Source organism: Electrona antarctica (genome assembly GCF_951216825.1).
Source record: "Electrona antarctica genome assembly, chromosome: 18".
Taxonomy (NCBI): domain Eukaryota; kingdom Metazoa; phylum Chordata; class Actinopteri; order Myctophiformes; family Myctophidae; genus Electrona; species Electrona antarctica.
This window is the reverse complement of record NC_136799.1, coordinates 17,913,858-17,985,946: the sequence shown is the minus strand read 5'-3', so window position 1 is coordinate 17,985,946 and position 72,089 is coordinate 17,913,858. Positions and strand designations below refer to the sequence as shown.

The window sequence follows — 72,089 nt, the reverse complement described above, 5'->3', positions numbered from 1 at the left end:
TGAATCTGAATTGAAGTAGTGAAGTGACATTTACAAATCCGCGGAACGCAGTGAATCAGGCTGGAACCCAGGCTAACTTTTCCTATCTCTTCTCTCTATTCTTTCCTTCCATAGGGCCCTGGGGGGGTTCGTCATGCCCGGGAGCTACAACAGCCCCTTCGAAGCTTCTTCTGCAATGTTCGACATCACCGACTCGACATCGGCCACATGGCACCATCAATTCGGCATTGGCATCTCTGCCTCGACAGTGAGTAGCACATACAAAGTTTCTTAGAAAGCAAACAGTTCACCCAGCGAGGTTGACTTATTTTTCTTGTTCCATTCATCTACTTCTTCTCTTTGAATTGGTCTTGTATGGCACAGGAAGATACTATTGTTGTTCTAAAAGGAAATTAATTTTTCAAATGACAACTTGACACATCATTGTTTCATGTGCTTATCGTGTCAAAACTTTAACACCCTTTTCTAAAAATTGTATAGTTCAGTCACTGTAGGCTACAATAATAGCTATATACTGAAGCTCCCCTTCCCCACATGTACTGTATGTGTGTGTGCGTGTGTGCGTGCGTGCATGCGTGCGTGCGTGCGTGTAATGTGTAATGTGTATACCCTCCCACATTCATACATACATACATACATACATACATACATACATACATACATACATACATACATACATACATACATACATACACACATACATACAGTACACATACAGTACACATACAGTACGTGTATGTACAGTATGAAACTGTGGCGTTGACATTAAGTACATTGGACAGTATAAGGGCAGTATATTCTAAGGTGTGAAGACAAGAGTCATGTTACTATTAACCATTTTAAACCTCTAGGCGAAAATTAAATTAAAACAGTTTCTAAAATTATCTAAAGTAGAGAAAATGTACACGGGTGGTGAGATGGTAAATTGGTCGTTTTCTCTATTTGTAGTACGCTGAAGTATAAAGGGCTTAAGTGTTTAACCAGATCCATGCTCAGATAGACAATAGACATGTAGAGACAGGATTGTGATCTTTAACCCTTTGAACAGTCTGCAGCTATACAAGTCGCTGATTAGAGTTTATATAGAATTTGACTATTGATTTGTTACATAGCATTATATAGTACAAAAACACAAGTGCCCGGTATTCATTAAAATTAATTTTCATAACAGCACGTCCACACTTCAGCACCTGTTGTCGGTGCAATTAAATTCAGACTTCTATGACTGCGCAACACATTCCATTCCTTTCTCTCGCCGTCTTCATCTTCCTCGCACTTCACGTGAGATTATCCAGCAGTCGTGATAAAATGTGTTTATTGTGCTTCTGTCTGTTGCTTAACATGCTACTGCAGCTTTAGCCAGGTGACACCTCGTAAAAGACATGTTTGACCACAAAGGGAAATTGCATACAAGACTTTGCAACATATAAACAACATTCATAAGACAACACATGAGCCCTTGTTGGTCAAGTTTCTTGGAAAGCAGATATGTGTGGAAAACAGTGTGTGTGTGTGTGTGTGTGTGTGTGTGTGTGTGTGTGTGTGTGTGTGTGTGTGTGTGTGTGTGTGTGTGTGTGTGTGTGTGTGTGTGTGTGTGTGTGTGTGTGTGTATTATCATATGCCATGCCCCCTTAAACACTTGCCAACTCCTCTACATTGAACCTAACCTCTTCATCGCACCACACACATGGCCACATACCCACCACCTACCCATATACCCCTCAATGCAACGTCTGCACATCTCCTCACATCGCCACCACATATGTGCCAACATCAAAAAATATTGGCAGATATGTAGACAGACACACACACACACACACACACACACACACACACACACGCACACACGCACACACGCACACAATCCTGACACTCCTCAGTTGGGGCTTGCTTCATTGGCTGGTCTTAACTGCCTTGTAGTATTTTTAGGCCAGTTATTCTGAGGCCTGTCCTGGCAAGCCAGCTGGAGAGTATATAAGCCTCGTCTCCAACAGGGGACCATTCACAACACACAGTGGAAACATCCCTGACGAACACTTTACAACAACATACACAGCGGGCATTTTCTATTCTCACTTGGTAAGTAATGAACTCCCATTTGATATTTGGGAATTAAGTGGAGTGTAGCCCTGCCAAGACTTTATTTATGCAAACTGTGCATAAATAAAATCTGTGAAATGGGTGTTTATCTATGTTCTTAAGTGGATGGAAATCTTATCTTATCTTATCTTTAAACAAAACAAATGTGTGTGCTATTGTGTGCATACAACACATACAATATATAATATATATATATACATGCTATTATGCAAATATAATTTGCATAGTATGTTGGTGCTGCTTTTTTTGTTGTTGTAAAAACTGCATTTTTGTATTTACCAATGTGTTTCTAGTGAAATCTAGGACTCTACAGTGAAATCTAGGTCTTACAAAAGCTTTAAGGGCAGTTTGGGACAACAAAGACATCCTTTTATTTGTAAGGCTTTTTGATTTATTCTGACAGGACAGTGAAGAATGATGGAAGGAAAAGGTAGAGATTAGAGATGACATACAACACAAGTCGATGAGTCAGACCCCAACTCATAATGTTACAGTGATGTGGTTGGAGATTTGAAGTCGTTGAGCATTAAATGTGCCATTAGTAATGCATGTTGTAACAACACATAGTAGAAAGTAACATCTTGTATTTACTTTCAACATGCCATGTTAGTAACATTTGTGTTGACAGATATTGCTATTACTCAATACTCATGTTCATTGTGTTGAAACATGACAAAAAATTGTCAAAAGTAACAGGTGTTGTGCAGGCGTGTATTGCTATGGATGCTTATTATGGATGAATAATGAAATTGTTTGGAAAAACACCAGAAGGCTTAGTACGTTGCCCTTACAATGTTGGAGAACATTATCTGGACTCAAACGCCAGTCCTTAATGAGTGTTATATTGAAACAGTACAGTAGGTCCCCTGTCCCAAACTACACTCATCGTGGCTGTGCTAAAAATAAAGAGTGTTGAGAATTGACCCGGTGACAAAGTTTAAGTATAAACCTGAGTATCATTCTTGAAGTTCAAAGAACAATTGTCATGAGTTAACTCCAAGTCATACTAACTTGGGGAAAGCTTCATCTTTCTTTAGGTTGCCAGCGCTGACAGTGACAAATGACTCCACCCTGCCTTTACATTAATTTATGGTCACGAATAGACATGATAATTGCCAATTCATCATTGTCTGATACAGACTGTAGGGTTTATAATATCATCCCATTTATTGCTTAGCTTAGTACAGTATCTGGAATGGATCTTGAAACAGGCAAGATAGCCTTTTTCAGCCAAGTATTGAAGTTTGATTCCTGCTGCAACGGTCATACCTATTAGGTCTTGGAAAAGTGCCACTGTAATACAAAAGTGTTAAGAATTAAAAGTCACAGTACAATGGCTCCAACAGGTGGTATGAGTGTGTGTGTGCGTGTGCGTGTGCGTGTGCGTGTGCGTGTGCGTGTGTGTGTGTGTGTGTGTGTGCGCGTGCGTGCGTGTGTGCATGTGTGCATGTGTGTGCGTGTGTGTGTGCGCGCGCGTGTGTGCGTGCGTGCGCGCGTGCGTGCGTGAGTGTGTGCGTGCGTGCGTGCGTGCGTGCGTGCGTGCGTGCGTGCGTGCGTGCGTGCGTGCGTGCGTGCGTGCGTGCGTGGGTGCGTGCGTGCGTGCGTGCGTGCGTGCGTGCGTAAACATCTAAAAGTGCCCTAAAACAAAAGGCCTCATGCCATTTGAGTAACACATCCTGTGTTTGGCTTTAGGGTGCCATGCTTCCAGCATAATGTCCGCTGAAGTTGCCATTCAGAAGTTCTCCTTCCCATTCTCCTGCACCACACAACTCTCCCAGCAACATGACCACACGCAGAACACGCGCATACAAGTAAAGACACTGGAGCATCATTCCCTTCAGGGTGTCAACCCAACCTTAACCGAGCAGAGCCCTGTGACAATTATAGGAGCCCTAGTCCAGAATGGGATCCAAGCCAAGCTCAGTGCAAAGACTCTGCCTGAAGGGGTCACAGCTGGTCCGACTGTCCAGGCCAAGCTTGCCTCTGTGGAGTCTACCCAGAATGCTGTGCTCTGCAGACAGAGTGTGCTGGAGAAGCTGACGGTGGAGGGTGAGGATCAGCGCCCCGCGGCTAAGAGGCAGCTATCCTCCGAGAGCGCAGCGAGGAGCGTGGCTGTGGTGAAGAAGAGTGCGCTGAGGAAGGACGCAGAGGAAGTGGCTGCAGTCCAGAGGTCTAAAAGCCAACTGGGACAAAGGCCAACCCCGGGAGTGGCAGGGAAGAGGAGGCGTCGAAAAGACCTGTTCACAAGTTCAGAGGTTTTCCACAGGGTCGACGTGCATGCCATCAGGGCAGGGGCAGAGGTGAGACAGACACACACACACACACACACACACACACACACACACACACACACACACACAGACAGACAGACAGACAGACAGACAGACAGACAGACAGACAGACAGACAGACAGACAGACAGACAGACAGACAGACAGACAGAGCGTAGTCCACTGAAGAAGCGCTGAGTGCTATATAGCACCTCAGCCATCCCAAAGAACCACTGGAGAACGGCTATAGCACCAACTTCCCTCATGAATACTGTACTCATGTCAGTGCTATGTACCTCAATCTTCATATGACCACCGCTCTCTGACTATAGGTGCGCCACCCGTTCAAAACATATCAAAATAAAGGAGTGCTATGTACCTTAAACTGCTCTACCCAAGCAGTATTCTCACCGTGCTCAGTCAACTGAAGGACTACATCCATATGTGTACACAGAGCAAGGTTTTCAAGACGGATAAGCGGTTAGGGCCTACAGTACAGCACATTATATTTAGGTGGGGTGGGGAGATTGCCCAAATGAGAGGATGTAGCCATGGGATAAAATGAAAGCAAAGCCAAATAAAAGCTTTGGAGAGAGCTGATGTGAAGCCATAACACAGAGTGGGGTTCTGTGTGTTCCTGTCGAACCCTGCAGGAAAAAGCACTGTGGAATGATAACATCTAGTTATCTTACTGCTGAAAACCAACAACAAGCAGCACCCAGGCAGCATACTCGACCTTGAGCACACACAGTGTCACTGAGTTTGTTCAATTCACGGGATGAGACTGGAGGATGCTGTTAAATAAGATGACAATGAGTGATGCAGCTCATCACTGCTTACACGCAGTGTAATGCAGTGATAGCTGTAAATGCAACCAAATTGACCCGTAAATATCAGTTACAAATGGATAAATGAACACTGAAGATGTTACTGCAGAAGAAACAAAGAAATAAATCGATAATTCAATAAAAAACAATAAAATGGAAGCAGAAGTTTGATATGTTATGATATTGTGACACTGGTATTGATTTGTTTTTCACAAAATCAATGTAGTCTCAATGTGTCTATATGTACGCAATCTACGCATGCTTCTATCTAGCGTTTGAAACAGGTAAGAAATAACATTAAGACGATAGTTATGTTAGGTGACATGGCAAATTAAATCAAGTAATATTAACTTTAATAATATTGAAGAATACAAATATTTCAGTACCCTCAAACCAACTGGTAATTTTACAACTCCCACTTTCAACACTGGTGCAGAAAATCCTGCGTTTATTTATACAATGCATGCAGTCAGACAAGTGGCTGAATTGCTCCAAAAAGGATCTGGCATTTTCTTCTGCTGTCTCATTTGCATTAAGGAGTGGAGCCAGAATCCTGATTGGATGATTACTGCCATAAGCACCTTATGCTTGTTTAATGGTGTCTTATTATATCTGATTTTGTGTGTGTGTGTCTGTGCGTGCATGTGTGTGTGTGTGTGTGTGCGTGCGTGCGTGCGTGCGTACATTTCTCTCTGTTGGTGTGTATGTGTCTGTGTGTTTGGTATTTGTGTGTATGCACAGCTGAAGGAGCAGTGTGTGTATGATGTTAAAACCATAACGCAGAGCATCACACAGGGAGCCAGAACAGAGCTGGAGAGGCTTCGTGCCATCTGGGTCTGGCTGTGCCACAACATAGGTGGGTATTGTTCACCACATTATTACATCCATCTGGGTCTGGCTGTGCCACAACATAGGTGGGTATTGTTCACCACATTATTACATCCAAGACACATTCTTTTCTCGAACTAAAGTAGCCTACTTTTTATATGCCCCTGCCACTAAGTGACAGACATAGCTGGTGTTTTGGAGTTGTATGCTGTACATACGTACATACAGTACATATACATACGTACATACATACGTACATACATACATACATACATACATACATACATACATACATACATACATACGTACATACATACATACATACGTACATACATACATACATACATACATACGTACATACATACGTACATACATACGTACATACATACGTACATACAGTACATACATACGTACATACATACGTACGTACGTACTACGTACGTCACTCCCAGGATGAACGGATTCGATTTTGGTGCTCAAAGGTCAAGGTCACTGTGACCGCAATCACGTCCATGCTATTCTCATGAATGATATCTCAGGAATGCCTGGGAGAGAATTTCATTACATCTGGCACAATCATCCACTACTTGGACTCAGGGATGAACTGATTAGAATTTGGTGGTCAGAGATCAATCATCAAGGTCACTGTGTGAACTCACAAAACACATTTCATACATGTTAAAATCTTTTATTGACTTCCAAAAAAGCATTCACTCATATTATGATGTTATATAATATGCATATGCAGTCGGGTGAAATGGATTTCGCCCTCCCTCATATTATGAGTCTGAACACACTATGCATAAATTGCAACTGGGTGGTGGAGGCATACAACCGCAATGCAATATTTCTAGTATACATCAATGTTTGTTCTAATCCTTTCTCATAAAATGTGATTTCCTTTTTAGGCTGTGACCCCCCAAAATAATCTTATTTTAACTGGAGACCCCCCACCCTGACAAGCACTTAGAATTGTAGGCATTATTTAGTTTGACTCGTTTCCACAGATACATATTGTGAAAATAGCAGATCTACAAACTTGTATTTTCACAATGTTTGCCTGTTTCTTATATAATTCTACAATTTGGACAATTTATATAGGCTAAGGCTAGCGTTTGTTCATTACTTTTGATTCAGTAATGTTTTATTTTATTTTATTTCCTTCTTTTTTGGGGGGGAGGGGGGGGGGGTATTCTAAGTCCTTAAATTGTCACTGAACTGTCATCTGGGGAGTATGATATGATTAGTGATCTTTTCTAGAATATAATGTGAGCGGGTTCCTGGGCCAGTCATAGAAGCTGTGTACTGATCTTTTCTAGAGTATGATGTGAGCGGGTTCCTTGGCCAGTCATAGAAGCTGTGTACTGATCTTTTCTAGAGTATGATGTGAGCGGGTACCTGGGCCAGTCAGAGAAGCTGTGCTCTCCAGAGGAGGTGATAGCAGCAGGCAGAGGCGTCTGCTGTGGATACTCCAGCCTCTGTCTCGAGATGTGCAGGTAAACTCACCTGGAACACAAACCTAGATGATGTTGCAATTTACATTTTCAACTAAAACGAATGGAAAGTCACTTTACATTAATCAAGACCTGCCAGTGCGTGCGTGTGTGCGTGCGTGCGTGTGTGCGTGCGTGCGTGCGTGCGTGCGTGCGTGCGTGCGTGTTTTCAGCGAGGCAGAAAACACATGCTCACAACAGACAGAATATGACTGCACATACATTAAAGGCACATGAGTACAATCTGTTTCATCTATTTTTATAAGGGAAGTGGGCACTAAAATAAATAAATATTACTTCCATATCACTTTATATCAAAGATCCAGCACCAAAGAGCCATAACACAAAGGAATTTGTGAGTGTTTTTGATGAAGTTTGACCCAAAGTGTTTGAAGCCATTTCACATTTTGTTGAATTTAATTTTAAATGATAAAATAATGACAGCCAATGACTATGTCTATGACTCATTTCCCGCTTGCAGGGAGGTGGGTATAGGGTGCCAGGAGGTGCCAGGGCACAGTAAAGGCATCGGGCACCGGCAGGGTCAGAGCCTGCAGAACGTGAAGTCTGATCACATGTGGAACGCTGTGCTACTGGGTGGACAGTGGTTCCTAATGGACGCATGCTGGGGTGCAGGGAGAGTGGACATGGACCACAAGAGCTTTGTGAAAAGGTGACAACACTCTGGAACGCATTTGTCTTATATTCCACTCCTAATCTAATTTGTATTATATTTGTATTCTTTTAACAAAATCACAAAACCAAAAAACACTGACATAAAGTGCAAACAAGGCACACAGCTCAAATAAACATTTGCAACTTATACAAATAAGCCACACAGTATATGATGTGGTTACCATCACTAAGTGATAATTGATAGACAGTTCACACTAGCTGTTTCATGTTAATATTTGAAAAAATATAACTCCTGATCACAAAGTGTTGTTCAAATTCATGTTATACTTGCTGTGTGGGTCCAATATTTTATAGAAAGTGGCATTGCATCTATACTAGATTGGCCAAAATGCGGTTCTATCCAGCAGCAGTTTACTGATTACAACTGAAACCAGCGCCAGAGTGATTTTCAACCCAGCCGTGTGCCTCTGTTACCTTCAAGGTGTGATGACTTCTATTTCCTGGCGGACCCAGAGGAATTCATCGACTCCCATTTCCCTGACGAGGAGAGTTGGCAGCTTTTAGACACGCCGGTCCCCCTGGAGGACTTTGAGAAGAGGGTGTTCAAGACCTCAGCCTTCTACACCATGGGCCTTAGCCTCATCCAACCCAAACACTACAACATAGTCACAGGTGAAGTGAATGATCCAATTTGAATATAGAGAGAGCATCTTGTAACGCCATTGGGATTAATACTTAATGAAAATCTTGCACCCCTCAAAATGGCCTTTATAATGATATGAAAAAGCTCTAACTTTTGATTAATGACATGTCATGTAATGACATATGTTGATACTGTTCAAACTCTTAATGCCATTAAACTTAGCATGCAGCAGATGAAATTTGAACTTGTCTGATTTACATCCAACTGCTGTATATTCACTGTGCAATTAAGTCAGATGAAGCCTCACTGGGCTATTAGGGTCATGCACTGACTGGACTACCTTTATATCTAACCTTTGTAAAAATGCAGTAACGTGTCCCAAAGGCACCACACTCTGATGTATGCACTATGCAGTGTATCCTCAACCTCAAAAGGTTCTTAAAATACTTGCTTACGCGTTTCAGCCTCAGCCTTCGTAGTGTGTGTGTGTGTGTGTGTGTGTGTGTGGGGGGGGGGGGGGGGGAGACGCGGGGGAGCGCCATCCCAGCACTTCTCTCATACCTACAATTATTTGTGGGCAAAAATATGTTTTTTGACTTCTCATTTACTTTTTTAGATACGATTAAGCATTGTAAACCCTGTTTCTAAATAGGCTATACTGTACACGTCTGCATGTTTTACAGTGCGTGTGCATGTGTTCGCGCACGTGTCTTATGGGGCGTCCCCCCACTTCTAAAAGCACAACACTGCATATTTCTCTTCTATGCTTCATAAAACTCCACAGTGCCCAACAAAGAAAAGAAAAATCTAATTTGAAAATAATCTTCAAGGATCAATGCTAATCAGGTGGTGGGAGTGAACAATCAAGCTAAAATCCTATTTGTTGTTTTCCCCAGATGACGGCGAGGCCAACGTGTCCATGTCCTTCTCCAGGCCCATGACGTTCACCTACGAGATCACTCAGCACCAGGACCTGCTGCACAGCGGAGCCTCGGAGCAAAAAGACTCCAACAACTCCTCCTCCGGATTCCTCACCGTGTCTCACCGTAGCATGAAGCTGCAGATACTTCCTTCGTCGAGTGGCATGTATGATGTGAAGGTGTTTGCGAGGCCTGAAAAAGCAACCACCCCTCTCAGCTGGGTCTGTTCCTTCACTGTAGAGTGCCCAACACCCAGAGCCAGGGAGGTGATCCCTGACAACCCGTTTCTTTCCTGGGGCCTGCAGCCCACCGCGGCGTCCCTGGGGGTCGCAGAGAGCAGCCAAGGGAGTGAAGTTGCCGAGGTGGAGGCGGGGATGTTTGAGCTGGTGTTAAAGACCTCTAAGTCCCTGATGATGGTGTGTGAGCTGGTGCATCCAGAACTGGAACCTGCAGTGGGCAAGCGCTGCCTGGCCACCCAGATCCAACCACACTGCTTCACCTGTCACGTGCTCTGCCCCTTGCGTGGCTTCTACCGCCTGTCGCTGTTCTCACGGGACTACAAAAACCCAGAGTCCAAAATACAGAATGTCGCTAACTTCCTGTTGCATTGCAAAGGGAAGGTTGTTGGCCCAGATGAGCTCTTCCCCCCTAACCTGTGCTCATCGTGTGGCCCGGGGACACGCACAGATGATGCAGGACTATCCAAGTTCAGCCACACAGGAGCTCTTGTTAGCACGCAGCATGGAAAATGTAACATCACCTTCCACAACCAACAAGACCTAGAACTTCACACCATGCTGGGCCAGGATGAGAACAAGACAAGAACAAACTACCCCCTCACACGCTACATCTTCAGCACCTACACCGACAGTAAGGTGACGGTTAGTATCAGCCTGCCAGACCCAGGGGTCTACAGGCTAGGGCTGTATGCCAGGATGACACCTGAAGGAGATTTCAGCCCCATGTGTGACTTTGTTCTGAGGAACAGCTGCACTCAGCCGGGGCCTCTGTTCCCTTGCGCCTACTCTGCCTGGGGTAAAGGCTGTGTGCTCTTTGAGCCTCGAATGGGGCTCCTGAAGCCTCTCTCCTGGGTGCGCTTCAGGGTCAGGGTCCCTGGGGCCCACAGGGTGAGTGTGGTGGCGGAGGAGGGGCGAACCGAGCTGAAGCTGAACAAGAGCAGGGTGTGGGAGGCAGACGTGTTTACAGGAAGCGCACTTCAGCAGCTGAAGCTGGCCGCTGCATCTGGGGAATCCGCAGACATGGCTGTTATGATGACCTTCGACCTCACGCAGCAGGAGAAGGAAGAGTGAGATGCAATGGCGATGATGAGGATGACTGATATAATCAATAATTATATTATATTATTCTGCAAGGCTTTTATTATGGACTCATGCAGATTAGACCTGGGTCAAACAGTTCTGGGCAAATACTTCTTATTGGTGCTTGTTTTAAACTCCATACCACACTAAGACAATTCCATGTGTCAGGGACATTGTGAGTCATATCAAAGGGACTCTCAACTTTTTTCCTGTGATTGTCTACGGCGCTATTACTGTACTACTATACTATACTGTGGCATTCATGGTGCTGTCGCATAAGCTATTTATGTATGCAATGATTTTTATGATAGATTTGTCAGGTTATTCAATGGTGCTGTGTTGAAATGCTTTCCTACTGTATGCACATTACTTTAAGTGCATTTGTGCATACATTACAGTAACCGATCTGATATCAGGAAAAGTAATGTATGGTTATATACCCTGTGATCATGGTTGTTGAACGATATGAATTAAAACATTTACTGTGAAAACCTTATCTTTGTCTGGATGCCTTTATAACATTGTAGAAGAATCTACAACAGTGGTTCATTCAGACCCCTCTCTAGTGCTGCTGGTTTTATACAGTAAATTATTTGCATTAACCTGACGTCTTTGTCATCTTACATAATGTATGCACGTGACAACATCATCATCATCATCATACCCGGAACATATGCCTACTGAGTGGCAAAAAACGACTTTCTGACCTTGACAGCCCATACTTCCAAATAGAAAAGTCCAAAATGATTGCATTAAATGTTAAACGACGTTACACTCACTTTGCCACTCGATTTGCCACTTGATTTGCCACTCACTTTATGCATGCGCATATACGTAGCTAATTGCTAATCTTGAAAAATACATTTCAAACAGTTTTTTGGGCCTTGTAGCCTACATATTACATAATGTGTGCAAAACAGTGTATAGCCTACTGTTTCTTTTTGCTTCAAAGAGAAGAGAAATTCCACCTCCACACAGCAATAAACAACAAACACATAAAGCGTGCGATAGGTAATACACACCATTGTTAAGAGTGACGTGGATCGGCAGTTATCTTTGGCACACGCCAGTGAGAGTGACTACTGTTTACATGCTGCTGTCATAAGAGGTCAGAAATAGCTCAGACCCACCACTTCACAAAACAAAAACAAAAAAACACTATACAATGGTGGGTGTGTGTGTGTGTGTGTGTGTGTGTGTGTGTGTGTGTGTGTGTGTGTGTGTGTGTGTGTGTGTGTGTGTTTGTGTGTGTGTGTTTGGTTGGGGGGGCGGTGTTAATGTACAAACTGATACTGCACGATTGTTTGATGTGAAGTCAAGTGTGTCTGGGGCTGAGGTTGGAAAGTGTTACTTTGAGTCGCCAGGGAGGAGGTGGCAAGAGAGAGAGAGAGAGAGAGAGAGAGAGAGAGAGAGAGAGAGAGAGAGAGAGAGAGAGAGAGAGAGAGAGAGAGAGAAAGGAAACCCTGATGTCAGAGGATAGAAATGTTGGGTATTGTATCTGCCTGGCAACAATACAAGGACATATACAACGCACGCACACACACACACGCACGCACGCACACAGGCTGTTGTTAAGGTCCCTCTTTCATACAGACACATAAATAGGCTTCACATGCACACATGCAGTCTCAGACACAGAAGTCTGTTTTTTACTTTATCAGACACACGTGTGTGTACACAATCTACACATTCACTATATATGGTTCTCTATTTTCCTCTGACAGTGTACATGGGACCAAATGGACCTCTCACTCACTCACGATGTTACAGTTGTCAGTTTAAAACCTAAAATATATGTATTGCGGCACTTTCTATTATTATGTAATCATTAATTTCTTTATGTTTTTTCTTTTGTGGCTTTCGCCTTTATTTTTATATGTTTTTATGGAGGGATAGACAGTATAGGCTGACAGGAAATGGGGAGAGAGATGGGGGGTGACATGCAGTAAAGGCCATCGAGATCGGGAGTCGAACCCGCAGCACACTACCAGACTGGATTACCAGCCAAGGTGTTACAAGTGTTTTAAGTGGCAATAAACTATTATATAATAATGAACATGCTATCTATACTTTGACTCAACTTGAGTCAAAGTATAGATACTCCTGATAAAATATTACAAGAGAACTGGAGTACTTGCTTTTAAAAATACTAAAGTATTCAAAAGTACAAATTACAAAGTATTTTCCTGAAATGTTAAAAAATATATATAAATACTACTGAAAATAGTCAATCTACAAGGTCACACAGGCTTAAGTGGTTAATTCATTATGTACATTTACCCTGAAATATAATGGAGTCAAATGCCAATAAATGTACTTAAAGGACCACTTCACCACTTTTCAACCTATCTTCATATAATATGTCCTCAGTAATAATCATGATAAAATGGCACATTTTCTTTCTACTCAGTCTCAGGGCTGTGGGCAGTTCAGAAACCCGTCCACCATGTGACATCATCGATGGGGAATCCAAGCTAATAGAAACTGCAGGCTTTCTAGTCCTGAAAAGTTGCAATGCGAAAATGGAAGCCATCGTTCTCATGATAATACAAAATAATAAAAAAGTCTTTCTAAAACTCTCGAACGTGCTGTCTTTAAACAACTGTCCTCCTATCTCCACCAGAACAACCTCCTGGACTCCAACCAGTCTGGTTTCAAAGTGGGTCACTCGACAGAGACTGCCCTGCTGGCAGTGACGGAGTCGCTCCATGCCGCTAGAGCGAACTCTCTCTCCTCCGTCCTGATACTCCTGGACCTGTCTGCAGCGTTCGACACGGTGAACCATCAGATCCTCCTCTCCACCCTCGAGGGGATGGGTGTCTCAGGCTCTGCACTCTCCCTGTTTGCATCCTACCTGACGGGTCGCTCCTACCAGGTGATGCTGAGAGGGTCTGTGTCAGAACCACACAGGCTCACAACTGGGGTTCCCCAAGGCTCGGTTCTGGGTCCTCTTCTTTTCTCTCTCTACACTACATCTCTGGGTGCTGTCATCCACTCCCACGGCTTTTCCTACCACTGCTATGCCGATGACACCCAGCTGATCCTCTCATTCCCCCCCTCTGATACCCAAGTGGAGGCACGCATTGCTGCTTGTCTGGCTGACATCTCGGCGTGGATGTCGACAAACCACCTGAAGCTCAACCTGGACAAGACCGAGCTGATGTTCTCCCGGGGAAGGGCTGTCCGCACCGAGACATGGCCATCACCATTGATAATGCTGTGGTGACCTCAACTCGGACTGCGAAAAATCTGGGTGTGACCCTGGACGATCAACTGACGTTCTCGGCAAACATCGCATCAGTGACAAGGTCCTGCAGATTCCTCCTCTACAACATCAGGAGGATTCGCCCCTTCCTCACGGAGAAGGCAGCCCAGGTGCTCATCCAGGCTCTCGTCATCTCCCGCCTGGACTACTGCAACTCCCTCCTTGCTGGTGCTCCGGCATCTGCCATCAGACCTCTGGAGCTTGTTCAGAAAGCTGCGGCTCGTCTGGTGTTCAACCGCCCCAAGTTCTCCCACACAACCATCCTTCTCCGTTCTCTACACTGGCTCCCCGTAGCGGCCCGCATCCAGTTCAAAACCCTGGTGTTAGCCTATAGGGCAGTGAAAGGAACAGCTCCTTCCTATCTCCGGGCTATGGTCGATGCCTACACCCCTGCCCGACCACTTCGGTCTGCCACCTCGGGGCGACTGATTGCCTCGTCACTCAAGGGTCCTTCTGGCCGATCCACACGGTCACGACTCTTTTCTGTTCTGGCCCCACAGTGGTGGAATGAACTCCCCACTGATGTTAGGACAGCAGAGTCACTGCCCATATTTCGCCGCAGGTTGAAAACCCACCTCTTCAGGAAACACTACCCTTCCTCTCTGCCTGACCTACTTGTTGTTAACTAGTTGTACGAACGTTTGTTTTCTATTGTTGTATTGTTTATTGGATCTTGTTTAGTCGATACACTTAATTGTTTTAGCTCATGCTCATTTGATTTAGCTATTTTGTCTCATCCGGTTAAGGAAATAGGTAGCTGATATATTGCACTTTTACCTTAGCGCTAGGTATACTCTTGGTTGCTTGTTTTTGCAGAAAATGCACTAAAGACTTCTGGTGATTAGTAGTTTTTGTTCCCTACCTATGTTGAATACACTTATTGTAAGTCGCTTTGGATAAAAGCGTCTGCTAAATGACTGTAATGTAATGTAATGTAATGTAATGTTTAAAAAAAATCTGCCAAATGATGTCACTGATGATGATAATGATGATAATGATAATGCCCTCCTAGGAGACACACACAGAGAAATATTGTGCCATTTTATCATGATTATTAGTGAGGACCTATTATATGAAGATAGGTTGAAAAGTGGTGAAGTGGTCCTTTAAGTAGCCTACAGTACTCAAGAAAATGTTCTTCCGTTACTGTCCACTAGGGGTTCTACTACTACTGTTACTACATAAGTCTACTGCTTCCAGTAGTGAGACAACATGTATTTAAATGCTTTAGTGCCTTCCCGTCCAACACAGTATCAGCTGAAATCAAGTCAGCTGAAGTGGAGAGCTGGGAATTGGCATCGATAGACTAAACATAAACAAGTCTGTCTGTGGGCGTTGTACATATGCTCATGTTAGGGAATATGTATGTGTGTGTGTGTATAAGTTTCGTTCTCAAGTGTGCATGTTTCTGCGTACGGTATGTGTGTGGTCGACTGGTCAAATACAAAATCTCTGTGTACATGCATCTTCTTGTGTGTGCGCGTGCGTGTGTGCGTGCGTGATGCATGTGTGGTGTGTGCATACATACTGGAGTCAGGACTGTGTGTGTGTGTGTCTGTGTGTGTGCATGTGTGTGAGTACGTGTGTGTGTGTGACTGTGTATAGGCTGTAAGAGAGTTTGTACAGGGTTATTAACATGCCATGCTGTAGACATGAGCTAAGAGTATGTGTGGAATTCAGTCGCACACCACATACGGTACTGTACCCACAATGTAGTAAGCTCTTTCCTCATGCTCTGTGTGTGTGTGTGTGCGTGTGCGCGCGCGTACACCTTAGAGAACTTATTGTGTATAGGAAAATGTACAAAACAAAACGTATCTAGCTAATATAATTACTTTTTGTAAACTTGCTGTTACAACCTTAAAGGACCATACCAACATTTTTGACGTGTGGGTCTTTGTCACTCTTCATTTGTACCATAGGCTAATTCCACACCTCTAGTCCCATGCAGTACATTATGGGAGTTGCTTATGGATTATATGGCACAATGGACCTAAATGACTAAATCTGAGTGAGAACAGCAACATCAGAAGGGCATTTTGATTAAATAGGTAAAGTTCTGTGTGATTTGAGGTGTTTGAGGGTGAGATGATTTCATCATCACACCATGCAACCCTTGCATGGTGCGATATCTGTGGAGGTACCTCTGGTGGAGTAGCTTCAAACATCGCTAACCCTGGAAAAGTACGTAATTGCTTTGACAGCCACATTGTTTACAATCCTGTGGACTATACACATATTGATAAGTGAAACTCTCTCCTCCACTCTGAGCCAACTGAGGCTGCTGAAATGGGCAGGGAGGAGATGAGTTCTGGGATGGAGATGAAGGATCAACCTAATTTATTTTGAGTCTGCAATATTTTTTTTAAGACCTTGGGATGCTATTTTACCAGAATATGAAAGCTTAATCGAAATGACATTGCAAATGCAATGCACTCCTGCACATGAATGTGGATATTCTGCCTACAAATACAACTTTTTGATTTACTTTGAGATAACTTTTAGTGCCATACTCTCTCCAGATAGAGTAAGTAACCTCTTCCTTAGCTGTAACTTCAGTCATTGACTACCACTCTGAACCCTGGAGATGTCATATTAGACCCGAAGAGTTTCAAATCCGTTTTGCCCAGATATTATATTATATACACTAGTATAGTATATAGAAGTATATTTTTTCAACTCTGATTTATCATAGTGAGAGACTAGGAGAGTCGAGTCACCGGCTCAAAAGAACCAGGCAAGCTGTCTTCATAAAAAGGAAAAGAGGGCCACTCGGTTGAGGGACCCCACATGACCATGCGGTTGAGGTGATAACTACATCCACCACTTGTTCTCCTCCCAAATAAGACCTCACCCACTGCATGGTTGAAACTCAAAGGCATACGTTTGCCCAAACGGACAGCATGTCAAACATTTACAGGTTAAGAGATGCTATACTGTATATGCGTCTATTTGTTCATAAAAATAACCTTCTATTACCTTTGACACTGTGCATAGAATGGATGACGGTAGTTGCAGGCTTTTAATTTTTCTTCTCTTTTTAAACAGAGTAGTTACTCTCGCCAACCTGAACTCCTGGGTTCAGGAGTGTGATGGACAGGTTTGTTATCTGGGCTATGCAGGGAGTGATGATCTCAGCTGCATATTGAAAAGTCTTATTGGAATATATTGTCATGACCTGTTTTGGATGGATTTAGTCCTTTGAGCTGTTTAAGTACATCTTCAGATTTCTTTAAGAGAGGATGCTTCAGCCTGGACTCCATGCTGTTGATAAAAGGATCCATAGAGCTTAAACTGAATAGGCAAATTAGTTACCCCAATGCTTTGTCGGATATAATTTCTCCAACATCCAGGAACAACTAAAAACTGGAGACCAATCTTTGATGATATAGTCAGATCCATCAGGAATCTGATGTATATCCATGTATGGACTATTATGTCATGTATTACAGTATATGCATTTCTATTTTTAAAGGTCTCATGACATCCAAACATTTATTTTAGGTTTTCTGACATTCAGTGGATTTTCTGTGGTCTGGGATTTTCGGAATAATTAGGCTCATAAAAGTGCTGCGATTGGCCTGTGGACTTTGATATCAAAGTCCACACTAATCGTGCCTCCCAACGTTATTGAGTAAACACATTTTGGAGTAGCAAAGTGTGCATGATCTTTGTCTTTTTTCCACATTTTCCTCAAAACAATTCCACGACTCAAAGTTAAAGTTCTAAACTGAACATTTGAGAAATCAGCAGACACTGATTAACCATATAAATATTTAATGGATTACTTGGTGCAATAAATACAACACTTAAGATTATAAAAGCATCAGTCACAGGAAAAAACAAAAGTTACAGTAGTTCCGTGTAGAACGCAATTGAATTTCGTTCAATTTCTGTAGACGTCACCCCTCAAAACAAAATGTTATTTTTGGCACTTAAAAAATCTTTTCCCATTTATTTTTAGCATAACAGAGAGCCAACAGAGACATTCGTATTTACTCTTTGTTTCTGAGAGGGGAGAAGAAACTCTTGCTTATTTTTCTTCCCCGGATCAAATTCTTCCATTGTGACATTATAAGCACCTGCCAACATGAATCGATGCAGCTCCTCTACTATGAATTAAAATAATATCCCTTTTTTCTGTATTATACTGTGTGGCCAACTTTTATACAGCCAATTGACCCCACCCACCTCCCCTCCCCACATCTTCTGCTACAACATTTTGAGTTTGATAGAGTGAATTTGCCATCTCAGTCATGGGAATATAACTTGTACCTGAGTAAATTAAATCTCACTGTCTGTGAGGTCTATTGGGGTGAGTGTAGCTTGTGTTTCCCTTATAACCTCTTCATGACGGAATGGGCCCAAACACTTAGTATCAAGGGTAGCCTGAGGCCTGTATTTGGTTGGTTAAAAAATAATAATCTTTAGGCATCCCTCCACTACTCCTTTTACAAGCATAGAAACAGGAATGAAAAATATTCATTTCATCAAAAAGTGCATACATTCCAAATTTTCTGACCCTTGTGAAATGCAGGAGCCAATTTTCAAAAATGGAAATAAACAAAAACAAAATCTCCCATATATGAGAAATTCACCCTTTTTCTCCCCCACGTACAAAATCTATTTAACACCAAACTTTGTTTTTGTCCTATAACTTCAGCTACAAAAACCCCTATTCTTCATACGGGATGAAGACAATAGGGTGCTTAGTCTGTGTTGCCAGAGAGCTGAATAGGAGATACAAGAGAGAGACTGACTTATGGAGGGCTCCCTGGGGACCCCCAATGTGCAAAATAAGTAGGGGTCACCCAACTTTAGACACGAACTCAATCCTTATTTCACATCAGTCCCCAAACCAGAGTCATACAAGGACAATGGCTTCCGTTCCTGGCATTGTTTCTTTTGGTCTCTTTATTAAGTAAGTTACCTGAATCATCTTGAGCCCTCCATTGGTCCTCCCGATTTAACCTAGCCTACTTTTCTCTCTGGCTGTAGTAGAACACATTGCTTTTAAAGACAACGATTCTGTGGGTTCCTTTCACCAACACTGTTAAGTATTTCTTGTCGGGTGGCTAAAACCACGGCGACACGAACAAGCTTTGAACGGAGTTTTTTTTCTCTGTAGGTATTTCTGCTTTTCTTAGCCGTGGCCAAGGCACTGCTGGATCAGAGAAACCTGACTACGCCTCGGAACCAATTTGATTCTCTTATTTCTTGATTCTTAAAAAATAAAATAAAATAAAAAATGCTTTTTGCTTCATTATATTTTGTGCGAGAAAGAGTGAAGATTTGATTATTTTGCATTTCATATGCTCGATTCACAGTCGTTACAAAAATATTATGTGTCGTATCGAGGTAAATTCTCAAATTCTTTTACCAGATATGTAAAATATAGTTAATTATTTTCTTTCTGTTGTACCAGTTTGGTGAAAGGCAAATCTCAGAATATATATACACAGTACATGTTATCATCTTCACATGAAATCTGAACACATGCAACATAGTGTTAACCTGACTCTGGCGGAGTCAGGTTAACATAGTGTAGCTGCAGTAGTAAGTAGTACTGTAGTAGCATATACAGTACCGGTGTGTGCAACTATAATGTTAGAGCTGAATATCACAAACACCTCACATAACCTTCCTGACCCTTTAAGGACTGCTTTATATGAACCTGTAGACCAAACAGTGGATCAGTTTCAATACTGCAACATGTAGAATAGGTCCCATAGATACACCCTTTACCATTTTGGGCTTGTGCAGTCATTTAGTGACAGTACATGTCACTGAGATACACACATAGATAGTGGTAAAATACCTCATATTCATTTCATTAGTAAATGAATCAATATTAATATGCTGCAGCATCTCCAGATTTCTTTTTGGGAAAGAACATATTCACTTTAAGTCTCCTTCATGTACTGTGGCCTTAAAAGGCACTCAAAACTCAAGTCTACAACAGCACAGAACCCAACATGCCGAGAGACGCAATTTAGCAGCATATTTGTAGATTCAGTGAGTCCTTAAAGAGTTCTAAGAGGATACTGTAGGTCATGAACACTATCTATATAAAAGAGCACAAGATACAATTGCACTTCTGCTATAGAGTGAAGGAGGCTTGTGTCTGAGAGAGGTTAACCACCTTAACCCTGGTGGCCCTACTTTGGGCATGTCATTATAGCCAAAAATCTTTCAATTTTCTTTTTGTAGCACATCTACAAGCTCACAACGTGTGTAAATCAACACACGTGTCGATTATATTTTCCAATCATTTTGAAAAAAGGGCAAGGAGTTTGAAGGTGAAGCGTTTCCACTCCAGTAACCTCTTTCTTTTTATGCTGGATATTACATGCCAGGATAATACATATTACAGGCATACTTCATTGCTATGTTAGTTGCTAGTTTTTTTTTTAAAAAGACTGTGGGACATCTAGCATTGGACGGTATGTCTTAGTTGGACCAGCATAGGCTCTACTGCTAGGATAGAAGGGGCCAGCAGTGGCTGTATGTTAAGGTTTCAGAATGGCTGAAACGCTTAGAGATACACTTGCAGGATACAACAATATACACTTGCAGGATACAACAATAGTTGGTACTAAATTATCTTTATGTCTGAAAGCATTGGAAAGCTGCAAGGTCTTAATTACCATTCTACTGTGTGTCAAATTTGGAGACAGCCACATATGTGGTCCAGATTTGTTTCAACAAGCTAAAAAGTTGAGTTGGCAGAGAATCTGAGAATGGCAGACGAGTGTATACACCGTTGACATTTCCTCCCCACTTACCCCTGCCTCTCTGTGTATCTATAACTAGCTTTAGTATGGAATCAAAACATGGACTCCTATTCTTTCCCTTACTTTCTCAGCTGACCTGATTCAAATCTTTGGGCACTCAGAAGTGAGTACTAAGGGCTGATTCATACTCCTATTTTAGAGCCGAATAAAAGTCGGTTCGGCTCTGTAGAGCCTACAATGTGACGTCATTTGAGGTTCGGGGGGGGCGGGTACCGCCCTAAAGTCGGCTCTTCGGTGCTACTGAAAAATTCTGACGAGCCGAAATCATTTCGGCACACAAACCGAAACAGCGGTAAAATAGGAGTATGAATCGGCCCTTAGCCATGTCTTTTTTTTGGTATGTCTACAAAAGGCCAATATAATTAACAGTACTATTATAGTAGCAGCAAAATCATATTTCTCATGCGCTCAACTTTGCCTTGAACACGATCAGTTCACTGAAGGCAAAGTCAATGCCATTTGAATGCATCTACTGCCCTATGTTCATGATCACACTGCTGACCCCTATGAGTGAATAACAGCCATTAAGACTATTGGACGAGGACAGGGTTCCTACACATGTCAAATTGACACAGATCTGAAATAATCTCATTACTGTACGACATATGCCATTATGTAACTGGGTCACATGACCAAATTCCAAAAAGATCAAATGGACCATATCAATGTGCATCTGAGGATACTGTTGTTTTGTAGTTTGTTTTTACATCAACCGGTCCATTACCAGTACCAACATTTGTCAAATGATAGTATGAGAGATAAACAATACTCTCCCCCATACATTTTGGTTTTACGTACATTATCTGTTAACACTTCTGTGTAGGAACCCTACGGATAAGAGGAAGACATGCATAGACGGTAAGAATCCAAGCTTACTGTGTGCTGTGACTGACTCTACTGATAATCAGGGTCAAAGAGCACACAGGGCCATATCTACTCTATCCATCTGAGAAGAGACGTTAAGTCTTATTCTCCACAACTTCACAACACTAACACCAAGTCTTACCTTAACCTTTCCTCTAATAACCTGACCCCTTATTTCCTCCAATGCCCTGGACCAGTGGTCAGGAATGGACCAACACCATATTTTGTGTTCAGTCTCCACTATTCCCAAATCCTTTCCCCAAACCCCATAAAAACCACTGTCGCACAAATTAGGAATGTTCAAAGGAAAACAGATCAATGTAATAACATCACATGGTGCTTAACCGTGAGATGAGAGATCCACACCTGAGCCCAGTGAATTGGCATTAGACTCTCTTTCTACCTACACAGTAAAATGCTGTGGTCATTTCATTGGATATATTAACATGGACTTGTTTAGTGTGTAGCAGCAATGCAAGCTGGAGGTGATGGTCATGATTCCTGCTGTTGCTAAGAGCTTATCGCAGCCGCTCTTGGAAGATTAGATTTTAAGCTAAAAGTGGAAACATTATAACCACTTAAACCCCAGACTTAGTTGACCGGAGTCCCCCAGGGCTCTATAATGGGCACCCTCTTATTTTTGCACAAGACTAAATATATCTTCATCTAAAACAAATAGCCGAACTACATGCTCACAACGCTGTGGCGTGTTGTGAGCTTGTAGATCTGCTATTTGGGCCGAATGTTCAGGCCACTAAAAACGAACTCAGCCCTTGGTACAGTCAGGAATGTGTAGCACTCTCTTCTCCATTGAAAACGAGGCAGGTTGTCTACCCAGGGCCTGCACATTTTGGAAGGCAGTTATAGACAATAATTGGAATGATGGGAGACAATAATGTGCTTTACAGGTTCCCTGTGGGGATAACTGGCCTCAGTGAATCAACACGTCTCACGCTTGATTCTGTACAAGACAAGCCTCCACTCACTGCATGAAAAAGGCAGCCCTTCCCTGAGGGGGAGATGAAGTGTCGTTAGATTCACTTTAGACTTTAGACTTAAAATAAAGCGCGAGGGGCTGGCTGTATCTCTGTGTGATTGATGGCATCATTCGTCAAGCCTGCGCTCGGGCCAACAGAGTTGGCCAATGTTTACAGCTCCGTGGCCAAGTGCTCGCTCTGCCTCGGAGTGGCACACAGACAAGCTAACAGGTGGGCCATGGATTGGGTGACAACAGAACCGGGAGCACTTCTTGAGAAACCCCACCAGGGAGAAGCCTACCAGAATCACACGGCTGCCCACGCCACGCCTGGACAGAAATAGAGCCATTAATTGGACGGCTATGATGAACAGAAATGCACAGACTGTACGTAGAGAGAGGGTGGGGCAGGGTGGGGGGCAGGGTGGGGGCAGGGTGGGGGCAGGGTTGGGGCAGGGTGGGGGCAGGGTGAGGGCACAGACTGTATGTAGAGAGAGGGTGGGGGCAGGGTGGGGGCAGGGTGAGGGCAGGGTGGGGGCAGGGTGAGGGCAGGGTGGGGGCAGGGTGGGGGCAGGACATTCCCTGTAAATGTGAGGCTAGGCAGCCGGATCAGGCCACTTTACAAACAGTACGTATGTTTGAGTTCTACTTTATAACTGAACTTTTATGGCAGTCAGGTGAGGAGCGCTCATCTCTTGATCAACATGTCACCTAATCGTACTCGCAATCACATTGGTTGCAGCTACAGCGCTTTTTCGGCGGCCAATTAGCTAGCGGACGTACCAGTGGTAGGTGCAGAAACAAGATGTTACATCATGGTTATGCAACATTTTTCTGGTCCTAGAAAGAGGATGGATTTCAAGTGACCCTTTTCTCCAGTCACTGTATTGTAGAATGGCAGTAACCCCTCCCCCCCTCACAGCCCACCCTCCCAACACTGCCACAGTGGTTCCCTTAAGACGTAAGACAGACAGATGGATGGAGAGCACATACAGTACAGACTGGGACTCATGGATCAAACAGGTCTGGTTGGCTCTGCAGGTCCAGCTGGTGGTTGAACAACTCAATCTCCTTGTTGGCCTCAGCGAGGTACTCTCTGATGAAGTTATCCATGTCTGTAGCAGTATGATATAAGGTGAACAACAAGTGTATTAAAACAGCAAAATACACATCCAGGAATGTGAAGCCTCTGTGATAACTGAAGCCCTTATTGGTCTTCTTTAATGCTTGCCAATCAAATCCCCATGACCTTTCAATACACATCAAATCCGACATTAATGGACTGCGTGCTTAGATGAAACAAAAATAGCATTCTGACTCATGCCCATGACATTTAAAAAAAAAGGTTTCAACCCTGGAAAACACTTTTTCTTTTCATGACTGTATTAAATCTGGAGGATACAGGGATGGTAGTGACATTTCTTTCCAAAGATGTCAATGTACTGGTAACCATTATAGAAGTAGCCTTGTGGTAGAGGCTCCAGGTGTCTGGTCACCTGAGCAGAAAGAAACACAATAAACAACACAATGAATATTTACCCAAAGTAAGCATAAAAAAACAAAACAAAAACAATGAGCATTTCAATTAAGCAAGATGTGCAACAAGTGCAAAACAAAGCGTCTTTCTCTTCATCCCATTGTGTTTCTTGGTGCACCACTGGCACCAGGGTGTTGTTAGGCAATCAGTGCTGAATGACTTAAAAAAATGTAGTTTTTGGTCTTGATGGTCTTGATTTTGTGTACATGCATGATTTTCTTCATTATTTAATTTTGAGTTGTAGTGCTTACTGCTTTGGAAGCCAGTCTATAGTGGCAGTATCAGCAGTTCAGCATTGATGACTTCCAATTGGACAAGTGAGTTGGACAGGTGCAGGGCAGCAAGGAGCTAACCACACTATTGCTCTATTAAGTTTAATAAAAGAACATCGACTTTGGATGTCTTGCCTCTGTGTGGTTTTGTGTGATGTCTCCCAATTGTGGTCTCTTACTAGAACTGAACTTTACTATCACACTACTGTGTCATGACAAGAGAGAACTCACGTGAATATGGTTGATTTCCTGTGTTGAGAGAGTGTGTCTAGCCTTCTTAGGCTTCTTGGATTCCCTCTGTAAGCACCAAACACAAAACAGCACTGTGATCAAAGAATACATTATTAAGATTTTCCTAGGTGTCACTAGATGTCTTGTGTCTTGGCTGTTTACTGTATAGGAACGCTTAGGGATGGGGATCAGTTGAAAGCCTACTGTGCATCTGTAGTGCACAGAAAACCCTTCGGCGGTAACTTGACTTGACTGTATGTCCATTTACCTGCTTCACACACAGTCTGAGCCAGTCCTTCAGTCCATCCTGGGTGAGTCCTACACCACCAAACACCAGGAAGCAGGGAGTGGTGGCCTCGTGGGGACTGTGGGCCGGGACATGCTCCGGGACCATCGTCAGGGTTCCGCTCATCGTGTTGTAACTCACCTCCATCATCCTTTCTGAGTCTGGAGTGTCCAGAGACGGAAGGAAGGCATCACAATCATGTTTGATGCATGTAGAGTCTCTCTACGCCAGGGGTGTCAAACTAATTTTGGGGCAAGGGCCACATTGTGCGAAAGGTGACTTGATGAGGCCAGTTGCAGCTCACGTGCGTTGACTTACACAGTTGTCACTTGGCTTTGTTTTCTAGACTGTTTGACATAAATTGAATTTGTATTACAGTTGTAGGCTACAAGACGTTTGGTATGAGAGGTGGAAAAAAGACCCAATAAACTCGAAAATAGTTAAAATCATTAACCATCATTATTTTATCAAAAATATCCAAAATGGCAAATTGACATGTAGCAATCATGAAATCTCTTTGCTTTGACTATCGTGACTATATTCCTCACTTGGTAAGGGAAATTAAACTCTACTGAGCTGTAACAACTAACATGTCCTGCTGTATCAGAGTGTGAGGAGAGTAATCCACAACAACTCAACTAGTAGTTGAATAGACTGTTAACTAGCCCATCAGTGACAACATTCCGCACCTGGGCAGAGACAAAGCCGTCTAAGGCAGGGCCATTAGTGGGGCAGGGGGAGTAGCAGCGTTGTTTCCTTTTTGAAAATCATCTCGAGGGCCGCATTGGACCTCTCCCTGGGCCGCATGTGGCCCACGGATCACCAGTTTGACACCCCTGCTCTACGCTGTGTAGAATGCTTACTTTACTAATGGCGGCTTTGTATGGAAAGAAGGGCATGCTGAGGTGCAGTGTTAATGCTCTACGGAATCCCCCTGTCCCCAAAATGGCGCACAGCACTGATGTGAAGTGTGTCACAAAAAGGCATGTGCCAAATGCATCCCAAATCAATGTGATTAACACACGCACAGGAAACCTGTGCTAAATAACAGAAGAACTAATACACAGAAGGAGCTGATGTAAATAAAATGCTAAAAACAACTGAAATCCACTAGACACTAAGGGAATGTACAAACTAAAACCAATCAGAATCACTCGCTCGCCTCATACTTCTCCGCCAAACGCATACTTCTCTGCACAACGCATACTTCTCTGCACAACGCACTTCTCTTGCACAATGCATACTTCTCTGCACAACGCATACTTCTCTGCACAACGCATACTTCTCTGCACAACGCATACTTCTCTGCACAACGCATACTTCTCTGCACAACGCATACTTCTCTGCACAACGCATACTTCTCTGCATACTTCTCTTGCACAACGCATACTTCTCTTGCACAACGCATACTTCTCTGTACAACGCATACTTCTCTGTACAACGCATACTTCTCTGCATACTTCTCTGCACAACACATACTTCTCTTGCACAAATGCACAACGCATACTTCTCTGCACAACACATACTTCTCTGCACAACGCATACTTCTCTGCACAACGCATACTTCTCTGCACAACGCATACTTCTCTGCATACTTCTCTGCACAACGCATACTTCTCTTGCACAACTGTCCTCAATCATAATGCACACCTCTCTACACAGCTCTCACACAAAACTCTGCAACCACTGCTCATGCAACAGTGCTACACATGAATGTCAAATCAACAGGGAGTGAAAAATCAAGACTGGTGAAACTAAAAGCTAAACACTAGACTCAAAACAATGATGATGTCAGAGCAAAGCACTCAGGCAAAGTTCCTACCGTCAGTCGATTCTTGCTTGCCTCGAGGGCAAGCCATTCTCTAATCATTCCCAAAATAACTGGGAAATGCAAATGAAGGTCAAATATTTACCAGTGAAAAAAACACATCACATTAAAGTCTTAACACACACACTTGAACTTGAAGTCCTGTTGACCTAACAGGGTCATTATTTATGTTAACACTTGCATTTATTGAAAAATTAGGACCTAATTCACGCAAGCATTTTTTCCAGTCGAGCTCTTATTTTGAAAAACCACATTTTCAGTTGACCGGAAGTGGATTATCCCAGCAAGCTAGACGGAGCCGAGACAGCCTTTGTTTACATGATCGATCTATGCCGGGGCACTGGAGAGCTCCACATCGCTGTCTCTGTGCCGTCAAAGAAACGCTGTTTTGACCAAAATGCCATCTGGGACAAGGAATAGGAGATACAGGCGATTGAAAGAAACGGATAGAATGGATTATTATGGCGACGACGATCTAAGATAACGATCCAGTACTGTGCTAACAACACAGCTAGCTAACCGGCTAACGTAAGTAGCATTATGGCTCGATCCATCGAATGCACTATAAAAGCGCAATTGACAAAGGTCTTCGGCAATGGCGGTACGCGTTAGTATCAAAATTAGGCTTCAATTGACAAAGGACTTCGGCAATGGCGCGGAGGGTGTTAATAGGTTATCATTCAGTAACTTACGGGAAAATGTGTAAAATCCATAGTACGTCAATAATTATAGAGAAGCATAACTCCTACCAGAAAACCTGACTTTCCCCCAGATGTTGTACATGTTTCCTCTGAACGGGTTGGTCCTCAGTGATGACTTCAGCTCTAGGGTAGAAAGGACAGGTACAAGTACAGAAATACGGCAGCAATGAGATCACATGGTTTAGTTTTCAAATCCTTAATTTAAACTGTGTTTACGTAAACAGGGAAGCATCCCAAAGTGACCCAGTGTGATGCATCCTTATGGGACACGTATCTTTTAACACCAACCGCTGACAATTAGTTTCCGACCACAATCCTCTCCATATTTGGGAGAGAGATGAAGCTTATGTAATCATTTGTCACACCCTGCCAGATCATATCTTGGCTTCTGTTCTGTCAAGTGTGGGGGTCTGTGTGTGGTGAACAGGATTTTGTGCATCAATGTGCATGTTTGAGAGTGTATGGGCTTGCACGCGTGTGCGTGCAAGCCCGTATGTGGTGGTGGGGGGCTATTTTTCCATCTCACCTTTGAAGCGGGTGACAAACAGGGGCCTCTCTAGGGGGCGGCTGAACGTCACAAAGTGCTGGCCGAGGACAAGTGACCCTGAGCCACAGGAGAAAGTACCCTTGCACCTGAAACACAAGACACACACACACATGGTACTGACAGTGAGGGGCATTAACACAGGCCAGCAGCCAAATGCTGCTGGGGTTGGTTTAGAACTGCCTGGCAGGTGAGCTTGGTTACTTTGGCATCCTTGTATCATTTGGGAAGGGCGGCAGAGTGGGTTTTGTTGCATGCATGTTAAAAGCTGGCTGGCAAACTGGTCAGTTCAACAGTCACCATGGCCAGTGGATAATAAGGTGACACTTTCAGATAGAGTATGGGTCACAAGAACTCTCTCACGCACGCACGCACGCACGCACGCACGCACGCACGCACGCACGCACGCACGCACGCACGCACTCTCATCAAAAGAATCAACAGCACTGCAGCTGAAAACGATCAAATCATAGCGGCTGAGGCCAGAAACCAGGCGTATATGATCAGGGCAGAGCCTTTTTAGCAGTGCTTCAAATTAGGCTGACCACTGAGGCATGGGGTGTGGATAGATTTAGTCCAGAGGCAAGGAGGGAGGGTCTGGGCCCTCTCTCTCTCTCTCTGTGTACATGGCAACTGCACAGCCAACAGCTTGTTACTGCATGTCTGGGAGGCAGCTGGTGATAGAACAGAAGATGCCCTGTGGGGCTTTACAGCAATCAGGAACCAATACCATCCCTTCTCCGACCACTGTAGCTGCACATAAATTAAACCAGAGGAATGGGAATGGAGATGCATGGTGGTGGTGGTGGTGGTGGTGGGAGTGTGACGCATGCTGAGCCAAGAGATAAACACAGATCATGATCTGTCCACTGGTGGCCAAAAGGTTATAGTGTGAACTCTGATGAGGGGTTAGATGGATAGATGGGGGGGGGGGGGACAGTTCCAAGTAATTCTTTGTTAGTGAGGCTCCATCAGAACAACAACACTCCTAAGAAGTACAAACACTGGCCTGTATGTACAGTACAGTAAGGAGTACCATTCTCTCTCTCTCTCCCTCAACAACTTGCCCTCGAGTACAGCTTTTATCTCCCAAATGTTGCATGTTGCACGGCAACTGCTCAGTTCTACAGAGTGGAGGCTAAGCATCAATGTGTGTAGCTATGTGACTTTGAAGTATAGCATTACTGTGAAATAGAATCTGCTGTCAGTCAGCTTCCCTCAGGGGTATGAGAAAACATGATGAGGAGTCTCTTACCATCCCGGGTAGAGGAGGTAACGCGCTCTCAGCATCTGAGGCTCATTGAAGCTGCTGTCTGATAAGATCTGCTTCACATCTTCATTCCTAATGAAAGAATACAAGAAAAAACAAGAAGGGACTTTAATATAACGCCACTGTCAGGCACAAATCTTGTTTGTCCAAAACCCTTACTTTTCAGGAAAGAGCACTTTCCGTACCAATGGATCCAATGTATCTGAAATCACAATCTCTTGTTTCATTGACTAAAACATAATCTAAAAACCCCACAGACAGACTTCGGAATACTGGCATTCCTATTTTGGGCATATTATCATTATAAGCAAAAATGTTTTCAAAGATTTTCAAAAATAGCAAAAAAAGATAAATGTTTGCTACAACACCATATACTATAACCAGTAAGACGCCCTGAGGTCGCGTGCACGCATCCGCCTGGGTGACGGCACTGGCAGACTACTGACTACTGTGCGAGCGCTGGCGCCTTGGCATGGGAGGGTCAGATCAACATATGGAATGAATTATGTACTGGCCATATATGGAGCGTGTCTTGAGTGTACAGGGTTTGATGATGTCAGATCAACATAGAATGTCAGAACAGGTCTGCTCCATATATGGAGATCTAAGGGTGGCAGCAGGGGCAGTGTCTTGAGTTTATAGGGTTTGAAGAGGTCTGGAGCCTGTCTTTTAATGTACAGGGTTTGATGAGGTCAGATCAACATATGGAATGTCAGAACAGCCGGGTCAGCTCCATATAATGGAGATCTAAGGGTGGCAGCGGGGGCCTGTTGAGAACTCTAGTTTCCGCCGGCTGCCGGGCGCGGCTGCACTAATAACTTTGGGGCAGGCCCATCTAGAGTTTGAATGGACAGGTATCAGTCAAAAGGGAGACATCAAAGAGGAAGGACGGGTGGGGTAGGATCAACATATGGAATGTCAGAACAGGTCAAACGTATGCAGATGTGTGCATCATTTTGGGAGCCAACTCTTCCAATGAAGGCCTTAAGGGCCAAATGTTTTCCAGCAAAACAAAAATGTTTTGGCCCGGCCTGAACAATTACCATACTTTTAGGCCCAAAAACCCGAAAAAACTAAAAGGTGTCAGCTTAATGTGCTCAAAGTCACGCAATCCAACAAGCTTTGAACTGAGCAGATTGGAGAGATCCAGAGATAATGGCCAAAACATCTTGAAAACGATAGGAAGATAGAGTAAAGTTGAGTAAAGTTCACTTTGAGCTGCATCCAACACATCCACTTCCATTTCCGTTAGGCCGCTAGGGGAACGCGAGGCTCTGCCCGACTAATTAGTTAGCATACATTTTGGGTCCCGGCACGGCCCGAAAACGTCGGGTCGGGTCAGGGCAGAATTTGAGAACTCCAATAGTGACCGTCTACCTGGTGACAGCTCCTTTCTCTGCCAGGATGAAGGCAGCACTGGGATTGGAGGAGCGAATCAGCTGTTGAAGATGTTGCATGACAGGGTGTTTCTGGGTGTCCGTCAGCCCCGTCCACACCACTGCACTCACAATACCTGAGACACAGACAGTAGAAAAGAAAGAATGTACACACTGACTGTACACTGAACACGGAAAAAAGGTAAAAGCATACGCCCAAAAAGAAAAGCTATTCATTAATTAATAATAATTACTGGTCTATATTTATGTACAATATATGGCCAAAGCTGTGAATAGTATTAGACAATAACATGTAATGACATTGGTATGGTACTTTAAGACTGCAGTCCTCTCCGTATTTAGAGGGCACGTCATCCATAAAAATAAAACTAGAGTCCGCACACTGTTATCAGCTCCCACTGTTTATCACAGATCAGCATTTGTTTTGACCCCCCTCCCCAGTCATCCATAAAGCCTTTAGAATCTTTGTCGACTGGACCCAGACTGTAGATCACAATTGAACAATATGGTGGTTTGATTGACTCCGTGGCAACAGTGGTGCTCAACATGAGTGAGAAACATTACATTACCACCACTGCTAGTGCCATCACTGGCACATTAAAATAAACTCACTCCTTTTTCACACGCAAAGAAGTGGCACCCAGATGCTCGTTGAGTTGATGTTACAATTTGTGTTTTTAACACTGCAACCTGCTGTTAGTGTAACAACTGGGCCAAAACATAGACAGAGGTGTTTTAAATAACCTCTAAGCACTGCTGATAAATAAAATAACAGAGGAAACAATAACTGTGTGGGGATTGCATAGTAAAGCTTTGTAATAAAACTTACCGTGGCTACATTGCTCTAACAGCTTGGGAAAGCCAAACCTGGAAAGAGAGGAGAATGTGTTACTCATATAGTACATGGGTGTCACATACACCAAGCCCATGTTTCAATACTACTTGGCTTAGGAGCCCTTTTTTTGATTTGAAATCTGATCCTGTGTGGCGAGCCATTGTATCAACACTAACAATAACTCTGTTTATGACTCACTCAGGGGGTGCTTGGCTAAAGTTGTGCAGCGATCAACAGTCTAATTCGATGGTACGGTTCTTGGTCAGGTAACGTTATTATGCCTCTGGAGGCGCCATTGCTCATAGACATAGAAAGACACTGTACCAGCGATTGGCAACTGACCAAGCTAAAAGCTTTTCTATAATTTCATTTCAGCTTAATGTAATTTATTCTGGGTCTCCTAATCGATCCATGTTATATTCCCCACTTTTTCTGAACCGCCACTGACTGACCAGCCAAAACCAATACCTGCTAGTGCTAGCATGAAGGACCTCCGCCTGCACGCATCAGTGACACACACACATACTGTACAGTATGTGTGTGTACTGTATATACTGTACATAAGTTCATTTCCACGCCCTTTTACACAGCTGAGAATGTGTGTACCACACACACTCGTACTCGCACAGCAGCATGTGGTGCCCACAAATGTGCGAGGACACACGCACACACACACTGTACAAACACATGCAAATCCCAGAGCCCCTCAACCCGGTGCATTTGGGGAGGTATGGAAAGGTATTCATCTTTCCTGTCCTGATGTAATGAACTGTCTCCGTCCATCAAAAAGCAACGGATCAGGACTGACTGATGAGCTCCGATGAGGAGAGAGTGGAATGGATTAGAAGTTAGGGTTGAGAGGAGGGTCAGCCCTGAGCCGGGCTAAACACACCCAATTAGCACCGTGGTCGGGGTCTGCAGACATCCCTGTCCCTCTCCCCACCAGACATAATCAGCGGGCGAACAGACAGGGACAGGAGGCTTGTCAGAAGTTGCCTAGAATGGAAAAGTCAGCACTAGCCACATTACTAACTAAGACTGCTAGCTGCCTCTCCACAGCTGGACCAGGCAGGCAGGGAGATGGGGGGGGGGGGGGATGTATGTAAAGGATTTCAATGCAAAACCCTTTCATATCCATTTTGGAAAAATGGCACTACTTGTTTCAAAAACAGATGATTCCATCTTTGTAATACAGATATCTGTATTGTGGTCGGCGGTGGCTTAACCAACCACAGGCACAGGCCAACATGCATCGAGCTCATGACCCTGTCGCATGTCAGCCCATTACTTGTGTATGCACAATCTAGAAAAAAACGCAATACACGACGATGCGACGAGGCATAAATTAGGCCTCAACTTCAGTAGTGATCCATAATTAGCCTAGTACATTTTGCTTTCATGTCAAATCTTTTTTCAACACTGTATACAAATAATAAGCAAGCACTGGCTAGTAGAGGTGGATGGGAAGCCCGACCCCGAAATACCCGAGGATGGGGCCGGGCTCGGTTTCATTCTCAATAAGTGACAACCGGCCCGGTTCGGAATCGGAATCAGTACCGATTATCTCGGGGCTCTGACAGTGACCCAACGATTGGAAACTGAAAGCAAAGTGCAGACAAAATCTTGCCACAAGAATCAGATGGCACTAAATGATTGAAGCACTGCCATGTGTCGGCAAAGGTGAAACAAGGTTCAGGCAGTTATATCAAAGATTGTTGATATTAATGTAACAGTTTAGTTAATGGTACAAAATGGTAAAACAATGGAGTTGTCATTGTGTGTCGTTACCGGTATGCTCTGCAAAGCACAATAAAATGGAAACTCCAATCCGATGATAAATATAATGATAAACGAGAAACATATGGTCTGCAAGACTGCGAGAGAAAATGATGATTAGCTTTAGCAATGGCTAAGAAGAAGGATTACACACATCTAAAGAAAACTGTCTGCATTGATTGACTGGGATCACGTTATGAACAGGTGTGCTGCAAGCAGCAATCAGGGAGACTACGTTTAGGTAAGAAACACAAGTCTAATTTAATATTTAACGCTAGACAACTCTCAATAATAACGGTTCTAAATGGGTCGGGTCTGACAATTTCTAAAATTAGCTTGGGTCAGTTCGGCTCTGGGTACAATTTCCACATATTGGACCCGTGAAGACCTCTACTGGCTAACTATGGTCGGCTGCGCAGTGGAAAAACCAGGCTCACTGACTAGAGTGGTATGCCCTTATTGTTTAGACCAGCCCAGTCAATCTGCCCCACTGAGAGGCTCTGTGAGTCTCCATCTTAAGCCTGTAACAAAAGGAGAGTGAGATTAAATGTGGGGACTGATCCTCTCTGTATGAAAAGGGAACCAGCCTTGGGTTTTAATAGCTGAAGTGTCATGTAGCCTTGGCCTGGAAGCCTCCAGCATTTCAATGATCTACCAATATCATCACACCCTGAGGACATCTGGCACTCCCTCATCCTGCAGAATATACTGCTGCTCAAATAGTATTTGAAAATGCTTTTTTTAAATCACTTAAAGTCTATATACTTTGTTGACCGGAGACCCACCAGGGTCTATACTTGGTTCCCTCCTTGTTTCCCTCTACATCAAATCTCTTGAGATGCATTAGGGGCTTGTAGATCTGCTATTTTCAATGGATGTTTGCCTATTATGACATGCCCAGAATAAGGATGCTGGGGTTCATGTGGTTAAATCTTAGCACACATAGAGACCAAATGTTTGGGTTTACCACATAGGAAGAAACACTGAGCACCCGAAGGATTAGGGAGCGACAGTACAGAGTATTAGAAATGCAATTTTGTTATTCATAATTCATTCACTGACTAATATTCACCTGGTAATAGCTTAACTGTCCTGATGCGATAATATACCTACATATCTGGTATTTAAAATAGACTTGACATAAGTATTACTTACTTACTGTCAGCTACTGCAGTGCTGTTCCTGGATGAGCTTTATAGTTAAATAACAAACAGGAACCCAGGGATGCATTCATTATTCAGCATCCAGAAAAGGACAGCGAGATAAATATTACCTGTGCTCCATACAGGAGGAGAGAGGGTCCACACAGGCCGTGACAGCTCCAATGGTGAAACAGGCCTGGACAACGGGGTCTGGATGGAACAACACCGCCTGGACCACTTCCAGAATATCTGTATATCTGTAGACAAACGTGTGAGAGAGAAGGGAATCAGTAAATACACACAATCACAAACCTACTTTCCTGTGTTGTTGTTTTTTTCATTTATGTGACAGGCAGTGTTTGGTCGTCAGGGTTGTACAGTACTTGGTAGAGAAGAAGTGACAGAAAAATAACTCAAAAAACATGTGCAACTAGAGATTCGGAGCTGGCTCCAACTGTTATTTTTTTTCCTGTGATGAAAGATGACATTGCGTCAGGCGAGATCAGTGGGTCAGTGAAGTTGACGTTGAATGGACCCTTCCTTACCCAGGAGTGAGCAGCATCAGTCTGGGCTTTCCCCCTGGACCTCGCTGGCTCTCCAGGAAGTTGGACAGAAAGTGCTGCAGGTGAGAGGCGGAGAAGCCATCGCAGCTGTCTGGACCAGGCTGGTATACCACCCACCTATGGCATGCAATTAATAATGAGAATAATGATAGTCCCTATTTTGGGCATGGCATTATAGTAAAATGTTTTCAGAAAATAGCAAAAACTGCTGATCTACAAGCTCATGATGTGTCGCATTGCCACGCGTGTTGAAAATAGAGCTTGTGTTTTGAATACAAATGACTTGTCTCTTACCTGCCACCTTCCTTGTTCAACTGTACCAGATAGTTGCAGAGCCTGCTCTTGTGGTTTCCTGGCAGCCCAGAGACGATGGTGATGACAACCTGTTCAGAGAGTTCTGTCAATGATGTGTAGTGAAGAGAACCATATGTATCCCTGCAAGACTAGGGTGGAAGTCTGCCATTTGTTTCATCCTGTGTCTCCTCCACATGGTCTCTTTGTTGGCTTTTCTTCCATGTCATTTATGAAAACATACCAAGGGAGATGCACTGCCTACTCTACTTCCAAATACAGCCAGACAAAGCTAAATAGAAAGGCAGGAATCACTGGAACAACTCATTGTACCCTTTTGTCCCACAGCCAGGGCACAAATGGGATTAAGTAAGTCATATTGAACATAATCAAGTTTGTCACAAACAAACAAGAAAGTGAGAAAATGCTAAACTGCTTCGTAGAAACTGGCTAAATAAATAAATGCATTTCCCGCTATTTCCAGTAGAGATGTTTCCGTGCCCTTCACCCAGTGAGCTCACCTTGTCTCCCTGGGCTGTCAGAGGGCTTTTCATCTCTGTGGAGGAGAACAGCGCCCCCAAATGGTCATTAAGAATGGGCTCCTGACCCACACTGCTCAGGGCAAAGTGCTGAAGGAACCTGGTGGAGTGGAAAGTAGATGTACACATGAATGAGAAACCAGCTGACAAGGAGTTTTACTTTAAGAAGGTACAAATCGTCACTGTCAGGCAGAAACCTCATATATCTAAGTTTCAACTTTTTTTTCATAAATTAATGCCCTACTTCATCATATGAGTGCCACACAAACTTAGCAAATCAGATCTACAAGCTCACAAGTTACAACGCAAATGTTTTTAAAATGATAATAAAGAAGGAACGGTCATGGACATACAAGGTTTCCTCTTCGCTACCTGCGAAGAGGAACGTTTTAGTTCTGGGCACAAATCTTTAGCTCTCCTTCCCATCCAACACCTGCAATAGTCTTAAAATGTCTCTAATGAGGATAACCATTTCTTTATACATTTCTACCGATACTGAACCTGAATACAATTTACTATTATTGAAGGTAATATATGAACAGTGATATTGTAATGGCCTCCTATTTCCTATTTTTTTTAACATGGAATAAAGTATTGTGTTTTTCTATTCAAGGGAGCAATTTACAAGCAGAATGATGCTAAATAGATAGGAAACTGCTAGCTAAGAATTCCTTTGTAGAGTAGGTTGGCAGCTGTATCAGTGCATGTGGACCTAATACCTAAGATGTGGTAAGACAGTGTGTACTAACATGTCTTGCTCTGGTAGCTGAGTATAGGAGGTCTTTAGGCTGCCTCTGCGTTTGGCCACCGGAGGCTCCTGACTGTCATGCAGCTTCTGAAGACGCAAGTGCCTGAAGAAACAGAAAATACTTTATTAAAACGTTGTTCATATTGAGTATTTACTCTTCACATATTAAACGGAAATCCTTCCATATACACTACAGCCCGACCATTGCCATATTCTTGGTTCCAATCCCAATTTGTTGGGCCAACCGATTGCGATTACTGATGTTTTGACTGATATTTTTTGTCAATGATTTCTATGCAATTTCAAAGTATAATAACGAAAATGAACGCATTAAAACCAGAAAAAACATCTGTCGTTTTATATTTTAGCTATAGCATACGTTTTTCAGAAAACTTAAGATTTAGAACATTGGTTTAGGACAGTGGTTCTAAAAAAGCAGATATACAAGCTCACAGCGTGTCAGCATTGCACAAGCACTTGTACATCTACTATTTTTGAAAATCTTGAATGCGTTTTGAAAAGAATCGTAATTCTGTTCTCCTACTGCACTCTTTCGTGCATGCATGTAAACTTAAACTTGGCAGTAGCACCAGTAGCGTAGCAAAATGCTGCTTTAATTATCAGTTAAAAGTGATGTATTTTGTCTGTTCATGAGGATGAGACCTTGGTAAACCTGACGTCACTTGCTCACATGCTCACTCTCTCTCTCTCTCTCTCTTTCTCTCTCTCTCACTCACACAAACTTGGCTGAAACAGATAGGTCTTTCAAGCATGGAGGAAGGTGAAACAGGACTCACAATTAGTAGTGTTAATCATTATCTGCATCTCAGTGTGATAATTATCAATATTTAAGGACTTACACTTTATGAATTTCCTGCATTTTAGTAGTTACAATGATTATGCTGTATTTTGTCATTTAGCATTTAATAGTAGTCTCTCATAAATGGCCACACACACACACACACACACACACACACACACACACACACACACACACACACACACACACACACACACACACACACACACACACACACACACACACACACACACACACACACACACACACACACACACACACACACACACACACACACACACACACACACACACACACACACACACACACACACACACCTCTTTGCTGTTGTCTGAGCAATGGGAATACATTTCTGCAGCTCAGAAATAAGTGTTATCAGTGGCAGTTAAGTTAAGACTCTTACATGCTTCTCTGGTCCCAAGTCAATTGTTCTTGTTCCACAAGCTGCAGACTTAGTCCAGATTCACAGCTTTGCCACACTGACAACACCTGGAAGCAGAATAGAAATGAGTATCTTCTCACAACTTGAGCACAAGTGTCAATTTGGTTTCGATTTCTTAATTTGAAATATTTAGATCTCCCCATTATCAAATTGTGACGTTCTTTGAAACATAAAAGTTAATTAACATACTTAAAAAGCATATATATATTTGTTATATAGGCCAAACCAAAACTGGTTTATCATACTGGAACCTATAGAGAAATGACCAGTAAACATTCTCTATCCCTTTAAATTGAAGGTTCTGTACCGTTAAAGGCCTATGACTTACAAGATTTTCAGAGTAATACTTCCATACTTTAGATATAGATTTCTACAAGCACTGCTTGAAATGGGATACTTATTAAATGTAAAAACATTCTCTTGAAGGGCAGCAGCATTGCCTCTACATAGCTAAAAACAACAACCTACTGTACACAGTGAAATCCTCACTATTAATTTATCCATTTGTAACAGAGAGTGCCAAACCAAATGGACCTCTTACATTTGTACACACTTTGAACCAAAATCCCATATGGGCCTGCCCAAGTATGTGATTTTGAACCTAAAGCCCATGTGGCCTGCCCAAGTATGGGACAGAGGCAAGGACTGTCACTGTATGAGGACACACAGGATGGATCTCCATAAAGTCTCCATAAAGTTATCAATAGAACCGCAAATCAGATATATGCAGTATGCTGATGTCATCATATGACGCCTACACGGCCTAGACTCCAAATTTGGGCATGCCTGATACAGAACTCCATATATGGCGAATAAAACGGACACAGACAGACACAAATCTACAGACAGACTGGTACAACGAGTATTGCGTAACCAGGTGGGGCATTGTGCATTTCCAACTTGCACCTTAAAATACAATAGAAAATATTCAATGTATTAATTCAAACAATTGTTATGTGCCTTTGGCACTGGATAGCTTGTCATTTAGGGAAATGTGTACAATGATTTTAAACTAGCCATTGATACAAAATGTTGCATTAGACGTCATAACTTTGTGGAGGAATACACCGAATATATAATGTATTTTTTGCCACACTGTTAACTTGTATATGATCTCACATCAGACATTTTTTATTTACATTTGAAGTTCAGTAAAGTGTCCCTTTTAATGCATACTTGGATTTTACTGTGTAACTTAATCCCAGAGATTAGGGTAAAAAGGCTTACCGTAGAGTAGAAAGCCTTGTGGCTCTTGGATTTGGGTTGAAGAGCAAAGACCAGGCACTGGTCGGGGCAGTGCAGAGGGAACGGGAGGTGAGAGAGCAGCCTGCTGTCATACTCCACAAACAAAGAGGTCACAGCACTGGAATCCTAGATGGTATCAACATATCACATGAACAAGTACAAGGGCAGTGAAATCATTGTTGTTGTTTACATGGAGGTCAACAAAAAGCTCATAGTCCTCATAACGTGATTAAAAATTATTAAACAAACCTCATCATAGAACTTGATATTTCTGATGTGATCCTTGGATAAAGTGATGCTTCCGTACTGAGGATGGACAAACAGAAGTCCCTCAGAGAAGAAGCTGATCTTCCCTGGAAAAGCAAAAGTTGGCAAAGGAACAAATTATGCAAATGATAAACAAATGCAACTTGTTTTGCAGAAAATAAGGATAAAGGGATAGTGTTACCTTCCTCTGGAGTGGAGAGCTGGCTGTTGGAGAAGATATATGCAACGTCTGGTGTAGTCAACAAGCTTCCCAAACAGCTGGCTTCCTCTTTCTGCTTAGAAACATTAAGGCCATGAGCACCCCTAGCCTGGCTAATAAGCCAGACTAATATCACACAACACTGTCGCGGTATATCAGTCTGGGCTGGCTCCACTTGGATTTCATTTCCCGGGGAACATTTTCTCTTTGACGCAATTGGTCAGAGCTACTGTCAGTCAAAAGTCTCAAGCATTGAACGTCACTGTACCAAAGCCCGCCTATATTGCATACCGTGTCCCGATTGGTCCGACCTGTTCTCTGCTGTAGGAAAGAGGCGTGCTACTGAGCCTCGCCAGACCGTAATCCGCTGGTAGGCAACTTTTTTTTGCCAACGGCTGATTCGGTATGGTTTATTAACCAGGCTAGAGCACCCCTGCCACTACTTGTAGAACCAACCATACACTAAAGTCGCTGTGTTGATTTTTTTAAACGTACCTTTATAAGAAGCTGGGCTTGTTCCGATTGCTTCACGTCCGATTCCATCTGAAAAGAAGAGCAGGGAATAAAAGGGTTGCGCTTGAACAACATAGTGAGATATCATAGATAGGCATGGGGATGAATAGGTGGAACACTCTTTTTTATGTATTGAGAAAATGTGATTTCTTGATCTCAAGGTTGTTCACCATTCAACATTATAATGCAAAATTATATTTGTACGTATTTAATATAAATGTGAAGGTCACCATCCCCAAAACAGAATAATGATGTCCAATTCAGTTTTCAGTAGCATACGTACCAACCAGCAAGCATAGCGTGGCACGGTTGTGGTCAGGATGGAGAAGCAGCTATCTGAGGACACACTGCCATCTGCAGGAGAACCAAAGATTTATTTGGCAAGAGTAGATGACGCAGTCAAACAATGACAAATGTGATCCCTGGAATAGGAACTAGGCTATTTTTATATCACTCTTCCCCTTTGGGGAATCAATAAAGACGTATTTCAATTTGATCTGATGTAATTATCATCTTACCTTTCTGCTGAATGTTGATGGTGGACTCCAGGAAAGACTCAGAGAAAACTACAGAGCCCAGGTCCCCCCTGCCCCACTGCAGATCGGGGATGTCATGCACTGTCATGGAGGCCTTGGAGGGACAAAAACACAGTTTTCTCAAGAAAGGTTTGGTGAATCAACATGAATCTTAGGTTAATTAAAAAGAAATGTGAAAATTGCACTCACAGTCTTCACTACATTGCGTCTTTCTTTGTCACTAAGAGGAATGATTCTGAAAGAAAACACAGTATCAGCAGCATGGCAAATGGTACGCATGTGAAATGTACTGCAGAAATGTATACAGTAGATTAAGATTCAGTAAAGATCAGGATAAGATGAGGGCGGCCTACCTTCCTATGTTATTCACAGCTTGGATGTTGAATTCAATTTTAGATCTAGGAGAAAAATATGAAATTCACAGAACTTGTGCTCAACAGAAGCAGTGAATACTGGAACTCAGAAACTCCTTTCATGTACCGGTAATGTATTTCCTGAAGAATACAGTACAAGCAAACTACTAAGAATCTCAATGACTTCTAATCAATTCTAAATCAAATCTAACTGTGAACCAACTTGGTAAATGTAATACCTGAGAGCAGAGCGGTACTGAGTTAGGTTCACAGTGTCCAAGGCTACTAGAAAAGTGTGTTCTGCGACATCCTTTGCCTAAAGAAATAAGAAAAGAAAATAATGAACATTTAGTGAAATGAATATAAGAAAGCACATCACAGTAAAAAAAAATCACAATTAAGTCAATGTGATGGGAGGTACATGGCCAGGTGTCCATTTTCTTCCTATTTGCCAGGGCCGGATTTACCATCCCAAGGGCCCCCGGGCTAGACAAAATTTCAAGGGCCCCCCCGGGGCTGCGCGGCCATAAAAGAATGGGGTATTTTTTTTTTTTTTTGCTGTAATTTTGGGGTACCCAGCCCCCCCAAGAGAGGCAGGCAGGCAGACAGGCAGGCAGACAGACAGACTAGTCGCTGAATGAATGCAGCCACTAGTAGCCAGTAGTGCACTAATGCAGTTTTACAGCAAAATATTTCACAATGTGCTCTTTAAAAACACAGTAAGAGAGATGAGCAAAAAATAAAGAGTAAAGCCACTAATAGTGCACTAATGCAGTTGCCAGCTTAACAGCAAAAATATTGGGGGTATTTTATTTTAATTTTGGTGTAATTTTGAGCTACCCAGCCCCCCAAAAGTGAGAGAGAGGAGAGAGAGAGAGAGACAGACAGACAGACAGACAGACAGACAGACAGACAGACAGACAGATCGCTGTGCATGCATGGCAGGCTTAGGGCTTTCCACAGCTACTCCACAACACAGCGTCACTCATGTCTGCAGACAGCAGAGCAGAAGCTCTCAATGTTTTAACCATAATAATAAATATACAATAACTAAAACATAAATTTCACTTGAATTGGATTGCAATACTTCAAACAATTTCAAATCCCCCGGGCTGCAGCCCACCCTAGCCCAATGGTAAGTCCGCCACTGCATACATCACATCACACATCTTAACCACATCGGGTAATCTATAGCAGTGATACAAAATAAATAAATGATAATAATAATATTATAATTTCATTGGAAGCTCAATTAAGAATACTTAGTATGTGTAAAAAGAGAGAGCGAGCGAGGACATTTGTGTGAACACTGCATGCGCACGCCTGTGTGTGTGTGTGTGTGTGTCTGAGCACACAAGGCAGACCGATCAGACTGGTAGGTGTAGCAGGCAAGACTCCCTCTTCCATTTCGCCTTCCCTCATGAATTGTACTTGTACTTGTAATTGTCGCTAAAACATGGAACATTGGCTCTCCACAGCCCTGTACTGGTAGATGGTTGCCGTTACAGTAAGATCTATCCATCATACACGAAACACCTGACACACACAAGTATCGGTGACCTCGACCACAAGTGAGAGTTTTTACAATATTCACATGTCATGTCATCAAATTGATCAGAATGGGTACTGTGCTCTCACTGTTCTGAGGATCTCTGACACACAAAAGCTTAACAGCAGTTCAAATTAAGAGGTATTTCCACACCAAACAACAAATTATCGATAAACCAGTGGATTATGGATGTATTGTAAAGAGGCACAACTGTTAGGCCAATGTGGGGGTACCACTAGCTAGGCTACTGGAGCTGCTTCGTTAATCAAAATAATAAAATATATTATGATTAATAGCAGTCTATATGCTTCCACCACACATCGCATTCACAAGACTCGCAAGACTTGGCCAAATCATGTTTGAGGGGTCACCAGCCAAAAAGACTGAAAACCACTGGTCTGGCGCAGTAATGTCAAGTCCTTATACAAACGAAAAAAGGAAAAGGTTACAAAAGCATCTTTAAAATATGCACTGATGACATTTTTACCTTGGTAGCACTGGAGTTGCAAGAGAAGCACTTAATTCCAGCGAGGACAGCTTGGACAGCAGCTGAATAAATCTGCGACAGAAGGCTGTGAAAAACAGACGGGTGCTCATAAATATTTAACACCGGACACTGCATGGTTATTTTGGAATATGTCAATTATGAGATTTAAGACCATTATGTTATCACTCACAGCAGCTCTGTTTTCTTCTGCTGCATATCATGATTACCTAGAAGAGGAACAAACAAAAGCACTGTAAGCAAACCGTACCATTAAGTAAACATAATATATCGTTGCTGTCGGGCAGAAACCAGCTATCTCCATTTTTCAACTTTTTTTTATAAATATACTGTAAATCAGTGCTATTGAACACCCTTAACGTCTGTGTGTGGGTTTTACAAATATTGAACAAATGAAAAGTATTAAAAAGCGCCTCTGACTAAACCTCTATTATTGTTCTAACTACCTGCAGTAACTCCAACTTGTGCAGTTAGGTAGTTTGTCCATCATTGATTAGAATGACTAATTCAGACGGAAAAAATACCTCAATGTGATGATAATATATATATATATATAAGGACAGGACACATTCAAGAATCTGACAAAGTCACCATACCATAATATTTTGGACTTTCTGCCTGACAGCTACACCCACAAGATACCCATGTACATGTCAAAATACTTCCTTAATGTCAACAAAGTCCATGATCACAAGACTTCCCAGAGGGAGTTCCATAAACCATGTTCAACCCAGATTCGGCTCCAACAAGGGGTTAAATTAATTTCGCTCCTATGCCACTAAAATGTGGAACTCCCTACCAACAACCATTAAGACTCCTTCAAAACCGCTCTCAAAGTGGCTGCAATTCGAAACTGGCCCCTGTAAAAAAGGTTAAAGTCCCCCTCCCCCTTTTTCCATACTGTACACGTTTTTCCCTTTTTAAAAAACGTCTTTAAATGTTCTGAATGAATTGAAAATGGAGGACCCTGGTGTAAACAAGTCTTAGTGCTTTTTTCTGGTTTTATCCTCGTAGCAGTTTCTGTACTTTCGTTGAAATGTTCTACATACTGTGAGATGCAAAGATACATACACTAGTCTACCATTCGTTGTCAATGTAAGCGTTTGTAGCTGTTACAAAAAACACAAAGCTACAAATAAATGAACTTCACCTACAAAGATGCAAAGCTACAAATACGCTGTCTTGAGAACAAAGTGAAAACAGCGCCCCAACTTTCAGCAGCTCTCAAAGTTTTATAAACACTATGTGGGAACTGCACATGTATTCATCTCCATCACTCCATGACTGAACTGTAGTATTGACTACTATTTGAATCTACCCCAATACAATAATCAGGGATGTTGCAATATTACACTGCATATTCTGTATGATATATTTAGTTAAAACAGTCCTAAAATTTCACCTGTCAGCAGGTCAGAGGGAGAGGAATTACTGTTTTAGATTATTGTTCATGACTGTGAATGTGTGTACCCACACATGGGACTGCATGGGACCCGAATGGAAACAAGACTGCAAGGTCTTTCTTGGGAAATCCCTTTGGACCAAAGAAATGCCTAGCTGTACATTGTGCCGTTTGCATTTTTTTCTTGTCTAATAAAATATTCAATCAATCAATCAAAAAAGTGCAACCTATTCAGACACATTGGCATTTTTTCAGTTACTATAGTTACTTTGTAGATTTTGATAATAATTTAAAACATGCATTAACCACTTCAACCTTATATTCATTAGTATGAATAGGGTAGTTGATACTTTAACTTAAGTAAAGCAATTGGGTACTTTTTCCACTACTGAAGTAATCTAATAACCTAATCCTAACCAAGATTACTATAGCAACATTTTTCATGTAATGTAATTACACACAATGACAGTGTAGGCTAATGGAACCAAATGGACCCATTTGGGGTATTTTTGGCATGTAAGGTACAGTACAAGGCAGTTGTGATCTTCACTTGTATAAAGGCTATGTGCATTAATAGCAGCATTTTTAATTTCCTTACTCTTCACTTTTATAAAGGCTCATTTCCTTACTATACTTATACCCTGACCCCAGAATTAAAATAAACTAGCTTCACTCTTGTTTTCGACTCAATACTGCCCCCCTTCATTGCTAACTGGAGGGGGGGTAGCAATGAAGGGAAAACAGCGCCCCCTAAATGCCACTGACCACAGAACTGCATCTTTGAAGGCGAGATTGCTTTATCTCTGCAAGGCATTACTCTATAAGCCATATCTCAAAAACTAGTGGGTCAAACTGCACAACCAATGTCAATTTGAAGCTATGATTCCCTGCTTTCATATGCCATGAAAAAACAAAAATGAATAATTGCCCAATGACTTAGCCTTTGTCAGAAACTGTCACAAATTTTCAATCAATCAAACAGCAGACTCTATATTATATTAAGATTTAAGACATAAGATAAATTATACAGGGTACACAGTTGTGCCCTAGTTACTAGGGCACAACTGTGTACCCTGTTAAACTGTTTGTCTACTAGGGCCTAGTAGACTCCTAGTCCTGTATAGTTAGATTGTTGCCTGCCTTTTCTGCAGGCTGCCAGAATGAAGCCTGCAAAAATGCAGTCTGCTGTCAACAGGCTGTAAAATGTTAAGAATGAATAGCTGTGTAATATGAACTTGTACCGTATAGAGTAGAGACATGGTGTCAGCTTCACAAATAGCTTGTGTATGTCTATATTTGCATGTGATGATTGGCAAAGTCATGTTGAACACTCACCAAGGTATGGGGTATGAGTGGTCCCAAAGAAATAGGTCCGAGAGCAGGCTAAAGGTCCTCTGGCTGAGACACACTGCAGAATCTGTAGGACAGTGAGAGAAAGTGGTTTTCAACCCTGTCACTAAGACAGCAAGATATGTAAACTAACATAAACTAAAGAACAAGAGAGAAAGGTGACAAGAATCCTAAGGATCTCGGGTGACCGTTGCAAAGGTTGTACATGGGTGAAAACTAAGCTTAGTTAAAATGCAAGTGTTTATAAAATTGACATTAACATATTAAATGTGGTGGAAGTATTTAACATTTGATACAAATCAGGAGGAGGAAATGGACATGGATAGGACACACACTGCGAAGACACAATAGATCAATCACAAAAACATGCATTAACATGGAACCCGCAAGGCAAGAGGAAGAGAGGAAGGCCTAGAGCCACCTGGAGAAGAACCACAGAACAGGAGATGAAGGCACAAGGGCTGTCATGGCAACAACTGGAGCGGAGGGAACAAGACCGAAGGGGATGGAGGAGACTCATCAATGGCCTATGTTCCTCAGGGAATTTAAAGGCCTAAGTAAGTATTTAACCCTTCGCCTCATGGAGGCGATGAACTTTGCTGCGTTGTCATCCCCCCATCTCTCTCCCAGTTTCCTGTCAACTAACTGTAAATCTATCAATAAAAAAGGCAAAAAATACCCAAAATATCTTTAAAAAATAAAATACAGTAACTGATTGAGCCACCAGTCTGGTTAGGTGTTCTCTGCGAGTTATTCCCATTTACTCAAACAGGTGGTGCTAAAAGCCTGTTGTTTCACCCTTTATCCACATTACCCAAGATCCGTATTGTATTGTGTGCACGTGTACAGTAAGTGCTTGGAGCACATGACCCATAGCATCCCTATTCTGGGTATGTCAGCCAACGGCAGATTCGCGTCTGGCTTATTAGCCAGGCTAATGTCATAGGTGAACATTTGCTATCTATCAGCTATATGCTAACTATCAGATCTATAAGCTCACAACTTGTTTTGATACGTTGTGAGCTTGTACATTGGGTATTTTCAGTGAAGAGATTTGGTGCAGAGGGGGGAGAAAAGGAGGGTAATGTGTATGGATGGACCCCTGGGATCAATGAATTATATAGGGTTAATATAAGAGGTTCAAGTGATTGTGATACCATGTGTCTGGCAATGGAACCCTGGGGCCCGGTGCTGCGGATCTGGTGACTCTCAGAGGGGAAGTTGAAGGAGTAGCTCTTCAGACTCTCCATGGATGAATGGTTTCCAAACAACACGTAGGGCTGACGACTTTTACTGACCACAGGAAATCACACATGAAAATTATAAATCACATAATAAAAATACAAAAAACTTTCATTCTACATTTTCATGTAGAACAACTTTTATATAATAATCATAAGAATTATCTTAAAAGACGTGGATTCTGTGTTGAAGATTGTTAATTAGGAGGGATACCTGCTATCACTGATGTTACTTGAGATCATGCCATGGGAATAATAAGTACGGAAAGCCTGTGGAGTTACAAGTACACACATTTAAATGCATGCAACTGGCAGAGTCACATAATAGTAATAACTACAGCATTATTTTTACAAGAGTAATTTGAAAAGCAAATACTCCAGTATTTTAACTAAAGTACAAATTTGATTGAGCAACTTTCACTTGTAGAGTATTAAAGAGTCGCTGAAGCATTATAAGAGTGGCAGCAGTATTACCTCTCCGGCCTGTGCTTCAGACAGCTCCAAGATAGACAGATGGCTCTCCAGGTCCATGCTAGCATAAAAGCTACTGAACTGCTTCTCAAAGTTAAGCAGGTCCTACAACACAAACAACATCCATGATCACTGACAGTACAATTCACTTGGAATTTACAGTATGGTAGAAAATGCAGCTCTATGACATCCAGAATATATATATATATATATATATATATATATATATATATACATACATATACAGTATATATAGTGTGTGTGATTTTATAGTAATCATGTGTGCAGGAACTCGAAGTGCTAAGTACAAGAACAGAAAAAACAAGAGCAAAGAAGAGGGATAAGAGAAAGCTACCTCTGTCAGAAGGCGATCCAGGGACACGGGGTCTAGTCTTGTGTAGACCTGCCACAGCATCTCACTGATGTCCATCAACTGGATGACAGATAAACAGAAGATAAAGTGAGCCGAAACTAGTACGATTTAAAAGATTATTGGCCTGGGCCACAGCTGAGCGGTCCAGGCACCTAGACTGGTAATCCAGCCTGACGGTGTGCCGCGGGTTCGAGTCCCGAGCCCGTCGGCCTTTGCCGCATGTCTCCCCCCCCCCCCCCCCCCCCCCCCCCCCCCCCCATCTCTCTCCCCCTGTCCTGTCTAATTACTGTACCCTATCATTTAAAGGTAAAGAAGGATACCATTGTTTTCTACAGAAATGTAGGCTAGATGTGGCAGTGGTGCCATCCCCTATCTGAGACTGTCACCACAACTGGTGATCTCAGACACATTAAGTAAACTAATACAAATGTGTTATTTAAGTACAATAATGGTACAATATAAGAAATTCACATACAATTTTGCTGGTTGAGTCCATTGTAATATGAGATGGATTTTTCTAGATGTCATCAGAAGAAATCACAAGATAAATCGAATCTTGACCAATAGGTCAGAATTTGTGTCAGATCCTGTGTCTAGGTGACCCCATCTGTACGTTACTAGAGATTTGCTCGCCTTTGGCGTGCACTGCACACATTAAGAACGGCTGCCGTATATTCCAAAAGAATAGAGCTTCCTATAGCCTATCTCTGGATCCTAACAACAAATCTATCTCTTTTTCAAAGACATGCTTGGGGTACCTTGTATTTCATAGTGAAGAAGCTTCCACCGCCAATCCCCTCCAGGGCAAAAGCCTGAATTATGGGCCATTTCTCCATCATAAACATGTCAAACTTCTGCATGTGCCCTGAAATAATGGAAGTATAATTACTTGTGCCGCATGCATAATTACACAATAATCACTAGGTTGCCTTGAAAATAAGTGGAACAAATAAGTGGTTAGCCTACATTATATTTATAGAACTACTGTGTTAAAGATCCACCGTAAGAGTGAATGACCTCAGAGGTTTTAGAATGACTCCAGTGATGAATGTATTATATGGTTAAACTGCAGGAGTCCTGTACCTTGGTAGCTGTAGGGCACTCCAATACGGCTGCAGTCCCGCACCATGGTGACAAAACTGGAGATCTTGAACTCCTCCGCTGCCTCTTCATCCTCGTACTGTGTGTATGGAGAGGAGAGCAAACAGGTTAATAACCTTTTTACGAAAAAGGATTTTGTTTTCAGCATGAAATGCTTTCTTTGAATGTGCCTAATATACTGTAACACAATGCATACAATTAATAGGTCTAGTATATCACGTATCTATCTATCTATCTATCTATCTATCTATATAATTAAAACTACAGTTTGCCTATTAAGTCTGTCTATAAGATCATGTTACTGATCTTGTGAGCCATGAATAGCTCTCCTTCTATTAGCTTGAGGCACACAACAACAACAACACAGTAACAGTAACCAACACTACCAAACAAGGCTAGAAATGAGAGTAAAACCTCTGCAGGGGTCATGCAGTAGAGATGCAGGTTCCTCCAGTGGGAAACATAGGGCAGCAGGTAGCTGTAGTTCACCGGGTTGCAATACAAGTGGACGCAATCCCTCTTGATTAGCAAAATCACATCTGAAGACAACAAAAATCAGAATCACTTTATTGCAAAGTAGATGGTTCATCATGCAAGGGATTCTCTTGGAAAATGGTGCATTCATATAGCGCTTTTATCCAAAGCGCTTTACATAGATTGTGCATTACATCCACCCATTCACACACACATTCATACACCGATGGCAGAGGAAACCATGCATGGCACCAAACGGCATATCGGGAGCAATTAGGAGTTCAGTGTCTTGCTCAAGGACACTTCGACACTAACTGTGGGGGAGCCCGGGATCAAACTGTTCTACCGGCCACTATGAGCCACTGCCACTGTCTTAAACAATGGGAAATTATTTTGGTGGGTACATTTGTATTTTGTATTTCAAGTAATAGCATGTAAACTTCCCAATGTGTATGAAATGTGTTATGCAACAGTTTCACTTGACTTGGCTAATGTATTAGTCAATGTAGTGATCGTTCAATGTGTCAACGTGGAATAAAACCACAGCAAGTAAGAAAACAGTCAATGGGTCTCAGCCATAGAGTAATAAAAGGATAGAGACTGAACCGGAGCGGGTCTCAGCACCTGCTACTAGCCGCAATTTGCAACTCTAGATTTTTTTATAATGGGATGAATCTAGAGTTGCAATACCCTCCATTGACTCCCCACTCATCATTTTGCGTTTGCGATCTGCTTGTCTTAAACGACGTTAAACTCACCAACATTGCAGCTGTAGTCCAAGCTTGAATTATTCTCTTTCAATCTGCAAAGCTTGTTTTTCATGAAAATCCCCCGTAGACATGTTATGAGCTACTTTCTGTCAAGAAGAAGAAATGTTGGAGTTTGGAAGCACTCGTTTGTATTAAGGGGTCGCGCTGCTGCCTCCTGCATTATGTGCAAATGCGAAACAGATGCATGCAGGGACGTTCAGTGACTTACGACGAGCGCTTCCAAACTCCAGCACTTAGAAAAATAATCACTTGCACAGAATTTCTTGACAGAAAGTAGCTCATAACATGTCTACGGGGGATTTTCATGAAAAACAAGCTTTGCAGATTGAAAGAGAATAATTCAAGCTTGGACTACAGCTGCAATGTTGGTGAGTTTAACGTCGTTTAAGACAAGCAGATCGCAAACGCAAAATGATGAGTGGGGAGTCAATGGAGGGTATTGCAACTCTAGATTCATCCCATTATAAAAAAATCTAGAGTTGCAAATTGCGGCTACACCTGCTACATACCGTCCAACACTTCTTCAGGAAACTCATCGAGAACGGGGTCCAGACTCATCTGGTTCTGTCCATATAGTCCATAGAACAGGTAGTTGGCCAGCTCACTGCAGCCTTCATTGTATCGGCTGTCAATTCCTGTAACATAATAAACTGTTATAATACATGCACTGCAAATAATATGTTGCTGATTATGTGTAGTCACCATTTATTTTGTGCTGTGCTAGTAGTGAACTAAATGTCCCTGTGTGCCTTTATGGAAGTATACTGTAGGCCTACACCTTTTATTTAGAGTTTTTGTACTTGCTATGGAAAAACTCCCACTTAGGCCTAGTTAAACAAAGGTTATGTTTATCTAGATCGTGAGCATTTGTGCTAAGATCTAATGATTGTAATGATGTCGTGTATTGTGGACATAGCTAGGCTACAGACTGTAGTGTATAGAGGCAAGGCAACATACCAAGACAACACAGGATGGCATCAGGAGTGGCAGTGCCACCATCACAGATCAGTGACTGGACATGTCGCACACGAGAACAACTGAAATGAAATAAAAAGTAAAGGATGTCATTGTGGAACATCGGTCACAGAATGTGAAGATAATTATTAATTACACATTCAATAATGCCACTGGCGCTGCCAGTAGAACAGACCAAGCCGGCCCGGTCCGGCGTTATTATTAGTGAATTAATTTCCGTTATTTGGCACAATTAATCATTTAGCTAGACAATACTAGTAAATTAATTTTAACCAACGACAGTCAGTGTATTGGATTCCGTCCGAGGTTGTGACACCCATCAACGGATTAACGGACAGCTGTTTTCGCTAACGTTTAATAGCTAAGGCTAGCTAGCCAGTCTTTTCGTCGCGTCGTTTTCCATAAACACAAATCGATGTTACCTTACAGCCGGGCTCATTGACGGGTATTTTCCGTTAGCTCTCCGTATACCCGCCATTGCATGTGTTGATTGCTGCGTGTGTATAATTTATGTTTCAAGCCAAACAGCGCAAGATTTCAAGCCGAAAACATCCCTTCCATCATCACTGGCCTTGCACCCTGGAGAATGTCTACACACAAGATAGCGTAGCAACGGACTGAACCATTCTATGTAATGTAGGGATATTTTAGAATACCATACGAATAGTTTGGCAAATATTTAGATAGTATAATATATATATTTGTTTTACATTTCAATGCTTGTTTTTATTGTGTAAACTATAATTCAATGTCGAGATGTAATTTATCTTTTCATAATCATAAATAAATTACACAGTGTATGACATCTCCCACTTTTTCTCTTGGTAAAGTCTTGTTTAGAGTCGCTTTGACAGCAGCAACCTCACCATCACAACGATGGTGCAATCCCATAGTAATCTGTAATCTCCGCCTCCTCGACCCCGCCTCCTGCAGAAAACTAATCAGTATGCGCGGCAGCGCGTGACATCATCACACACGGAAGTTATGCGGGAACGCCTACTGAGCAATGAGCATAGAGTTTATAACTCTATTATTAGTATTATTAAAGGACCAAGCAGACCTGAAAGGACGTGGTCCTAGTGGCAGCGGTGGCCGAACGGATAGCGGCGCGGTCTTGATACCGGAAGGTTCCTAGTTCGAATCAGCCGTCCGACACGTTAAAATTACCACCGCTGAAGTGCCCTTGAACAAGGCATTGAACCACTACGATGAAATGTGTTCTATGAGCAGGGCCTGGCTGGAAACAAGTTCTTGAGCTTAGCCCAGATACCCTGGGTAAATATAGATTTCATTTCATTTCATTTCATTTCTTCATTGTTATTGTTAGTTTTTTTCATCTTCTCCTTCTCCTTCTGCCAAAAATAGCAGTTCTGGCTGAACCCGTGCAGTCGGTTTTCGTGAAATTTGGAAATATGGTAGAGGGCCATGCCAAACGGTGAGGATGCGAAGCCCACAACCATTGGGCAAAGGGTGGCGCTATAGCACTCAATTGAAAATGCAAACTTTGACCATGCATAGCTCATGAACTGTTTGACCGTCGGCAATGAATCTTCGATACACATATGTGTCTCCTCATGCCGAACAAGTTTCGTGCTCTTACTTTTGACCTCTGACCTCTAGATCACCCGCCATTTTGAATTATATGAAAATCAATTAAAATGCATCTCCCAGGATCTTTGATCAAAATGCACAAAAAGTTCTACACGTGAACTCATAAAGGGCAGTAAGTAAGCACCCTATATGTAGCCTTTATGGCCTTTCTAATTATTAATCTCGCTCTACATTGGCCTTTACACGAAACTGTAAACTATGTGCTGTCTGTTTTGGTTGACAAGATAGATTTGATTAGTCTAGAGATATGCATCAAGTTAACAGGTTTGTGATCGGTCTTATTAAAGTAATCTTGAGTGAGACTGATCCTTTTACTGTGTAGCGGTAGCCTATCTCTGAAATTAGAACATCCCCTTAACCACTTAAACCCCATGCAGCACCTTATTGTGGGGAAGGCTTTCGCAGAAAATAGCAGATCGACAAGCTAACAACGTGTCGCAAGCAGCTCTCCCCACAATAACAGAAAACAGAAAATATACTATAGTAGAGTCCTAAGGCACTCCGGTCAACGATATGGGGCAGAAAATCTGTGAGGAAAATCACAGATAGCTGAAAATAGCTGATCGACAAGTGTACAGTGCATCGCAGTGTGGCTCGTGAGCTTGTCGATTTGCTAAAATAAAAGCAAAAGTTTTACCCACAATAACAGAAAACAGAAAAGACACTGGTATAGAGCCCAAGGCTCAACCCCATATGGGGTTTAGCCTATGTGGTTATGTTTCATTCCTTACTGACTGCCAGTAGGCAGTAAACAATAGTGAATATACCTCTCGCGCTCCGCGTAGGTCGAGTCTTAATATAAACAAAGTCATGTGACGTGTAGGCTGACCGTGCGTCCCGGTAGGCTATATAAGCACGTGACAGCCCACACCCGGCCTCTTTTTTCTTCTCGCTACCTGACGTGAGTATCGTAGGTAAGTGTAGCTCCTAGAATCTGTACATCAGTTCTGTATTGCAGGTCCAAAGAGTTGTTAAGACACTATATGTGTCGTGGTGTTGACATCCTGCCTGTGGCTTTGCCGAGAGCGCAAATTGTTGTCCTCTCAAGGCTGTGGTTGTCAAATTATCACCATTTCTCTTTGTTTGTCTTGAGGATCCCTAGCTACAAACACTCTCATGTATTGTTGTTAAAGGGCTTCCTCCACACTGGGTGTTGGCCGCGTGCTGCCGGTTTCCCACAGCACTCGCCTAATTTACCTAGTTATAATTGTTTGTTTGACAATTAAACTATATTATTTAATTCTTAATTTGATTAAGAATATATAAATAGATTCAGATTACTGGAGGTTCCCACATGGTCTGTGCCTGCACAGTCCTCGCTGGGATTGCCTAGTTAAATATCTGATTGACATTTTTGTTTGATGATTAATCTAATTAATTAGTTAATCTAAATAACTTAATTTGTTTAAAACAAATTCAGATTACTGGAGGTTCCCGCATGGTCTGTGCCTGCACAGTCCTCGCTGGGATTGCCTAGTTAAATATCTGATTGACATTTGTTGTTTGATGATTAATCTAATCAATTAATTCATCTAAATAACTGAATTGTTTAAAAAATTCAGATTACTGGAGGTTCCCACACGGTCTGTGCCTGCACAGTCCTCGCTGCGATTGCCTAGTTAAATATCTGATGGACATTTGTTGTTTGATGATTAATCTAATCAATTAATTCATCTAAATAACTGAATTGTTCAAAAAATTCAGATTACTGGAGGTTCCCACGCGGTCTGTGCCTGCACAGCCCTCGCTGCGATTGCCTAGTTAAATATCTGATGGACATTTGTTGTTTGATGATTAATCTAATCAATTAATTCATCTAAATAACTGAATTGTTCAAAAAATTCAGATTACTGGAGGTTCCCACGCGGTCTGTGCCTGCACAGTCCTCGCTGCGATTGCCTAGTTAAATATCTGATGGACATTTGTTGTTTGATGATTAATCTAATCAATTAATTCATCTAAATAACTGAATTGTTCAAAAAATTCAGATTACTGGAGGTTCCCACGCGGTCTGTGCCTGCACAGTCCTCGCTGCGATTGCCTAGTTAAATATCTGATGGACATTTGTTGTTTGATGATTAATCTAATCAATTAATTCATCTAAATAACTGAATTGTTCAAAAAATTCAGATTACTGGAGGTTCCCACGCGGTCTGTGCCTGCACAGTCCTCGCTGCGATTGCCTAGTTAAAATATCTGATTGACATTTTTGTTTGATTAATTTAATTAATTAATCAATCTAAAAAAAAAAAAAAACACCCTTGGTTACTGGAGGTTCCCACGCATTCTGTGGTTGCACAGCTCTCGCGGGGATTGCCCAGTTAAGTGTCAAATTGACATTAAGCTAACAGCAGGCCATCTTAGCCTGACCGGTTAGCTACTCTGTTTGCTGGAGGTTACTGACGCGTTCTGTGATCGTACAGTTCTCGCTGGTATTGCCTGGCTATACAACTGGCTTGAGACTACTGAGCTATGGCGTGTACGTCCTGTAGCGCTCAGCTCCAAGTCGACGATGGACATGACTTGTGTCCGACATGCTTGGGGGTCGGTCATCTCAGGGAAGCCCTGACTGACCCATGTATGAACTGTGGCACTCTACCACTCTCTGTGAGAGAGGCTAGGCTGCGTGAGGTGGAGAACCTCCTGGTCAAAGGAAACCTCCCACCTTCTGGGGTCCCCGCTGGGGTCCCTTCTGGCGGGAGGGTGAAGCTCAAAACGCGGGTCTCGCGTAGAGCGCGGTCACCTGGCCCGGAAGAGTTCAACGGCGGCTGTCACGACTGCTCCATATCGCCATGAAATGGACGATTTGAGGGCTGAAATAGAGCGCCTTAAGGCAATAGTACGGCCACCTCCTCCCCCGCCACAGGCGGTCCAGCAGCCACCGGCTCCTCCGCCACAGGCGGTCCAGGAGCCGGAGGGCGATGATGATCTAGAATTAGATTACGGTTACGATGATGATGACGCCATGTCAACTAGAGCTTCAGACTCTATGTTCCATGACGAGGATGATATCCCCAGGGGGGCCCCTCCCCCGAACGGGTGTGGCTTGCTCAGGCGCCTATGTCTGACAGTTGCAGACAGGCGCTACGGAAGCTGCCGGTGGGGCCGGGCCAGTTGTTTGGCCCGGAGGCAAACGAGGCACTGCAGCGTAGGCAGCAGTCAAGGCAGCCTCAGAGGACTGGGGTCAACGGGCCAGAGGCTCGAGGGCACCGCCCGGTCGACCCTCTAAGCCACGTGGCGCACGGGATCCGCGACGCCTGGGCTACTTGAATCCTCAGCCGCAGACCTGGCAACGTGACCAGGCGGCAGCAGGCGGAGGGCAATATCAGCCCAGAGGTGGGCAGCGGCTTCGCCAGCCCCAGCGTGGGCGAGGACATAGCCGGTGCCCCCCCCCCCCAAGCCCCCATATAACCCCCCAGGCACAGCCTGAGGGTCTGGGGCAGTTTTTCACAGCACCTGAATTACTGGGCAGACCATGCCAGGGATGCATGGGTCGTTACAACAATGTCCCAAGGTTACAGGCTGCAGTTCCGCCGCCGACCCCCACCACCTTCACGGGTCAGGGTGACTTCAGTCACAGACCCCGTGAAGGCCCAGTGTTTGTCTCAAGAGGTGGCCAGGCTCTTGGACAAACGAGCAATAACGGTTCACCCACGTTCACAGAACGAAGGGTTCTACTCCACCTACTTTCTGATCCCAAGGAAAGAAGGGTCTCTCAGGCCTATACTAGACCTAAGAGGGTTAAAGGTACCTCAAGGTCCTTCCGTTTCGGATGCTTCGCACAGTCGACGTCCTACAGGCTATCACACAGGGTGAGTGGTTCACCACAATAGACCTCAAAGATGCCTACTTTCATGTGCCTATACATCCAGAGCACAGAAAGTACGTACGCTTTGCCTTTCAAGGCAAAGTCTACCAGTTTGCCGTTCTGCCGTTCGGCCTGTCTCTGGCTCCCCGCATCTTCACAAGGTGTATGAGGGCAGCCTTAACGTCGCTATGCCTGTCGGGAGTGAAGATACTTCCCTACCTAGACGATTGGCTCATTTGCGCCCCCTCGTTCAGGGAGGCGGAACAGGTGACGTCCAGAGTCCTCGCTCACATCGAGGCACTGGGCATGACCGTAAACCTCGAAAAGAGCTCGTTGCTCCCAACGCAACAGACCACCTTCCTCGGCATGTCCCTAGCTTCGGTATCGATGCAGGCACGACCGACTGCACAGAGGGTGGGGAGAATTCAGAACCTCCTGCGGTCTTTCCGCCTGGGGGCGAGGTTGACCGTCCTAACATGGCTCAGACTGCTCGGCATGCTGACTGCAGTCTCAGCAATCACTCCTCTGGGGCTGCTACATCTACGCCCATTACAGAGGTGGTTCAATGGCCTTCACATGGACCCCTGTCTACACAGGGGGGTCAAGGTCAGAGTCACTCGCAGGTGCCTTGGTTCTCCGCCGCTGGCGGGACAATGCATTCCTGCTGAGTGGAGTCCCTCTCGGCTTGGTCCCGGCGAGACGAGAGGTGGTGACAACAGATGCCTCGCCTCAAGGTTGGGGCGCGGTATGGCAGAGGAGGTCAGTCCAGGGGGTATGGCGCTCTCGATGGAGAGGACGCCATATCAATGTGCTAGAACTCCGGACTGTTTCCCTGGCGCTGAAGCACTTCTTGCCCTTTCTCAGGGGGAAGCACGTGCTCATTCGGACAGACAGCACCTCAGTGGTGTTTCATGTCAACCATCAGGGAGGGACCAGGTCTCTGGAGTCCCTGAGGGAAGCCCATCGCCTGTGGACGTGGGCTTATCCTCTACTTTCCTCGATGAGGGCTATGCACCTGCCAGGCAGAGTAAACTCTGTGGCAGATTATCTGTCTCGTCAGAGACTGCCCCCTGGGGAGTGGAGATTGCACCCCCAGGTGGCACAGTTGATATCGGATCGGCACGGGGTAGCCTACGTAGATCCATTCGCCCCAAAAGGCACGACTCATTGTCCTCTGTGGTTCAGCCTGGCAGAGACCAGTGCCCCACTCGGGATGGACGCTCTCGCCAACGCTTGGCCGAGAGCGCTCCTTTATGCATTTCCCCCGATCCACCTGTTGTTGCCTGTGCTTCACAGGGTGAGATCGTCAGATGAGAGTTCTCTTGGTGGCCCCCAGGTGGCCCTCGAGAATATGGTATTCAACGCTCCTCAGTCTGTTGAACGGGGATCGATGGCAGCTTCCAGTGAGGATAGACCTCCTGTCCCAGCTGGACGGGAAGGTGTGGCATCCATCGCCGAGCCTCCTTCAGCTTTGGGTATGGCCACTGAAAGGGATCAGTCACTCTTGAGTGGGCTAGGCCCCTCAATATGTGAGACCTTGCGAAATGCAAGGGCCCCTTCCACAAGGTTGGTGTACTCTAATTGCTGGGCTGCTTTCTCATTATGGTGCAGCGACAGGGGTCTGGACCCAGTCTCTTGCCCTATACAACACGTACTACATTATTTACAGTGTCTACTGTGGCTCAAGAGGTAGAGCAGGTCGTCCAATGATCCATGGGTCGGCGGTTCGAATCCCGGCTCCTCCTGGCTACATGTCGAAGTGTCCTTGGGCAAGACACTGAACCCCAAATTGCTCCCGATGTGCTGGTTGGTACCTTGCATGGCTTCCGCCGCAATCGGTGTATGAATGTGTGTGTGAATGGGTGAATGTAATGCACAATCTATGTAAAGCGCCTTGGATAAAGGCGCTATATAAATGCACCATTTACCATTTATTTACTGGATGCCGGCCGTGCAACCTCCACCTTGAAGGTGCACACGTCCGCTATATCCTTCAATCATAGCCATATTGATGGCAGGTCAGTTGGTGCGCATTACTGGGTGACACAATTTCTGCGCGGTGCCAAGAGGTTACGCCCCCCCTAGGGTGAGGCGTACTGCAGCTTGGGACCTGCCTCTGGTCCTGCAGGCATTGAGCAGGGCGCCCTTTGAGCCTATGGCTGGGTCGTCCTTGAGCTCGTTATCGATTAAGACTGCCTTTCTGTTGGCAGTTACGACAGCTAAGCGTGTGAGTGAGCTCCACGCACTTTCTATTAGCCCCGCATGCCTTCGGTGGAAGGCTAGTGGCACTGGGGTCACACTTTGGCCGAATGTGTCATTCATGCCTAAGGTTCTGCCCCCTGATTATGTTAACCAGGCCATAGAGTTGGCGGCATTCCATCCTCCCCCGTTTACATCCGAGGTGGAGGAAAGGGCCCACTTACTGTGTCCAGTCCGTGCGTTGCAACTGTACATTTGCGGCGGAAAGAATAGAGGAGGCGCGCTGTCTAAACAGCGGCTATCCCACTGGGCAGTGGATGCGATTAAGAAGGCTTATGAAGCATCTGGTAAACCTGCCCCCTCCGAGGTCATCTGCCATTCTACCAGGGGCGTTGCCACGTCCTGGGCGGCGATGAGAGGGGTGTCACTGGCGGACGTCTGTGCGGCGGCGTCTTGGACAGGCCCTTGCACGTTCTCGAGGTTCTATCGCCTTGATGTGGCCTCTGGATCCTCACTGACGTCAGCGATCCTGCCACTGGCTGCTACGGCAGTCTAGTAGGTTGGTTCGATTCCTCGTGACACTTCTGGTATGAGTCATCCACTATTGTTTACTGCCTACTGGCAGTCAGTAAGGAATGAAACATAACGCAAGTTACGAATGTAACTATGGTTATGTGAATTCCTGGATGACTGCCAGTAATAACGGTCACTCGGAATCTTCAGGGCGAGAAGATTCTTAAGAGGCCGGGTGTGGGCTGTCACGTGCTTATATAGCCTACCGGGACGCACGGTCAGCCTACACGTCACATGACTTTGTTTATATTAAGACTCGACCTACGCGGAGCGCGAGAGGTATATTCACTATTGTTTACTGCCTACTGGCAGTCATCCAGGAATTCACATAACCATAGTTACATTCGTAACTTGCGTTAGTGGTTGTTACATGCTTGAAATTGACTATTAGTTTCAGATAAAATAAATGAAGGTCAGGTACACGTTATTGTGGGTTGGAAGCCAATCTCTGGCAAATCAGGATGGAATATGAAAAATCGGAAAGTCCCGTTCCATTTAATGACTAATTGACTATAGAGAATATGTGAAGGCCTACCGATGTGCATGATATTTGGACAAAATCTGTACGAGTACTGTCCAAAAATGTGTTTTGCAAAAATCGGCCTCCTTGTGGCACTATAATAGGCCCATGTGAAACATTTGGGTCAGAGGTTCTGCCCTGGCATCCAGGGAGTGTGTGCACATTTTCGCTGCAAGCAAGCCAACAGTGCTAGAGATTATGAATATGAAAAGTCTGATAGACCCGTTTTGTTGAATGACTAGTGACTATATCTATACTGTGTACCAAAATCTGTAGGGGTATTGTCAAAAATTATGCCATAAAGCCAATGGTGCCGGAGATAAGAGATTAGCTGTACACAGTCAGAACGTTGGATGACGTGACAGCACCTGACAGCACCTGACAGGGTGCAAAACGTAGTCTCGGCCATGCCTTTCGGCCTGGCGGAGACAATAAAGAACGGAGGCCCATTGTCTCATAATACGCCTATGAGGAGAACATCATCTCCAATCACCAAGAGGGCCCAGCAGATAGATGTTCTCCCTGGCTCAGAAGATGATGGACCAGTTCACCACATCCATGATCACCATCTGGTTCACTGCAGTGGATCGTCTGGTCAGATGAGAGGCTCATCGGGTGCAACCAATGGTAGAAAATGTACTATTTATTTTTTTACTTAAGTAAAACTATCAATACTGCAATATAGAAATACTCTGTTACAAGTAAAAGTCCAGAATTCAAAATGTAGGCCTACAAAAGTATTGATATGAAAATATGAGTTTGGAATTAACTTTGTTTGTGTTTGTTTACGTACTAAGAGTGACTTTGAGAGCTGTTTCAGCGTACAATAAGTCAATGAGGAGAATATTTTGAATTGTCAATTTCTAATCACTGGAGCTTTAATTATTTACATTTGGAGTTACATCATGGCAAGGTAACTACACAACCCAAACCTCTAGTACAAAATACCCTTTAAATGATCACTTCACCAGTTAGAAACGAGAGCTTCTGAAGCACAACAAAGTATAGTAGCAAGCAAGTTAGTGGCTAAGCTAGTAAACAACCGAGGGGCTGACAAAGCAGCAGATGAATATCACAATTTAAAACCCTTCCAACCCCTCTAATTATTTTTGAATCCTTTTTAGTTTCTTTCTTTCAATATGATTCTATAAAAACAAAAATCCATTTACATTCTGAGATATAAGGTTTGTATAACAACAGTAATTCTTAGCAAAATCTTTTTTGAAAAAAAAAAAAGTGACCTTTTCCTCAGACAATGTAAAGAGATTGTTAAGAAAAGTTTTTCAGCCCAAGGACCCCCTAGCTGAGAGAGAGATGAAGCAGGGACCCCCCCACCCTCTACATACATTTGTGTTGCAGATTAAACCTGTTCATTCATAGACAGCTTCACAGACTTGTTCAACAGCACTATCATCAGTGTAGCCTAGTATACGGTATGTTGGATTCACGTTAATGTGTATTTTCAGACCTTAAAGGAGAATTCCATGTTAGAAGGCTTTCTTACCTTTCTTACCTTTCTTTGTAGTCGTTACGTCCCCACCAAAGAGGTCCAGGTGTTTTTTTGTGCAAAAACTCCTTATTGGCTATTTCCCCTACCATAAGCCCTCAATGAATTGCATTGAATTGAATGGGAATTGAATGGGGCTATGGGGTGTTGTGCTAATTCGCTTATTTCCATCGAAATAAGTAGTAAAGTGTGCCGCTTGGGATATTATTTACATTATGAAGAGAGGATATATACAAAAAAAACACCCCATAGCCCCATTCAATTCCCATTCAATTCAATGCAATTCATTTAGGGCTTATGGTAGGGCAAAGAGCCAATAAGGAGCTTTTGCACAAAATAACACCTGGACCTCTTTGGTGGGGACGTAACAACTACAAAGAAAGGTAAGAAAGCCTTTTAGTATGGAATTCTCCTTTAAATTGGCCTTTCACTCTGTACTTGGCGTACATAATTTTATGTCACCACTCGCCTAGCCCTAGAATGTCTGTGATTGTACTTACATTTCATGTATTCCCAAATATACAGCCATAGATCGGTGCCCTCCACTCGCAGTTAGCAGCGGGACATGCGCAGCATAAATGTGGTCTGCACTCCGTGTGTACTCACCCAACAAGTTGGAGTCAGATGTCCTCTAATTTGTCCTCATGGGCTTCACACGGACGACATTCCCTCCGGGCGAGGGGCCCGGAATTACAGATAGACTGAATTTAACAAAACCTCCTTTGGGAAGCACAAACCAACGTCATCACAAATTGTCCAGGGAAGCACAAATGTATGGGGAAAACAATTGGCAGGTGCATAAAGCACCATTCGAAACATTTAGGAAATATTTATTGGGTGAGTACACACGGAGCGCATACCACATTTATTTCCGCTGCGTGGAGATGAGGATATGATTGAAGGATCTATGGCTGTGATTAATGGAATACATGAAATGTATGTAACATCAAAGACATTATAGGGCTACCACTCGCCCATTCCTGAAAACTTTAGATGTTCTAAACTAAATAAATCAAACTGACTCGTCTTGATCACATGACTATAGAGATCATGTGTACTGATTTCCGTGAAATTTGGGTAAAATTTGCAATATCCAAAAAAAACACCAAATACCTCACACAAGCAACAGCTGCTGATCTCTGAAAAATACAAGGCAAAAGTTTTTCCTTGGCCTCTAGTGTATTTTGATTACATGCATGGTGCCAAATATTTGACTCGAATGGATTTCAAATTTGTATTTGACAATTATTGGATATTTAGTCATTCCAAGCAAGGTTGTTCCCTCTCTTCCTTCCTTGTGTGTGTGTGTGTGTGTGTGTGTGTGTGTGTGTGTGTGTGTGTGTGTGTGTGTGTGTGTGTGTGTGTGTGTGTGTGTGTGTGTGTGTGTGTGTGTGTGTGTGTGTGTGTGTGTGTGTGTGTGCGTGCGTGCGTGCGTGCGTGTGAGAGAGAGAGAGAGAGAGAGAGAGAGAGAGAGCAGGAAGCATTTTAAATTTTAGCACCTGTTTCAGAACGAGATAATCCAGTTGTTGGACATCAGATTCATCTAACAAGGAACTTAAGCCACACTTGGAACAGAGTCAGCAGAGAACAGTGCAGGACACCGACACGGTAAGTAGTTTATGCAATGAGTCAACAAGTCTTGTATTCATGTTTATGTTGTCATGTTTATCTTGTAATGCACTGGCTGGCATGGGTATAAAAGCCTATTTGTTGTATATCAGGGTTTTTTTTTGCTTTTGAAACAAACAGAAGTTTGTTAGTTTCAAGTTTATTGGTCATATGTTAATATGGGAAAGTTAAGTAATCTAGCTATAATCTGTACTACAATATAGATTGTATTAAATACATTATAATTATAACCTAGTATCTACATGCCTATATGTATATTAATCATATTGCATGACTACAATCAATGGCCATTTTACGGTGATAGTTTGCACATTATATTTATTTATAGTCTAAGTGCAGGCAGCCAGGTCAGTCCCTAGGTGATATTTATATAAATGTATATTGTCAGCCGCCCTCATATCATACTGTAATTAGCTTACAAAAGGAAGGGATGTGAGTCATGTGACTGGACGCCGGGGATGCGCCATGTGGCAAACCTCGTACCGGAAGTTCAATGAAATACATGGCAGTGAATGGAGCCGGCTGGACCAGCTCATGAACAGAACAGACACTACGAATGATTGAGACTTTTCTCATAGGCCTATAATCGGTTCAGGAATATAAAAGAAGACTCGCGATACTTGGCACGTTCAGAAACGTACTTTGTGCACTTTAGATACGCCTATAAAATTACAGTGTACACATAGAAAAGCAATTCAGCAGACAATAATGTGTTATATGTCTTCTTTTATTTTCCAGAAGCTAATATTTTCCAGTGGTCTCAATCATTCAGAAATAGTGTTTGTTCATATGCTTGTCCACTCGGCTCCATTGACTCCAATGTATTCCACCAGAGTTTCGGCAGCAGTTTGCCACCCAGTGTGATGAATCTGCCGACTGGAATTGCAGGGTAGAGAAAATGACATCAACGAACTTTCCTTGTAAGCTTCTTTCTCTACCCTGAGCCATCCCACCCTAGAAAATCCCACCCGTGTGAACTGAGTGGTGCAACTCTGTGTGTGGGTCCCCGGGGGGTCCCCAGAACTTCCAGACCCCCAGGGTGCCGGCCCGGGACTGGCGAGCCGCCCGCGTCCCAAACGGTCGAGAAATGACAGAGTTACTGTGTGGGGGATGAGTGCTCCAGCTAGAGTCCTTAATGTTGTCACAGTCTGTCTCTCCCTCAGTCTGTGACTCCACACTGGCCACTCCCATATCCCATTCCAGCACACTCAGTTCCATTTACACACCTGTCTTCAACTACCTCATCAGCCCAGCAGTGAACACTTCTCCAATCAACCTGCTCCCTATAAAACTGGACTCAGTGCACTGCAAACACTCATTGTCAGTTCATAATCTGTCATAGATGTCCTGCCTGTTCCTGTGTTGACTTTGCTTTCATTCTCCATTGCCTGATTCCTACCTGCATCTCCTGTGTAAGATATCTCTTGATTCTTTATTAAATACTTTATATCTACTCTTGTTTGTTGTGACTTTGCACTTGGGTTCAACTCTGTCTGCATCCGTGACAAATGTATTCCGACTGACCAGTGGATATCCTGTATAAAAATCTTGTTCTTTGGTTGATAACTTTAGTTGCCATTTTTTCACTGGAAAAACATTGCCTCTAAAATACAAACCAGGTATAGGTATTTCCTCTTGTCTTGTGACAACATTGTCATCCACTTTTATTGTGAAGCCGATCTGCTTTATTTTAGACTGACCAGACTTTCCACCACGGACAAAAGCCTGGTCTGTGTTCCTAAATCGCCACTGTGATCGTAAAGAAAAATAACACACACAGAATGCAATTCCAATGGTCTTTTAGCCCTAAACAACAATGGCAGAGTTTGCCACGCCGTGCCACGCCCCGAAATACCCGTATGTGTCTGTCTCAAAGAATTCTCGTTAGGTAGTTCCGTTTTTTTCGGCGTCGCTTTGTTTTGGTCCCCCGACACCCCCCGTTTGTTTTTAGTCTTGCCAGTCGCTACGAGTTGGAATAAAATATTTATATACCAAACAAACTATTCCAAGAAGTACTTGAAGAAACTTGCTGGATTAATACGCCGCATTAAGGCTTTTATTGGGTAGGCTCTGAAATTATAATGCCCTTGACCACAGGGAATTTGGAGTAATATCAGTGACTACAACATGACGTAAATTACCATCCGCTCTCGACCGGATTATAAACCCGAAAATGGTGTTCCCCCAGGCTAATTTTAGAGAATGGATTCAGTTTGTTATCAGCGAATTGGGTACGTGCAGTACAGATTTATATGATAACTAGAAAAGGCAAAATGTTTAGGAGTAATATAAACATATATTTTTTTTTTGTTTTCTTCAACAATTTTCTTCATTTTGTTGCGGAAATGCAGAGCCAGATCACTCATAGCATCTCTGAGGATAGAATTCTGGATGAGCAGGACATGTGCAGCATTTTGTACAAAACGGGCTACTCCTGAAAACTTTGGAAGGCAATTTTAGCTAATCAGTGTAGAATCTGATAAATCCAACAGGCTCGTCTTGATCACATGACTACAGAGATCATGTGTACTGATTTGCGTGAGATTGGGATGAAATCTGTGGGACTAACATAAACAATGTGTTTTGCAGAAATTGGCCTCATGGTGGCGCTATAACCGGCAGATGTGGGGGGATGCAAGGAAAATGTTTTTCCATGGCCTCTAGGGAGTGCGCATACATAAGTTGTCGATGCAGTTATAGGTAAAAACAGGAATTGGCCTGTTATAGCGCCACCGTGAGGCTGATTTGGGAAAAAATGGTGGCATGTCGTCCTCGGCCTAGTGGAAATGTTCGTGTATAATTTCATGGAAATTGGACACTTGTGTTTGTGATTTGTGGCATTTTGTTCGAAACGGACCAATCATGTGAGCTTCGGAAGCCAATCTTAGCCAATCAGGATGGAAGCTGGGAAATTGTGCAGATCTGTGTTGATCACATGACTATGGAGATAGTGTATACCGAATTGTTTGATGTATGGATAAAATGTGTACGAGTTATCTACAGAAATGTGTTTTGCCTAAATTTGCCCAAAACATACTCTCTCCCCATGCTTTCGGCCTGGTGGAGACAAATATGACTGAGAAAATCTCATAATTGCCTGATAAGTTAGGCAGATTTTTTTTTATTCCGAATTCTTTGCTGAAAACCTTAAAATATGGCTAGAGAATGAGGCTATTAAACAATAATGGTTTTACTGTTTTTATTAGTGATATAACGCACATACCTACGCCTCTATTTCTACCTATTAGCCCATGCGCAGAGGGCCATGTCGGATGCTAAGTCATCATCACACTGACTTTTATATTATATTCAATTCAATCTTTATTTCAGACTCGGGGGAATCCATATAATAAATAAACAATATAGAAAGAAATATACAATAAAAAGTTCGGTTTCGAACTAGTTTTACGTTTTCTGTAGGCTACTTGTTCTCTACTCTTACCTGAATGTTTGTTTCATCCATACTTTGGTTATGCTATGACAACTAATTTCTCTCGGAAACTATATTTCTATTACATTACATCATTCAGCTTGAGTATTCCAGAAGATTATAGTAAGCCAACTATTTACAAATGTACACTTTTACATTTTGTACTTTTAACAGTCCCTTCCACATGTGCAACCACAGATTATTTAACCAACAGTAAGGAAAACATGAGTAAGGATGAGTGGGACTGGGAGGGTTACAATACAATGGTTTTCTTTAAAGCAGGTTACTACTGGTACCCTCCAGTGTATCACGTTTTGTAAATAACCTTTCCAAATGTGGCCCTAATCATCATTACAATGTTGCTTTGCAGACAGAACCAGTTGAAATGAAGCATATGATGGTGGTTGTGTCCATGGAGGAGGAGTGGTCTACTTTGAAATCTCTCGTGCAGGAGAGCTACATCGATGAAGGCCAGCAGCCATCATTCAGTTCAACAGGATCGGTTGAAGTCTGTGACCTGATAGTGGCTTCCAGATCAGTAAGCTTTCACTGCGCTGTTTTAAAAAAAGACATGACAGAGGAAGGCATCAGTCAGGCATTGGATAGCTGCTTCAAGTCTTGCAGTCAGGGTGTCAGTACATTTCTTCTGCTGATCCAAAATGGACGTTACAAGAAGAGGGAGAGCAGAATAATGGAGTTCATGCAGGCATGCTATGGGCCTGAAGTGCTGAAATTCCTTATCGTTCTCTCGCTGGAGACTGAGGCAGTTGACATGTTGGATGACTCTCTCCTGGGGCTGATAAATGTAAGTGATGGAAGGTACTGCCGCCTCACCACAACAACACTTGGAACAAGCGATATGCTTCTCCCACTCCTGGAGATGTTCGACTTCATGTTGGCTGAGAATGGCATGATCGGTTACACAGAGCACATGCACAGACTACGTGAAGCCAAGAGTAGGTACACAGCAGATACATCCATGAAGATAATGACATGGATGTATCTTCAAGAAGCGGAGGAGAAGGACAGGGAGAGGGAGATGCAGGGACTGAAGGCTAAGCATGCCGAAGACGGGAAGATGGAGGCAGACGTGAAGAGGCAATATGAAACAAAGAGAGAGAGCCTGGAGGAGGCCGCGACGAGCCATGGAGCCATGTTACAAATGCAGCTGAACGTAACAAACAGTAAGATGTCTACAGTCTATACCAAAATTATTTAAAGAATTTGTTTGGTTAGTTTGTTAGTTGTTGTTTTTTGTTTTTAAACCTGCGAGTAGGGAGGGGAAAGACCATGCAGATAAAACAATCCCAAGATAATTTTGATGCATGGCTGAGATATAGGTACCGGTGTGAGAGATGACATGAGATTAGCCTGTTTAGTTTGATGCATGGCTGAGATATAGGTACCGGAGTGAGAGATGACATGAGATTAGCCTGTTTATCCGTCATTAGCTCTGCGTCTGCGCAGTTGCCTGAGTCTCAAAGGAGGCTTGAAATGTCTCCTAGGTTATTATTTAGCCACAGTAGTGAAATTCATACATTCAATGTTTTTATCCAAATGTACTTTTTGCCAGCTGATTTGTGTTTGGATTTAAGATTGGAGTAATTTGTAAATATAAAACCCCCAAATATCTAATAGCATTTTCTGAAGTCACAAAAAATAGATATGAACCGTCATTTTGCCTTTATCCATATTGAACATCTGGAATGCTTTCTTAAATCAAAATTTCTTACATTTAAAATAATTGTTTGATTTACAGTACAGACTAGCGTGTACGTTCTCCACTAGAGGGTAGTATAGTTATATTGTAAGAAACAGGAATGATTGCACATATAGGCCTACAGTAATTGGTAGTACAGAATATTATCATGTCAGACTCATAAATCAAAAATGTATATAAAGCAGTGATATCGCTGATGCTTTATATGCATTTCATTTGATAAATAATCAATCTAAATTATATCAAACTTCCCTTATGCAAAATAGATAACCAACTGCTCCTATTGCACAGTGGGCAGCAGTAGCCTGCCCTATACTATAATATTACTACTTCTCTAAAGTATACGACCAATACTACTACTAATATTGATCATAATCATCATCTGACATCAACATAATTATATTATTTTCTTCCACTCATTATAACTGTTATTTTCTTTTCATTTCATATGATCTGCTCACATAAGACGACAACAGCAAGAAAACGTCAATCATCCTCGTGGGCACGTCTGGCAGCGGGAAAACCTCTGCCATAAACCTCATTTCAGAGAGGGTTGGCAATCAATACTCCAGCAACGAGGATTTCCCGGAGTGCCCATCGTCCACCTTGACCTGCGAGAGAAAGGTGGTGCTCGCGGAGGGCAGACGGCTTGTTCTGGTGGACACTCCCGAGCTGTGGGACGTGGATGGGGCTGAGAACATGGAGCAAGTGAAGGACTGTCTGGCCTTGTCCCTCCCGGGCCCCCATATCTTCCTGCTGACTATTCGATTTCGGCGCTTCACGCAAGGAGAGAGTGAGATGGTAAGCCGCCTGCAGAAGATCTTTGGTCGAGGCTTTACGGAACACGCAATCGTCCTGTTCACGCATCGCAACGACATTGGTCCGCACAAGGTTCTAATGACAAGGAGTATCAATGACTACGTAGCTGGAGCCCAAGGTCTCCAGGATTTGCTGCGGAAGTGTGGGAGCCGCTATTACGTTCTGAATTTATTTAGGAATGCCCTAAGCTACCCTCAGGTGAAAGACCTGCTCTCGGGTGTCCACAAGCTGGTTGCCTCACACGGGGGAGGCCCATACGTGACCAAAAGATTTCCAGTGGAGCAGCTGAAGGAGAGGAAGAGAGTGATTGAGGAAAGACTGATGTAAATGAGTCTGTGATGAGTTTATTATACACAGGAAGCAATTTATTTATCTTTGAGGCAATCAGACCTGCCCAAATCAATTGTCGGCACACTGGGCATTGTCTGAATAAAAACAGTCAGTCCGTCCCTGGAAAGAGTTTTATGCAAAATGAAACGCAAGCTATAATTGCTTTTCTATCATTCTAAAGTTGTGTAGTGTGAGCATTTTCTAAATATCCAAAGGAAGACATTGAAGACAGCAGAACACTCTGAAATAGTATTTGTTTCACTCTTCAACAATAGAAGAGGCATAGAAAAGTAGGCTACATAACACAGATTACATTTACTTTGAAACTTTACCTCATGGAACAAATAGGCTACACTGGTCTGACAGACAGGTACATGATAAAAATGGCCTTGTTTATATTTATATTGCATAACAGTTGTTTAAACACCATTCCTCAAATATACTCACCTGCCAAATAACTTGAGGTTTAGGGATTAACTGTGAAGACTCAAATCAGCATGATTAACAGTAATGGCTGTGGAAGGGTGACTCAGGTGATTTATTACTGTTGCACCTCTTGAGACACTGTGCCTGTGCTTATATGTAAACACATTGAAATTAAGATTGATCAATATTATTTAGTCACTATTTGTTTATCTTTACAATCATCCACTTCATTTCACTTTTATTCTCCCTTTTATTCTGATATAATGTAATGACTTTTTAACTGGATTGCCTTGTGAAGCTTTTCATGCTGTGAGTTTGAAAAACAACACCCAAATAAAGATAGACATGGCATGTACAGTAAATGTGCTACATGGATGTTTAATTATATACATTGATGTTGTATTGCAATGTCTTTTATTATCCAGAAAGCTGGTGAGCTTTTACTACACAGCGGTGCCATACTTTTATCGTTGTTTTATCGTTGTTATCCAATAAGCTTGTGTTGGCTATAAATACTGTAGAACCTTGAAAAACGCTATGCAAATAAAGTTTTATTAAATGCACGCTATTATATTGATTGAAATATTTATTAACAGTTTGCAGAATTACAGTAGGCTACATTTCAAGCACAAACTCAATACAAAGGCTGTTAACTGTGAGTGGAGATGAGGATATGATTGAAGGATCTATGGCTGTGATTAATGGAATACATGAAATGTATGTAACATCAAAGACATTATAGGGCTACCACTCGCCCATTCCTGAAAACTTTAGATGTTCTAAACTAAAATCAAACTGACTCGTCTTGATCACATGACTATAGAGATCATGTGTACTGATTTCCGTGAAATTTGGGTAAAATTTGCAATATCCAAAAAAAACACCAAATACCTCACACAAGCAACAGCTGCTGATCTCTGAAAAATGCAAGGCAAAAGTTTTTCCTTGGCCTCTAGTGTATTTTGATTACATGCATGGTGCCAAATATTTGACTCGAATGGATTTCAAATTTGTATTTGACAATTATTGGATATTTAGTCATTCCAAGCAAGGTTGTTCCCGCTCTTCCTTCCTTCCGTGTGTGTGCGTGCGTGCGTGTGTGTGAGAGAGAGAGAGAGCAGGAAGCATTTTAAATTTTAGCACCTGTTTCAGAACTAGACTAGAAAAAGTGCCCTTCCGGGCACAGGTCTCCACCAGGAGGATAGGAGTGTGTGTGATGTTTGGCAAAATGTTTAGGAGGATGTTTCTTTTTTTTCAATAATTTTCTTCATTTTGTTGAGGAAATGCAGAGCCAGATCACTCATAGCATCTCTGAGGATAGAATTCTGGATGAGCAGGATATGTGCAGCATTTTGTACAAAACGGGCCACTCCTGAAAACGTTGGAAGGCAATCTTAGCCAATCAGTGTACAATCTGAGAAATCCAACAGACTCGTCTTGATCACATGACTACAGAGATCATGTGTACCGATTGCCATTTCTTCATACGCCTTTGATGGCAATTGGATGATTTGAGGCATTTAGTTCCAAAAATGTGTTGCAAAAATCAACCTGTTGGTGGCGCTATAACAGGCCAATGTGAAAAGGGTGGGATATATTCCTCAGCCTAGTAAGAAAAAGTGTGAAAGATTTCACGTAAATTGCATGCTGCGTTCATGATTTGAGGCTATTGTTCAAAACGGGGCAATCTTGCAAACTGTGAAAGCCAATTATAGCCAATTAGGATGGAATATGAAATATCGGACAGATCCGACTTGAGCACATGACCATAGAGATACTGTGTAACGATTTGTGAGATTTTTGGACAGAATCTGGAGGAGTAATATAAAAAAATGTGTTTTACAAAAGTCGGCCTCCTGGTGGCGCTATAAAAGGCAGATGCGGAAATTGCAGGTCAAAGGTTTGTCCTTGGCCTCTAGGGAGTGTGCATGCAACGTTTCACGCAGATCGGTGCAGTTGTAGGTAAAAATTTTGAAAAGCTGCCTCATGGTGGCGCTATAACTGGCCGTTCTGGAAAATGTGGGGCAGAGGTTCATT

General features: G+C 43.0%; 3 protein-coding genes across 3 annotated transcripts; 2 read left to right on the top strand and 1 right to left on the bottom strand.

The window, feature by feature from the left end:
- Nucleotides 1-2,014: 2,014 nt before the first annotated feature.
- ky (kyphoscoliosis peptidase) lies at nucleotides 2,015-11,523 on the top strand. The gene is made up of 7 exons (XM_079528369.1): nucleotides 2,015-2,079; nucleotides 3,793-4,400; nucleotides 5,938-6,052; nucleotides 7,403-7,520; nucleotides 7,999-8,190; nucleotides 8,635-8,825; nucleotides 9,693-11,523. The coding sequence occupies exons 2-7, from the start codon at nucleotides 3,813-3,815 to the stop codon at nucleotides 11,024-11,026; spliced, it is 2,538 nt and encodes an 845-aa protein (XP_079384495.1). The 5' UTR covers nucleotides 2,015-2,079; nucleotides 3,793-3,812; the 3' UTR covers nucleotides 11,027-11,523.
- Nucleotides 11,524-23,870: 12,347 nt separating this feature from the next.
- dnaaf9 (dynein axonemal assembly factor 9) lies at nucleotides 23,871-52,066 on the bottom strand. The gene is made up of 37 exons (XM_079528365.1): nucleotides 51,903-52,066; nucleotides 51,463-51,542; nucleotides 51,015-51,140; nucleotides 49,676-49,800; nucleotides 49,244-49,340; nucleotides 48,919-49,025; nucleotides 48,143-48,220; nucleotides 47,791-47,892; nucleotides 47,531-47,586; nucleotides 47,233-47,368; nucleotides 46,061-46,142; nucleotides 43,496-43,532; nucleotides 43,306-43,390; nucleotides 41,509-41,585; nucleotides 41,270-41,314; nucleotides 41,106-41,151; nucleotides 40,899-41,010; nucleotides 40,664-40,734; nucleotides 40,363-40,410; nucleotides 39,850-39,940; nucleotides 39,651-39,754; nucleotides 39,384-39,527; nucleotides 38,118-38,203; nucleotides 36,896-36,997; nucleotides 36,129-36,246; nucleotides 35,611-35,699; nucleotides 35,299-35,433; nucleotides 34,885-35,010; nucleotides 31,830-31,867; nucleotides 30,981-31,116; nucleotides 29,589-29,675; nucleotides 28,316-28,422; nucleotides 27,838-27,912; nucleotides 25,243-25,421; nucleotides 24,975-25,040; nucleotides 24,337-24,430; nucleotides 23,871-24,049 (listed from the first exon to the last, which is right to left on the bottom strand). The coding sequence occupies exons 1-37, from the start codon at nucleotides 51,956-51,958 to the stop codon at nucleotides 23,943-23,945; spliced, it is 3,450 nt and encodes a 1,149-aa protein (XP_079384491.1). The 5' UTR covers nucleotides 51,959-52,066; the 3' UTR covers nucleotides 23,871-23,942.
- A 12,552-nt stretch (nucleotides 52,067-64,618) lies between these two features.
- On the top strand, nucleotides 64,619-70,615 carry LOC306941714 (uncharacterized protein). The gene is made up of 3 exons (XM_079527335.1): nucleotides 64,619-64,739; nucleotides 67,128-67,941; nucleotides 68,944-70,615. Exons 2-3 carry the CDS (start codon nucleotides 67,143-67,145, stop codon nucleotides 69,621-69,623), a joined length of 1,479 nt encoding a protein of 492 aa, XP_079383461.1. The 5' UTR covers nucleotides 64,619-64,739; nucleotides 67,128-67,142; the 3' UTR covers nucleotides 69,624-70,615.
- The last annotated feature ends 1,474 nt before the right edge of the window (nucleotides 70,616-72,089 follow it).

Bases quoted from the DNA above. Each gene is read 5' to 3' on its own strand.
- ky (XM_079528369.1), top strand. From the start codon at position 3,813: ATGTCCGCTGAAGTTGCCATTCAGAAGTTCTCCTTCCCATTCTCCTGC. The intron at 4,401-5,937 runs GTGAGACAGACA...GTGTATGCACAG, and splicing joins CCATCAGGGCAGGGGCAGAG to CTGAAGGAGCAGTGTGTGTA. The intron at 8,191-8,634 runs GTGACAACACTC...GTTACCTTCAAG, and splicing joins CACAAGAGCTTTGTGAAAAG to GTGTGATGACTTCTATTTCC.
- dnaaf9 (XM_079528365.1), bottom strand. From the start codon at position 51,958: ATGGCGGGTATACGGAGAGCTAACGGAAAATACCCGTCAATGAGCCCG. The intron at 43,391-43,495 runs GTGAGTGATAAC...TGTTTTTCACAG, and splicing joins CAGAAGAAAACAGAGCTGCT to CCTTCTGTCGCAGATTTATT. The intron at 25,422-27,837 runs GTAGGAGTTATG...TGGACACTCCAG, and splicing joins GGGGAAAGTCAGGTTTTCTG to ACTCAGAAAGGATGATGGAG.
- LOC306941714 (XM_079527335.1), top strand. From the start codon at position 67,143: ATGAAGCATATGATGGTGGTTGTGTCCATGGAGGAGGAGTGGTCTACT. The intron at 67,942-68,943 runs GTAAGATGTCTA...TGCTCACATAAG, and splicing joins GCAGCTGAACGTAACAAACA to ACGACAACAGCAAGAAAACG.